The sequence below is a fragment of the Mustela lutreola genome, chromosome X (assembly GCF_030435805.1).
Source record: "Mustela lutreola isolate mMusLut2 chromosome X, mMusLut2.pri, whole genome shotgun sequence".
NCBI lineage: Eukaryota > Metazoa > Chordata > Mammalia > Carnivora > Mustelidae > Mustela > Mustela lutreola.
The window spans coordinates 57,379,795-57,451,883 of NC_081308.1; the positions used below are offsets into that span (position 1 = coordinate 57,379,795).

At 42.7% G+C, this 72,089-nt stretch overlaps 1 protein-coding gene and 1 pseudogene across 1 annotated transcript; one reads left to right on the forward strand and one right to left on the reverse strand.

Moving 5' to 3' along the window:
- Positions 1-31,289: 31,289 nt before the first annotated feature.
- LOC131820968 (protein SET-like) lies at positions 31,290-31,858 on the reverse strand (annotated as a pseudogene).
- A 3-nt stretch (positions 31,859-31,861) lies between these two features.
- On the forward strand, positions 31,862-32,912 carry LOC131820970 (protein SET-like; the record flags this gene model as incomplete). The annotated part of the gene is made up of 1 exon (XM_059156800.1): positions 31,862-32,912. A coding segment is annotated over one exon (339 nt), but the record flags the coding sequence as incomplete, so codon positions are not given.
- Positions 32,913-72,089: the final 39,177 nt, after the last annotated feature.

A 72,089-nucleotide genomic window follows, 5' to 3' on the forward strand; every position in this document is an offset into this window, starting at 1 on the left:
TATGGACCACATCTTCCTTATCCATTCATCTGTTGAAGGGCATCTTGGTTCTTTCCATAGTTTGGCGACTGTGGCCATTACTGCTATAAACATTGGGGTACAGATGGCCCTTCTTTTCACTACATCTGTATCTTTGGGGTAAATACCCAGGAGTGCAATGGCAGGGTCATAGGGAAGTTCTATTTTTAATTTCTTGAGGAATCTCCACACTGTTCTCCAAAGAGGCTGTACCAACTTGCATTCCCACCAACAGTGTAAGAGGGTTCCCCTTTCTCCACATCTTCTCCAACACATGTTGTTTTCTGTCTTGCTAATTTTGGCCATTCTAACTGGTGTAAGGTGATATCTCAATGTAGTTTTAATTTGAATCTCCCTGTTGGCTAGTGATGATGAACATTTTTTCATGTGTCTGATAGCCATTTGTATGTCTTCATTGGAGACGTGTCTGTTCATATCTTCTGCCCATTTTTTGATATGATTGTCTGTTTTGTGTGTGTTCAGTTTGAGGAGTTCTTTATAGATCCTGGGTATCAACCTTTTGTCTGTACTGTCATTTGCAACTATCTTCTCCCATTCCGTGGGTTGCCTCTTTGTTTTCTTGACTGTTTCCTTGGCTGTGCAGAAGCTTTTGATTTTGATGAAGTCCCAAAAGTTCATTTTCGCTTTTGTTTCCTTTGCCTTTGGAGACGCATCTTGAAAGAAGTTGCTGTGGCTGATATCGAAGAGATTGCATACAATCAGACACATGAAAAAATGTTCATCATAATTGGCCCTCAGGGAGATTCAAATATTAGGGGATCTTAACACACCACTCCAAGTAATAAACAGGTAATCCAAGCAGAAAATCAATAAAGAAACAAGAGCATTGAATGACACATTGGACCAGATGGACCTCATAGATATATATAGAACATTCCACCCTAAAACTACAGAATATTCATTCTTCTCGATTGCACAAGGAACATTCTCCAGACTAGACCACATACTGGGTCACAAATCAGGGCTCTACCAATACCAAAAGATTGAGATTATACCCTGCATATTCTCAGATCACAATGCTTTGAAACTGGAGCTCAACCACAAGGAAAAGTTTGGAAGGAACTCAAACATCTGGAAGCTAAAGACCACCTTGCTTAAGAATGCCTGGATTAACCAGATCAAAGAAGAACTTAAACAATTCATAGTAACCAATGAGAATGGAGACACTTTGGTCCAAAACCTATGCAAAGGCAGTCCTAAGGGGGAAATACATAGCCATCCAAGCCTCCATCAAAAAAACCTGAGAAATCCAGAATACACCAGCTGTCTCTACACTGTAAAGAACTGGAGAATCAACAACAAATCAAACCAACTCCACACTTAGGAAGGGAAATAATCAAGATTAGAGCAGATCAATGATGTAGAAACTAGAGATACAGTAGAACACATCAATGAAACTAGAAGCTGCTTGTGTGAAACAATCAATAAGATCAATAGTCCATTGGCCATACTAATGCAAAGGAAAAGAGAGAAGGCCCAAATTAATAAAATAATGAATGAAAAGGGAGAGATCACAAATAACACAAAGGAAATAGATACAATCATCACAAGTTATTATCAACAGTTATACGCCAATACGTTAAGCAACCTAGATGAAATGGATGCATGCGTGGAAAACTATGAACTTCCAAAATTGAACCAGGAAGAAATTAACAACCTGAATAGACCGATATTTAGTAATGAGATTGAAGCAGTGATCAAAAATCTCCTAAAACACAAGAGCCCAGGACCTGATGGATTCCCTGGGGAATTCTACGAAACTTTCTTTTTTTTTTTTCTTTCATAAAGGTTTTATTTTAGAATAACTCTAGATTTACAGAAGAATTGCAAATGTAGCAGAGAGAGTTCCTACCCAGGGTCATGCTGGGCCAGCACGAGCCAGACCCTGAGGATGAGTGTCTCCCTGAATTTGCATCCAGAGGCCTCTCTCACCTGCCCCAGTTCTGAGCCAATTCCATGTCCCCTCACCCAGTCTGCCCTGATCTCACCGTCCTGCATCACCGTGTGCATCTGTTAGGACCAAGAGATTCATGCAGCCGCATTACTACTGACCAGACATCAGACTTTGTTTGGGTTTCTCTAGTCTCCCCACTCATGGCCTTTCTTGGTCCAGGATCCCAACCAGGGAAGCACCTGGTATTTAGTTATCCTGTCTCCTCAGGCTCCTCTGGTCTGTGTTCGCTTCTCATTCTTTCTGTGCTGTTTTTGACAGTTTTGAGGAGTGTTGGTCTGTTTTATAGAATGCTCCTCAGTTTGGCTTCTCTCATGTTTTTCTCATGTTAACCCTGGGGCTCAGGGACCAGGAAGGTGGGACTTCTTTGGATGGCATCATATTGGGGCACATGCTATGGAAGTGACATCACGTGTGATCATCTTGATCATCTGGTTCACGTGGATTCTGCCAGGTTTCTCCAACATGAAGTTACTCTCTCCTTTCTATATTCCGTCCTTTGGAAGTTAGTCGCAAGGTCAAACCCACATCCAAGGGGAACAGAGATGGTGTTCAGCTCACCAGCTGGAGGGGGAAATATTTTTGCATATCATTTGGAATTCTTCCTAGCCAGAGCTTTTCCAACAGGTGGGTCCAACTGTTCCCTGAACTTACCCCTTTGCAAAGAACAGATGACAAAAACATCGGTGACTCATGCAACTCTCCATCAATAATGTTAATGACGATGACGGGTGTTGGTGTTGGCGCCCAGGGAGCCAGTGCTATGGAGGTGACGTATCACTCTGGTTGATATGGCTTCTCATTCAGGCTAGAGGGGACTGTGTGAGCCAAGTGGATGACCTGTTGACCTCCCCCCTTTCTGGAGAACTCCACTGACCACCATAGATAAGGTGCTCCAGCCCGGGACCTTTCACAGGGCTGGGGAATTGAGAACCTTTTCAACGATATAGAGACAGCCGTAATTAATGGAGACATCGCCAGACAGCTTCCTCCTTGAAGGTGGAACTGACAACCTTCTCTTTCAAAGCTATAATTAAAGAAGCAGCTGAGAAACATTATCTTTCCAATCCACATATTCAAACTAATCTGTCACAAACACATTGTTAAACACTTAGGTCTTGGTTGTCACTTTCAAATGCCTGCTTACACAGATCGTTTATTATGTCTTAACTCTTGAGTGCTCTTCCCAACAGAGTCTTACGTCTTTATTTTTTATTTTTATTTTTTTTAAATAATTTTTTTCATTTTTTTAATAAATATATAATGTATTATTAGCCCCAGGGGTACAGATCTGTGAATCGACAGCACTCACCATAGCACATACCCTCCCCAATGTCCATAACCCCACCACCCTCTCCCTACCCCCGTCCCCCCTCCCCCCCACGGCAACCCTAAGTTTGTTTTGTGAGATTAAGAGTCTCTTATGATTTATCTCCCTCCCGATCCATCTTGTCTACCCCCCAAACCCCCATGTTGCATCTCCATTTCATCATATCAGGGAGATCATATGATAGTTGTCTTTCTCCAATTGACTTATTTCACTAAGCATAATACCCTCTAGTTCCAAAAAAGCTGGATACAACTCTTAAGAGATACTTACTTTAAAGTATTATGAGATACTTTGTGAAGTAAGATTCATTAGGCTATTATCCTGGATCTTAATTACAAAGAATCAATCAACTAATCCTATTAATCCAATTAAAGCTAAAACTATAAATCTCTCCCTGAGTAAATTTTTTTTTTAATAAACATATATTTTTATCCCCAGGGGTACAGGTCTGTGAATCACCAGGTTTACACACTTCACAGCACTCACCAAAGCACATACCCTCCCCAATGTCCATAATCCCACCCCCTTCTCCCAAACCCCCTCCACCCAGCAACCCTCAGTTTGTTTTGTGAGATTAAGAGTCACTTATGGTTTGTCTCCCTCCCAATCCCATCTTCTTTCATTTATTCTTCTCATACCCACTTAAGCCCCCATGTTGCATCACCACTTCCTCATATCAGGGAGATCATATGATAGTTGTCTTTCTCTGCTTGACTTATTTCACTAAGCATGATACGCTCTAGTTCAATCCATGTTGTCGCAAATGGCAAGATTTCATTTCTTTTGATGGCTGCATAGTATTCCATTGTGTATATATACCACATCTTCTTGATCCATTCATCTGTTGATGGACATCTAGGTTCTTTCCATAGTTTGGCTATTGTGGACATTGCTGCTATAAACATTCGGGTGCACGTGCCCCTTTGGATCACTACATTTGTATCTTTAGGGTAAATACCCAATAGTGCAATTGCTGGGTCATAGGGCAGTTCTATTTTCAACATTTTGAGGAACCTCCATGCTGTTTTCCAGAGTGGCTGCACCAGCTTGCATTCCCACCAACAGTGGAGGAGTGTTCCCCTTTCTCCACATCCTCGCCAGCATCTGTCATTTCCTGACTTGTTGATTTTAGCCATTCTGACTGGTGTGAGGTGATATATCACTGTGGTTTTGATTTGTATTTCCCTGATGCCGAGTGATATGGAGCACTTTTTCATGTGTCTGTTGGCCATCTGGATGTCTTCTTTGCAGAAATGTCTGTTCATGTCCTCTGCCCATTTCTTGATTGGATTATTTGTTCTTTGGGTGTTGAGTTTGCTAAGTTCTTTATAGATTCTGGACACTAGTCCTTTATCTGATATGTCGTTTGCAAATATCTTCTCCCATTCTGTCAGTTGTCTTTTGATTTTGTTAACTATTTTCTTTGCTGTGCAAAAGCTTTTGATCTTGATGAAATCACAATAGTTCCTCTTTGCCCTTGCTTCCCTTGCCTTTGGCGTTGTTCCTAGGAAGATGTTGCTGCGGCTGAGGTTGAAGAGGTTGCTGCCTGTGTTCTCCTCAAGGATTTTGATGGATTCCTTTCGCACATTGAGGTCCTTCATCCATTTTGAGTCTATTGTCGTGTGTGGTGTAAGGAAATGGTCCAATTTCATTTTTCTGCATGTGGCTGTCCAATTTTCCCAGCAACATTTATTGAAGAGGCTGTCTTTTTTCCATTGGACATTCTCTCCTGCTTTGTCGAAGATTAGTTGACCATAGAGTTGAGGGTCTATTTCTGGGCTCTCTATTCTGTTCCATTGATCTATGTGTCTGTTTTTGTGCCAGTACCATGCTGTCTTGATGATGACAGCTTTGTAATAGAGCTTGAAGTCTGGAATTGTGATGCCACCAACGTTGGCTTTCTTTTTCAATATCCCTTTGGCTATTCGAGGTCTTTTCTGGTTCCATATAAATTTTAGCATTATTTGTTCCATTTCTTTGAAAAAGATGGATGGTACTTTGATAGGAATTGCATTAAATGTGTAGATTGCTTTAGGTAGCATAGACATTTTCACAATATTTATTCTTCCAATCCAGGAGCATGGAACATTTTTCCATTTCTTTGTGTCTTCCTCCATTTCTTTCATGAGTACTTTATAGTTTTCAGAGTATAGATTCTGTGTCTCTTTGGTTAGGTTTATTCCTAGGTATCTTATGGTTTTGGGTGCAATTGTAAATGGGATTGACTCCTTAATTACTCTTTCTTCTGTCTTGCTGTTGGTGTAGAGAAATGCAACTGATTTCTGTGCATTGATTTTATATCCTGACACTTTACTGAATTCCTGTATAAGTTCTAGCAGTTTTGGAGTGGAGTCTTTTGGGTTTTCCACATATAGTATCATATCATCTGCGAAGAGTGATAATTTGACTTTTTCGTTGCCGATTTGGATGCCTTTAATTTCCTTTTGTTGTCTGATTGCTGAGGCTAGGACTTCTAGTACTATGTTGAATAGCAGTGGTGATAATGGACAACCCTGCCGTGTCCCTGACCTTAGTGGAAAAGCTTTCAGTTTTTCTCCATCGAGAATGATATTTGCGGTGGGTTTTTCATAGATGGCTTTGATGATATTGAGGTATGTGCTCTCTATCCCTACACTTTGAAGAGTTTTGATCAGGAAGGGATGCTGTACTTTGTCAAATGCTTTTTCAGCATCTATTGAGAGTATCATATGGTTCTTGTTCTTTCTTTTATTGATGTGTTGTATCACATTGACTGATTTGCGGATGTTCAACCAACCTTGCAGCCCTGGAATAAATCCCACTTGGTCGTGGTGAATAATCTTTTTAATGTACTGTTGAATCCTATTGGCTAGTATTTTGTTGAGTATTTTCGCATCTGTGTTCATCAAGGATATTGGTCTATAGCTCTCTTTTTTGGTGGGATCCTTGTCTGGTTTTGGGATCAAGGTGATGCTGGCCTCGTAAAATGAGTTTGGAAGTTTTACTTCCATTTCTATTTCTTGGAACAGTTTCAGGAGAATAGGAATTAGTTCTTCTTTAAATGTTTGGTATATTCCCCCAGGAAGCCGTCTGGCCCTGGGCTTTTGTTTGTTTGGAGATTTTTAATGACTGTTTCAATCTCCTTACTGGTAAAGGATCTGTTCAGGCTTTCTATTTCTTCCTGGCTCAGTTGTGGTAGTTTATATGTTTATAGGAATGCATCCATTTCTTCCAAATTGTCAAATTTATTGCCATAGAGTTGTTCATAGTATGTTCTTATAATAGTTTGTATTTCTTTGGTGTTAGTTGTGATCTCTCCTCTTTCATTCATGATTTTATTTATTTTGGTCCTTTCTCTTTTCTTTTTGATAAGTTGGGCCAGGGGTGTATCAATTTTATTAATTCTTTCAAAGAACCAGCTCCTAGTTTCCTTGATTTGTTCTATTGTTTTTTTGGTTTCTATTTCATTGATTTCTGCTCTGATCTTTATGATTTCTCTTCTCCTGCTGGGCTTAGGTTTTCGTTCTTGTTCTTTCTCCAGCTCCTTTAGGTGTAGGGTTAGGTTGTGTACCTGAGACCTTTCTTGTTTCTTGAGAAAGGCTTGTACCGCTATATATTTTCCTCTCAGGACTGCCTTTGTTATGTCCCACATATTTTGAACCGTTGTATTTTCATTATCATTTGTTTCCATAATTTTTTTCAATTCTTCTTGAATTTCCCGGTTGACCCATTCATTCTTTAGAAGGATGCTGTTTAGTCTCCATGTATTTGGGTTCTTTTCAAACTTCCTTTTGTGGTTGAGTTCTAGCTTTAGAGCATTGTGGTCTGAAAATATGCAGGGAATGATCCCAATCTTTTGATACCGGTTGAGTCTTGATTTAGGACCGAGGATGTGATCTATTCTGGAGAATGTTCCATGTGCACTAGAGAAGAATGTGTATTCTGTTGCTTTGGGATGAAATGTTCTGAATATATCTGTGATGTCCATCTGGTCCAGTGTGTCGTTTAAGGACTTTATTTCCTTGCTGATCTTTTGCTTGGATGATCTGTCCATTTCAGTGAGGGGAGTGATAAAGTCCCCTACTATTATTGTATTATTGTTGATGTGTTTCTTTGTTTTTGTTATTAATTGGTTTATATAGTTGGCTGCTACCACGTTTGGGTCATAGATATTTAAAATTGTTAAATCTTCTTGTTGGACAGACCCTTTGAGTATGATATAGTGTCCTTCCTCATCTCTTATTATAGTCTTTGGCTTAAAATCTAATTGATCTGATATAAGGATTGCCACTCCTGCTTTCTTCTGATGTCCATTAGCATGGTAAATTCTTTTCCACCCCCTCACTTTAAATCTGGAGGTGTCTTCGGGCTTAAAATGAGTTTCTTGGAGGCAACATATAGATGGGTTTTGTTTTTTTATCCATTCTGATAGCCTGTGTCTTTTGACAGGGGCATTTAGCCCATTAACATTCAGGGTAACTATTGAGAGATATGAATTTAGTGCCATTGTATTGCCTGTAAGGTGACTGTTACTGTATATGGTCTCTGTTCCTAGCTGATCTACCACTTGTAGGCTCTCTCTTTGCTTAGAGGACCCCTTTCAATATTTCCTGTAGAGCTGGTTTGGTGTTTGCAAATTCTTTCAGTTTTTGTTTGTCCTGGAAGCTTTTAATCTCTCCTTCTATTTTCAATGATAGCCTAGCTGGATATAGTATTCTTGGCTGCATGTTTTTCTCATTTAGTGCTCTGAAAATATCATGCCAGCTCTTTCTGGCCTGCCAGGTCTCTGTGGATAAGTCATCTGCCAATCTAATATTTTTACCATTGTATGTTACAGACTTCTTTTCCCGGGCTGCGTTCAGGATTTTCTCTTTGTCACTGAGACTTGTAAATTTTACTATTAGGTGACGGGGTGTGGGCCTATACTTATTGATTATAAGGGGCGTTCTCTGAACCTCCTGAATTTTGATGCTCGTTCCCTTTGCCATATTGGGGAAATTCTCCCCAATAATTCTCTCCAGTATACCTTCTGCTCCCCTCTCTCTTTCTTCTTCTTCTGGAATCCCAATTATTCTATTGTTGTTTCGTCTTATGGTGTCACTTGTCTCTTGAATTCTCCCCTCGTGGTCCAGTAGCTGTTTGTCCCTCTTTTGCTCAGCTTCTTTATTCTCTGTCATTTGGTCTTCTATATTACTAATTCTTTCTTCTGCGTCATTTATCCTAGCAGTGAGAGCCTCCATTTTTGATTGCACCTCATTAATAGCTTTTTTGATTTCAACTTGGTTAGATTTTAGTTCTTTTATTTCTCCTGAAAGGGTTTTTATATCTCTCGAGAGGGTTTCTCTAATATCTTCCATGCCTTTTTCGAGCCCGGCTAGATCCTTGAGAATTGTCATTCTGAACTCTAGATCTGACATATTACCAATGTCTGTATTGATTAGGTCCTTAGCCTTCGGTACTGCCTCTTGTTCTTTTTTTTTGTGTGTGTTGAATTTTTCCGTCTTGTCATTTTGTCCAGCTAAGAGTATATGAAGGGGCAAGTAAAATACTAAAAGGGTGGCAACAGCCCCAGGAAAATATGCTTTAACCAAATTAGTAGAGATCCCAAATCGTGAGGGAGTAGAAAGGGGATAAAAAGAGCTTCAAAAAGGAAGAAAGAAAAAAAGAAAAAAAGAAAAAAAAAGAAAAAAAAAGAAAGGAATTAAAAAAAAAGAAAACACCTAAGAAAAATATAAAAAAGAAAATATATATATATTAGATAAACTAGTAAAAAATCGTTAAAAAAGAAAAAGGTAAGAGTTAAAAAAAAAAATTTTACCCGAAGGCGAGAAAAAAAAAATGAAAAAGTAAAAAATTAAATTAACTGCAAGAGTAAAAAAAAATCACAGGGAAAAAGCCATGAGTTCCGTGCATGGCTTTTTCCTCCTCTGGAATTCTGCTGCTCTCCTTGGTATTGAAACCGCATTCCTTGGTAGGTGAACTTGGTCTTGGCTGGATTTCTTGTTGATCTTCTGGGGGAGGGGCCTGTTGTAGTGATTCTCAAGTGTCTTTGCCCCAGGTAGAATTGCACCGCCCTTACCCGGCCCCGGGGTGAGTAATCTGCTCGGGTTTGCTTTCAGGAGCTTTTGTTCCCTGAGCGCTTTCCGTAGAGTTCCGGAGGATGGGAATACAAATGGCAGCCTCCTGGTCTCCAGCCCGGAGGAGCCGAGAGCCCAGGGCCGCACTCCTCAGTGCGCCCTCAGAGAACAGTGCCCAGTTACTCCCGTCTGCCTGACCTCTGGCCACGATCCGAGCTCACCGAGCCTGCGACCGGTTCAAGGTCACCCCGAGCTGCGAGCTTACTGTCGGCTCTGTCTCTGTAGCCGGCTTTCCCGTTCCAATACCCGCAAGCTCTGCGACACTCAGACACCCCCGATCCTTCTGTGAACCTGCGGGACCTGAGGCCACGCTGACCCCGTGTGGGCTTTGCCCCGGGTAGCCTCTGGAGCGATGTCCCTCAGCGGAACAGACTTTTAAAAGTCCTGATTTTGTGCGCGGTTGCTCCGCCGCTTGCCGGGAGCCGGCCCCTCCCCCCGGGGTCTATCTTCCCATCGCTTTGGATTCACTTCTCCGCCGGTCCTACCTTTCAGAAAGTGGTTGTTTTTCTGTTTCCAGAATTGCTGTTCTTCTTCTCTTCGATCTGCCGATGGATTTTCAGGTGTTTGCAATCTTTAGATAAGCTATCTAGCTGATCTCTGGCTAGCTGAAGTAGTCTCAGCCTGCTACTTCTCCACCATCTTGACTCCTCCCACCTCTACGAAACTTTCAAAGAAGAAATAACTCCTATTCTTCTGAAGCTGTTTCAAAATACTGAAACAGAAGGAAAACTTCCAGACTCTTTTTACAGAGCCAGCATTATCCTGATCTCCAAAGCTGGCAAAGACCCCACCAAAAAGGAAAATTTCAGATCAATATCACTGATTAATATAGATGCTAAGATTCTCAACAAGATCCTAGCAAACAGGATCCAACAGTACATTAAAAAGATTATCCACCATGACCAGGTGAGATTCATCCCTGGGTTACAAGGATGGTTCAACATTCGCAAATCAATCAGTGTGATAGCACAAATCAATAAGAATAGAGAGAAGAACCACATGGTCCTTTCAATTGATGCAGAAAAAGCATTTGACAAAATCCACCATCCGTTCCTTATTAAAACACTTCAATGTATAGGGATAGAGAGCACATTGCTGAACTTCATCAAATCTATCTATGAAAGACCCACAGCAAATATCATTCTCAATGGGGAAAAGATGACAGCCTTCCCATTGAGATCAGGAACACGACAAGGATGCCCACTCTCACCACTCTTGTTCAACATAGTATTAGAAGTCCTAGCAACAGCAATCAGACAAGAAAGAGAAATAAAACGTATCCAAATTGGCAAAGAAGAAGTCAAAATCTCTCTCTCCGCTAATGACATGATACTTTATCTGGAAAACCCAGAAGACTCCACCCCAAACTACTAGAACTCATACAGCAATTTAGTAACGTGGCAGGATACAAAGTCAATGTACAGAAATGAGTGGCTTTCTTATACACTAACATTGAAAATACAGAGAAGGAAATTAGAGAATCGATTCCATTTACTATAGCACCAAGAACCATAAGATACCTGGGAATAAACCTAACCAAAGAGGCAAAGGATCTGTACTCAAGGAACTACAGAACACCCAGGAAAGAAATTGAAGAAGACACACAAAGATGGAAGACCATTCCATGTTCTTGGAGCAGAAGAATAAATATTGTTAAAATGTCTATATGGCCTAGAGCAATCTCTACTTTTAATACCATTCTGATAAAAATTCCACCGGTCTTTTTCAAAGAGCTGGAGCAAATAATCCTAAAATTTGCATGGAATCAAGAGACCCCGAATTGTTAAGGAAATGTTCAAAAACAAAAATAAAACTGGGGGTATCATGTTACCTGATTTCAAGCTTTACTACAAAGCTGTGATTACCAAGACAGCATGGTACTGGCATAAAAACAGACACAGAGAACAGTGGAACAGAATAGAGAGACCAGATATGGATCCTCAACTCTATGGGCAAATTATCTTTGACAAAACAGGAAAAAATATACAGTGGAAAAAAGAAAGTTTCTTCAATAAATTGTCCTGGGAAAGCTGGACAGCTATATGCAGAAGAATGAAGCTCGACCATTATCTTACACCATACACAAAGATAAACTTGAAATGGATAAAAGACCTCAATTTGAGACAGGAATCCATCAGAATCCTAGAGGAGTAAATAGGCAGTAACCTCTTCGATATCAGCTACAGCAAATTCTTTCAAGATATGTCTCCAAAGGCAAAGGAAACAAAAGTGAAGATGAACTTTTGGGACTTCATCAAAATCAAAGGCTTCTGCACAGCCCAGGAAAGAGTCAAGAAAACAAAGAGGCAACCCACGGAATAGGAGAAGATATTTGCAAATGACACTACAGACAAAGTGTTGATATCCAGGATCTATAAAGAACTCCTAAAACTCAACATACAGAAAACAGACAATAATATCAAAAAATGGGCAGAAAATATGAACAGACAATTCTCCAATGAAGACATACAAATGGCTATCAGACACATGAAAAAATAGTCATCATCACTAGCCTCCAGGGAGATTCAAATTAAAACCACGTTGAGATACCAACTGAAACCAGTTAGAATGTCCAAAATTAGCAAGATGAGAAACAACATGTGTTGGAGAGGATGTGGTGAAAGGGGTACCCTCTTACACTGTGGTGGGAAAGCATGTTGGTGCAGCCACTTGGGAGAACAGTGTGGAGATTCCTTAAGAAATTAAAAATAGAGCTTCCCTATGACCCTGCAATGGCACTACTGGGTATTTGCCCCAAAGATACAGATGTAGTGAAAAGAAGGGCCACCTGTATCCCAGTGTTCATAGCTGCAATGGCCACAGTCACCAAACTGTGGAAAGAACTAAGATGCCCTTCAACGGACGAGTGGATAAGGAAGATCTGGTCCATATACACTATGGAGTATTATGCCTCCACCAGAAAGGATGAATACCCAACTTTTGTATCAACATGGAAGGGACTGGAAGAGATTATGCTGAGTGAAATATGTCAAGCAGAGAGAGTCAATTATCATATCGTTTCACTTATTTTTGGAGCATAAGGAATAATGGAGAGGTCATGGGCAGATGGGAGAGGAGAAGGGAGTTGAGGGAAATTGGAAGGGGAAGTGAACCGTGAGAGACTATGGACTCTGAAAAACAACCTGAGTGTCTTGAAGGGGAAGGGGCTGGGAAGTTGGGGGAGCCAGGTGGTCGATATTATGGAGGGCCCATATTGCATGGAGCACTGGGATTGGTGCAAAAACAATGAATTCTGTTACGCTGAAAAGAAATTTAAAAAATACAAAAAAAGGGGCGAATACCTGAATATACACTTTTCCAAAGAAGACATCCATAAAAGATGTACAGTACTTATCATCAGGGAAATACAAATCAAAACCACAGAGATACTATCTCATACCAGTCAGAATGGCTAAAATTAATAAGACAGGTAACAATAACTGTTGGTAAGGATGTGGAGAAAGGGGAACCCTTTTTCATTGTTGGTGGGAATGCAAGCTCGTACAGCCATTCCAGAAAGAATTATGGAAGTTCCTCAGAATGTTAAACATAGAGCTATTCTATGACCCAGCAATTGCATTACTAGATACTGACTCCAAAGACACATATGTATTGAAAAGAAGGAGCACATGCACCCTAATGTTCATAGCAACAGTGTCCACAATAGTTAAAATGTGGAAGGAGCCGAAATGTCCCTCAATAGATGAATGGATAAAGAAAATATGATTCGTATATACAGTGGAATATTAGCCATCAGAAAGGATGGATATCTACCATTTACATCAACATGGATGGAACTTGGAGAAGATTATGCTATGTGAAATAATTCAATCAGAGAAACACAATATCATATGCTTTTGCTCATATGTGGAAGATAAGGAACAGTGCAGAGGACAATAGGGGAGGAGGGAACTGAATGGGAAGAAATCAGAGAGGGAGACAACCGTATGAGACCCTTGGCTTTGGGAAACAAACTGAGGGTTGCATAAAGGGAGATGGGTGGGGAGATGGGGTACCTGGTGATGGGCATTGAAGAGGTCATGTGATATAATATGACCACTGGGTGATATATTCAACTAGTGGACATTATATCAAAAACTAATGATGTACTATACCTTGGCCAATGGAATTTTAAATAAATAAACAAACAAATGTGACAAATAGGGAGTTTAAAGAAATGATCATAAGGATACTCAATGGATTTGAGAAGAGTAGAAGGCATCAGTGAGACCATTAACACAGAGATAGGGAATAACAAAGGAGAGATAAAGGGCTCAACAAGCAAATCAGAAACATGTTTGATGTAATGAATAACAGACTGAAAGAAGAGAAACAAACCAATGACAGAGTAATAGAAAGTAATCAAACTGAATAGAGACAAAAAAGAATTATTTAAAACATGAATAGACTTAGAGAACTCAATGATGTCATAAAACATAATAACATTTGTATTACAGGAGTCCCAGAAAAAGAAGAGAAAGACAAGGTGACCAAAAGTTTACTTATAGAAATAATTTTCTTAAAGAAATAATAGTTTCCATGTGGGAGTTAAGGTTGCACAGTAATAGGAGGACCCTATGCTTGCTTCATCCCTCAAATATAACTGGATAAATATCAAATCCTGTGACCACTCAAGAAATTGATCTGAGGACTAAAAGAACTGCACTACCAGAGGGAGAGAAGAGGCCATATCATAGAAGGTAGGAGGTGCAGAGACATGATTTGGGGAAGAAGAAGATCATGGGCACTACAGAGGGGAGGGAGCCCTGATCATGAAGATATGGCGGTGGCAACATGCTAGGGATTACACAAGAGAAATATTTCCCCAAAGCTACTGACTAGGAAAACAAGAGGGGTTGATTACTGTACTTTTTTTTTTTTTTAGATTTTTTATTTGACAGACAGAAATCACAAGTAGGCAGAGAGAGAGGTGGAAGCAAGCTCCCCACTGAGCAGAGAGTCTGATGCAGGGCTCGATCCCAGGACCCTGGGATCGTGACCTGAGCTGAAGGCAGAGGCTTTAACCCACTGAGCCACCCAGGTGCCCCAATTACTGTACATTTTTATGTACAGTAAAGGTACATTAAAGTCTGAAGTTTTAGAGGTCAGTACCATCGCCACAGTGGAGCCTGTCAGTTTAGTGGTGCTTCTGTGGAAGATGACAAAGGTCTGGGACTGCAGACCATGGTCTGTAGATACCCTTCTTAGAGTGCTTTTGCAACAGGCAGCACTGCCTCTTAGGGCAAAAAAGAGATTGTGGGCACCATTGAGCTGCCCCATTCACATTAGCATAGGCATGGAGGAAACTGCTGAAAGCAGCAAAACCCGGACATTGGATTTTTTGCTATGCTTTGTCATAAACTCCAAGACCCTGTGTGTTCATGTGCCTGCCCTTCTTGAATAAAACAGCACCAGCCACAGTGCAGTGAGATGCTCCCCCAGAGGATCAGCACAGGTCCGTGGTATGCCAGGTCCCCAAAATTTGGAGTTTTAAAACCCAGCCAGTCCACCTGGAGTAAAACACAGGAGTACTGTGCTGCCATATGGGAAGACAATTTGGAGACAGATAAGGTGAACTTAGGGATCTGAGAATATAGAATATAGCAAGACACAAGGGGAGATTCATCACTCTTCTATGAGGGTTTCCTGAACAGCAGCATGTGCAAACTTCCCTCTCAATGGATGAAAGAAAGGAATGATGCCATTTTTATATCCCACCAATTAGCACAAAGGGACTTCAGGGAGAAGCACATCGCCCACAGTGGAGCCTTAGCCATTTACAACAAGCCCCACCACCCTGAACTCTGCAGGTGCTTTGTTATTAGGGCAAGTGTGTCTGAGATCCAGAAAAGCCGAGTTCTTTCTCCAGAAGATGAGCACAAACCCCCTGCATGCACCAAGTCCACTAACAACAGAACACTGAAAAATGTCAGCTCTAGTGAATATTAAATCTAGGCTTTAAAAAAAAAAAAACAAAGACATGAAAATACACCTAATTAAAACTCAACACATACAAGACAAGGTCCAAATACTTCCAACTGCAGGCAAGGTGAAACTCTGCAGAGGACTGACCTGATGGAAAGAGCAGTCAAAACACAACAGCAGAGTGCACACAGTCTATGCAGAAATGCTTCCTGAAGCATGAGACCCTGGTCAGTATATTACACCTTCTTAATATATCCTTTACTCTCAGAAGCATGAAACATACATAACACACTTACCTAACACAGAGAAGACAGACATAAATGAAATGCCAAGATGGAAAAATTTATCCCAAAAGAAAGAACAACAAAAGGTCATGGACAAGGATCTAATCAAAACAGATATAAGTAATATGCCTGAATCAGATTTTAAAACAATAATCATAAGGATATTAGTGCCGCTTGAGAAAAGCATAGATGATAACAGGAAGGCCCTTATCGCAGAGATAAAAGACCTAAAATCTAGCTAGGCAGCAATAAACCAAGATGAAAATCTAATTGGATGTAATGAACACAAGGAGCGAAGAAGTAGAGAGATGAATAGTGATATAGAAGATAAATTTAGGGGGAAAAATGAAACTGAAAAGAAGAAGGAAAGAAAAATATTAGATCACTAATGTGGACTCAGGGAACTCAGTGACTCCATAAAGCATAACGTTCAAATCATAGGAGTACCAGATGAAGAAGACAGGAAAAAAGAGACAGAAGGTTTATTTGAGGAAATTGAAGCTAAAAATTAGGGAGAAAAAAAATCCAAATCCAGGATGCACAGAGAACACTCATCAAAATCAACAAAAGCTGGCTTATGCCAAGACATACCATAGTTTTATTTACAAAATATAGAGATAAAGAAAAAAGTCCTAAAAGCAGAATGGGGGAAAAAAAGTAATTTACAAGGGAAGACAAATAAGATTAGCAGCAGATCTCTCCAGGCCAGAAGACAGTGGGAGCATATATTCAGTGTGCTGAATGGGAAAAATATGCATCCAAGAATACACTATCCACTGAAGTTGTCATTCAGAAAGAGAAATATAGAGTTACCCAAACAAAAACTAAAGGAATTTCTGACCACTAAACCAGCCCTGCAAGACATATTGAAGAAAACTTCTTCAGAGGGAAAGAAAGACCAAAAGTAACAAAACTAGAAGGGAACAGAGAAAGTCTCCACAATCAGCGACTTTACAGACAATACAATGGAACTAAATTAATTTCTATCAATGATTAATGTAAATGGAATAAATGCTCCAATCAAAAGACATAAAGTATCAGAATGGGTAAAGAAAATACTCATCTACATGCTGCCTACAAGAGACACGTTTTAGACCAAAAGACAGCTCCAAACTGAAAGTAAGAGTAGGGGCAGAAACAACGATCATGCTGATGGATATCAAGACAAAGCCAGAGGGGGGGGGGAACCTTAGAGAAACTAGATTTTAAAATAAAGACTGTAACAAGAGATGAAGAAGGGCACTATATCATAATAAAGGGGTCTGTGTATCCAATTGGAAAATTAAAAATTGTAAATATTTATGCTCCCAACTTGGGAGTACCCAAATACAAAAACAATTCATAACAACCTTAAAGGAACTCATTGATAATAATACAATAATAGTAGGAAAATTTAACAGCCCACTTACTGCAATGTACAGGTTATCTAAGCAAAAAATCAACAAGGAAACAGTGGCTTTGAATGAAACACTGGACCAGATGGACTTAAGAGATATATTCAGAATATTTCATCCTAAAGCAACAGAATACACATTCTTTTCAATTGCACATGGAACAGTTGCCAGAGTAGATAAAAAATAAAAAAAAAAACTGGGTCACAATCAGCCCTCAAGAAATACAAAGAGATAGAAATGATACTATGCACATTTTCGGACCACAATGCTATGAAACTTGAATTCAACCACAAGATGAAATTTAGAAAGACTACAAATACATGGAGGTTAGAGAACATCTGAATAAGAATGAATAGGTTAACCAGGAAATTGAAGAAGAAACTTAAAATGCATGGAAACAAATAAAGATATAACAGGATGTCAGAAGCATTTGGAATGCACTGATAGTGGTCATAAGAGGGAAATATAAGGCAATATAGGACCACCTCAAAAAGCAAGGGCACCTGGGTGGCTCAGTAGGTTAAGCCGCTGCCTTCGGCTCAGGTCATGATCTCCGGGTCCTGGGATCGAGTCCTGCGTAGGGCTCTCTGCTCAGTAGGGAGCCTGTTTCCTCCTCTCTCTCTCTCTGCCTGCCTGTCTGCCTACTTGTGATCTCTCTCTGTCAAATAAATAAATAAAATATTAAAAAAAATCAAGAAAAATCTCTAATATAGAACCTAACCTTATACATAAAGGTGAGAGGAAAAGAATGACAAATGAACCACAAAGCCAGAAGGAAATAATAAAGATTGGAGAAAAAAATAAATGATATAGAAACAAAAGAAAGAAAGAAAGAAAGAAAGAAAGAAAGAAAGAAAGAAAGAAAGAGAAAGAAAGAAAGAAAGAAATAGTAGAACAAATCAATGAAACTAATGTTAGGAGTTAGTTGGACCATTAAGCATTCAGAGCCAAGATGCTCTACAAGGAAACAGGGAGAAGGGAGAGATAAGCCAAAAGCCATACTAGCATCCTGTCTTACAGCTTAGACAAGACCACAATAGCACACTGTCTAGCAGCTTCTGCAGAAATGACTTTTAGAAAAGGTTCTGAGATAAAACAATTCACCATGAAACACTGTCACTATAACTAATTAAGCTATAAGTCTCCAGATGTCAACCCAAAAAGACCATCAGTGCATAAACAGTAACCTGATAGATACTATCATTCAATAAACTTTGCCTGGCTGCCCACCAATCTTCATCTGATCTACCTCTTCATTCTTTGAAGTGGAATGATCAAGAACCACAGGCACTAAGGGAATAGAAGTCCTGTAACACTAGGAGCTGATTCTTTAGAATAATTAACAAAATAAACAACCCCCTAGCCATATTTATCAAAAAGAAAAATGACCCAAAAAAGTAAATTCACAAAGGAGAGAGAAATAACAACTAACACCAAAGAAATACAAACAATACTAAGAGAATATTAAGAAACTGTATATGTCAATGAATTGGGCAATTTGGAAGAAATGGACAAATTCCTAGACACATAAAAACTACCAAAACTGAAGGAGGAAGAAATAGAAAATTTGACCAGTTCCATAACCACCTATGAAATTGAAGCAGTAATCAAAAATCTCCTAACAAACAAAAGTTCAGGACCAGATGGCATCCCAAGAGAATTCTATGAGACATTTAAAAAAGAGTTAAAGAGTAAACAAGTGTTGGAGAGGATGTGGAGAAAGGGGAAGCCTCTTACACTGTTGGTGGGAATGCAAGTTGGTGCAGCCACTTTGGAAAACAGTGTGGAGATTCCTCAAGAAATTAAAAATAGAGCTACCCTATGATCCCTATGACCCTGCAATTGCACTACTGGGTATTTTTCCCAAAGATACAGATGTAGTGAAAAGAAAGGCCATCTGTACCCCAATGTTCATAGCAGCAATGGCTATGGCCATTTGGTGCTATGGCACCAAACTATGGAAAGAGCAAAGATGCCCTTCAACAGATAAATGGTTAAAGAAGATATGGTCCATATATACAATGGAATATTTTGCCTCCATCAGAAAGGATGAATACCCAACTTTTGTATCAATAGGGACAGGACTGGAAGAGATTATTCAGAGTGAAATAAGTCAAGCAGAGAGAGTTAATTATCATATGGTTTCACTTACTTATGGAACATAAGGAATAACACAGGACATTGGGGGAAGGAGAGGAGAAGGGAGTTGGAGGAAATCGGAGGGGGAGACAAACCATGAGAGACTGTGGACTCTGAAAAACAAACTGAGAGTTTTGGAGGGGACGGGGATGGGAGGTTGGGTGAGCCTGATGATGGGCATTAAGGAGGGCACATATTGCATGGAGCACTGGGTGTGATGCATAAACAATGAATCTAGGAACACTGAGAAAATAAAACAAAGTTTAAAAAATAAGTAAAATGGAGTTAATACCTATTCTCAAATTATTCCAAATGATGGAAATGGAAGAAAGACTTTCAAACTCATTCTTCAAGGCCAGCTCTATCTTGATTCAAAAACCAAAAACCCTTCTAAAAAGGAGAAATACAGGTCAATATGCCTGAATAGCATGGGTGCAAACATTCTCAACAATATACTACCAAATCAAATTCAACAGCTTATTTAAAGAATCATTCACCGTGATAAAGTGGGATTTATGCCTGAGTTTCAAGGGTGGTTCAGTATTCAGAAATCAATCAACATGATATACCACACAAATAAAAGAAACCATAAGAACCATAAGATTCTCACCAACAGTGTAGGAGGGTTCCCCTTTTTCCACATCCTCGCCAGCATCTGTCATTTCCTGACTTGTTGATTTTAGCCATTCTGACTGGTGTGAGGTGATATCGCATTGTGGTTTTGATTTGTATTTCCCTGATGCCGAGTGATATGGAGCACTTTTTCATGTGTCTGTTGGCCATCTGGATGTCTTCTTTGCAGAAATGTCTGTTCATGTCCTCTGCCCATTTCTTGATTGGGTTATTTGTTCTTTGGGTGTTGAGTTTGCTAAGTTCTTTATAGATTCTGGACACTAGTCCTTTATCTGATATGTCGTTTGCAAATATCTTCTCCCATTCTGTCAGTTGTCTTTTGATTTTGTTAACTGTTTTCTTTGCTGTGCAAAAGCTTTTGATCTTGATGAAATCACAATAGTTCCTCTTTGCCCTTGCTTCCCTTGCCTTTGGCGTTGTTCCTAGGAAGATGTTGCTGCGGCTGAGGTCGAAGAGGTTGCTGCCGGTGTTCTCCTCAAGGATTTTGATGGATTCCTTTCGCACATTGAGGTCCTTCATCCATTTTGAGTCTATTGTCGTGTGTGGTGTAAGGAAATGGTCCAATTTTATTTTTCTGCATGTGGCTGTCCAATTTTCCCAACACCATTTATTGAAGAGGCTGTCTTTTTTCCATTGGACATTCTTTCCTGCTTTGTCGAAGATTAGTTGACCATAGAGTTGAGAGTCTATTTCTGGGCTCTCTATTCTGTTCCTTTGGTCTATGGGTCTGTTTTTGTGCCAGTACCATGCTGTCTTGATGATGACAGCTTTGTAATAGAGCTTGAAGTCCGGGATTGTGATGCCACCAACGTTGGCTTTCTTTTTCAATATCCCTTTAGCTATTCGAGGTCTTTTCAGGTTCCATATAAATTTTAGAATTATTTGTTCCATTTCTTTGAAAAAGATGGATGGTACTTTGATAGGAATTGCATTAAATGTGTAGATTGCTTTAGGTAGCATAGACATTTTCACAATATTTATTCTTCCAATCCAGGAGCATGGAACATTTTTCCATTTCTTTGTGTCTTCCTCAATTTCTTTCATGAGTACTTTATAGTTTTCTGAGTATAGATTCTGTGTCTCTTTGGTTAGGTTTATTCCTAGGTATCTTATGGTTTTGGGTGCAATTGTAAATTGGTTGGTGGGAATGCAAGCTGGTGCAACCTCTCTGGAAAACAGCATGGAGGTTCCTCAAAATGTTGAAAATAGAACTGCCCTATGACCCAGCAATTGCACTATTGGGTATTTACCCTAAAGATACAAACGTAGTGATCCAAAGGGGCACGTGTACTCGAATGTTTATAGCAGCAATGTCCACAATAGCCAAACTATGGAAAGAACCTAGATGTCCATCAACAGATGAATGGATCAAGAAGATGTGGTATATATACACAATGGAATACTATGCAGCCATCAAAAGAAATGAAATCTTGGCATTTGCGACAACGTGGATGGAACTAGAGCGTATCATGCTTAGCGAAATAAGTCAGGTGGAGAAAGACAACTATCATATGATCTCCCTGATATGAGGAAGTGGTGTTGCAACATGGGGGCTTAAATGAAAGAAGATGGGATTGGGAGGGAGACAAACCATAAGTGACTCTTAATCTCACAAAACAAACTGAGGGTTGCTGGGGGGAGGGGGTTTGGGAGAAAGGGGTGGGATTATGGACATTGGGGAGGGTATGTGCTTTGGTGAGTGCTGTGAAGTGTGTAAACCTTGTGATTCACAGACCTGTACCCCTGGGGATAAAAATATATGTTTATAAAAAATAAAAAATTATATTAAAAAAAAAAGAAGTGCACTCATCATGATAAGCACCGACTGATTAAAATAAAACCTTGAAATAAAGAAATAAATACATAAAAAAACCATAAGATTCTCAATAGAATCTTATGCTTGCAGAACAACCATTTGACAAACAACATCATCCCCATTCTTAATAGAAACCCTCAAGAAAGTGGGGATAGTGGGACCATACCTCAACATCATAAAGGCCATGCATTTAAGACCCACAGCTACTATCGACCTCAATGGGGAAAAACAGAGCTTTCCCTCCATGGTCAAGGCAAAGAGGGATGCGCACTCTCACCACTGTAATTTTACATAGACTTGGAAGTCCTAGCCTCAGCAATCAGACAACAAAAAGAAATAAAAGGCATCCAAATCAGCAAGGAAGAAATCAAACTTTAACTATTTGCAGAGGACATGACACTCTATGTAGAAAACCCAAAAGACTCCCCCCCAAAATGCTAGAACAGATACACAAATACAGTAACGTTTCAGGATACAAATTCAACATAGAGAAATCTGTTGCAGTTCTATACATCAATAACTAAGTAACAGAAAGAGGAATCAAGGAATCAATCTTATTTACAATTGCACCAAAAACTATAAGACACCTAAGAACAAACCTACCCAAAGAGGTAAAATGTCTGTACTTGGAAAACTATAGAAAACTTATGAAAAAAACCTGAAAAGGACAAAGGAATTAGAAAAAACATTCCATTCTCAAGGATTGGAAGAACAAATATTGTTAAAATGTCTATACTACCCAAAGCAATCTACACATTCAATGCAATCCCTATCAAAATAACACCAGCCTTTTTCACAGAGCTTGAAACAATTCTAAAATTTCTATCATACCACAAAAGACCCTCAATAGCCAAAGCAATCTCAAAAAGAAAACCAAAGCTGGAGGCATCACAATTCCAGGCTTTAAGCTGTATTACAATGTTATCAAGACAATATGGCAATATCACAAAAACAGACACATAGATTCACGGAACAGAATAGAAAACCCAGATATGAACCCACAACTACATGGTCAATCAATCTTCAACAATTCAGGAAAGAATATCCAATTGGAAAAAGACAACAAATGATGTCTTCAACAACATTCAACAAATGATGCTGGACAAACTAGATAGCAACATGTAAAAGAATGAAACTGGACCACTTACTCATATCAAACACAAAAATAAATTCAAAATGGATCAAAGACCTAAATGTGAGACAGGACACCATTCAAATCCTAGAGGAAAACAGGCTGTATCCTCTTTCACTTCAGCCATAACAACTCCTTACTAGATCTATCTCCTGTGGCAAGGTAAACAAAAGCAAAAATGAATTGTTGGAACTTCCTTAAGCTAAAAAGCTTGTGCATCACAAACAATCAACAAAACTAAAAGGCAACCTTCAAAATGCAAGAAGACATTGGCAAATAACATATCTGATAAAGGTTTAGTATTCACAATGTATGAAAAACTTATCAAACTTTTCACACAGAAAATGAATAATCCAGTTACAAAATGGACAAAAGACATAAATACCTTTTTTCCCATGAAAACATACAAATGGATATCAGACATATGAAAAGATGCTCGGTATCATTCATTATCAAAACTACAATGTGATATCACCTCACACGTTTAAGAATGGCTAAAAGGGAAACCCTCTTACACTCTGGTGGGAATGAAAACTGGTGCAGATGCTCTGGAGAACAGTATGGAGGTTCCTCATAAAGTGTAAAATAGAACTACAATCCATCAATTGCACTACTAGGCATTTGTCCAAAGGATACAAAAATACCAATTTGAAAGGATACATGCACCCCATGTTTATATCAGCATTAATAGCCAAATTATGAAAAGAGCCCAAATATTCATCAACTGATAAGTGGATAAAGAAGATATTGCGTGTGTGTGTGTGTGTGTGTGTGTGTGTATACACACACCATGGAATATTACTCAGCCATCAAAAATAACAAAATCTTGCCATTTGCAATGACGTGGAGAGAGCTAGAGATCATTATGCTAAGCGAAATCAGTCAGAGAAGGACAACTACCACATGATTTCACTCATATGTGGAATTAAGTAACAAAACAGATGAACATGTTGGAGTAAAAGAGAGGTAAACCAGGGAAGGTTTGTATATCTTTGTTCTCAAGTACAGAGACAAAACTGCAGGTTGCTGGAGGGAAGGTGGGTGGAGGAATAGGTTAAATATGTGATGGGTATTAATAGTGGAGCACTTGTGATGACCATTGGCTATTGTATGGAAGTGATAAATCACTAAATTCTACACATGAAATATTATACTGTATGTTAACTAACTGGGATTTAAACAAAAAGTTCAAAAAGAAAAAAAGGGTGTGGCAACAACTGGATATTCACATGCAAAAGAAGAAATTTGGGCCTTTACCTTGTATCATACACAAAAATTAACTCAAAATTGATTAAGCGTAAGAGCAAAAAGTATAAAAAATAAAATATAGGGAAGCACCTTTAGGACATTGGATTTGGCAATTATTTCTTGGATATGACACCAAAACCACAGACAGTGAAAGTAAAAATAAATAAATATGACTACATCAAACTTAAAAACTTCTGTACATCAAAAGAAACATCTCACAGGGTAAATAGAAACCTAGAGAATAGAAAATATTTGCAAATCATATATTTGAAAAAGGGCTAACATGCAGAACATATAAAGAACTCAACAACAACAACAACAACAAAAACGCTGATTTTAAAAATCACCAAAAGACTTGAATAGACAGTTTTCCAAAGAAGATATACAAAACCAATGAGGTTTTTTCCAGTATTCCAAGATTAAAAAAATAAAATAAAAATAAATGAAACAAAACAAAACAAGTATGTGAAAAGATGCTCAACATCACTAACTACAAGGGAAAATAAAATCAAAACCATGAGATAGCACCTCACACCTATTGGAATGAGTACTAAACAAGAACGGAAAATAACAAATGTTTATGAAGATACAAAGAAGTTGGAACACTTCCACAATACTGGTGGGAAAGTTAAATAGTGCAGACATTATGAAAATGCTCCAAAAATGAAAAATGTTACTATAATTTAATCCAGCAATCTCACTTATGGATTTATATCAAAATAATTCAGAGCAGGTTCTTGAAGCAATAATTACACATCCATGTTCACTGCAGCATTATTTAAAATAGCCAAAAGATTCAAGTAACTGGAATGTTCATAGATAGATGAATAAGAACCTGTGATATTTACACAAAATGAAATGTTATGCAGCCTCAATAAAAGGATATCCTATGGCACCTGGGTGGCTCAGTCAGTTAAGCATCTGATTCTTGATTTTAGCTCATGTTATGAACTCAGGGTCATGGGATAGAGACCTGCATCGGGCTCCACACTGGACACAAAACCCTCTTGGGATTGTCTCTCTCTCTCTCCCTTTCCCCTCTCCTCATACCCTATCTCTCTCTCGAAAAAAGGACACCACACCACAACATGGATGACATTACACTAAATGAAATAACTCAGTCATAAAAGGACAAATACTACATCATTCCACTTACATGAAAGACCTATGGTAATCAAATTATAGAAACAGAAAGTAAAAAGGTGAATGACATGTGTTGGGAGGAGGTGGAGCAGGAATTACTGTTTAGTAAACATACAGTTTTTAGTATTGCAAGATGAAAAAGTTCTACAGAAATGTTGCAAAATAATGTGAATATAGTTAGCAATACCAAACTGTGTGCTTCAAAATTGTTAAAATGGTAATTACAAGTTATTTTTAACACACACACACATGCACACACACACATACACACACACAGAGCTTTTTTCCATCCTCAAAAAAACTAATCTTATTTTCTTATATAGGATAGGAAGGCATTTATCTCCAGCAGTTATCCTTGCTAGAGATAAAGATATAGAATATGGCTAAGGGGTGGCTGGAGAAAAAGGAGGAAGGGGAAGACAGCAAGAAGTGTCTAATTATATAGGTGCCTGGGTTGAGTGTCTAACCCTTGCTTTCAGTTCAGGTAATGATCTCATGGGTTTTGGGATCAAACCCCATGTCAGGATCCATGCTCAGTGGGGAGTCTTCTTGAAAAATTATCTCCCTCTGCCCCTCCCCCTTCTTTCTCTCTCTCAAAATAAATTAATAAATAATTCTCATAAAAAAGAAGTGTCCAATTAAAATAGGGAGGGAGACTACAAAAAGGAGGGAGGTGGGACAAGACTAGAGAAGGAATAAATAGTTAAGTGAAAAGCCAGATTCTGAAGGTCCAGTGTAAGACAAATGAAAAAGATTTGTTAAAACCCAGGAGAAATTTTAAGGCCAAAAACCCAAGTGGAGATGCTACACTCGGAATGTTTGTGTTCTCCCCAAATTTCATATGTTGAAAACCTAATGCCTAATGTGATGGTATTTCTGGTGGGAATTTTGGGGGATGATTTAGGTCTTAAGGTCATGGTCTTCATAAATAGAATTAGTGTCCTTATGAAAGAGGCTCAAGAGATATTCCTTGCCCCCATCACCTTGTGAAGGCACAGTGTGAAGTTGGCAGTCTGCACCCCAGAAGAGGGACTATATCAGAACCCAACTGTAATAGCCACCTAATCTTAGTCTATCAGCCTCTAGCACTGTGACAAATAAATTTCTCTTGTTTATAATCCACCCAGTCTCCAGTATTTTATTATAGCAGCTCAAATAGACTAAAAAGAGGGGGGGTGGAGAATCCATAGTAATCTTCAGGCATAGAACAAGAGGGGTAGGAATAAAGGAGTAGAAAATGTTTATGGGGAAGACAGCAAAGGAATGCTGTAAGAGACAAGTACATACCATTTCCTTTAATCTGTACACAAGAGGGTATGTAACTTGGTGAGAACAGTTTGGTAAAAGCATGTGATAGCTTCAGCCAACTGAAAGTTAAAAAGAAAGTAGGCTTGTTGTCTCCAGAAGGACATATTGTGATTAGGTTAATAGAAGAAATCAGTGCCAATTGTAATAAGGGCTCATTTTCTCACACTGAGGAAAAGAAGTCACACTTCAGGAAAAGAATGGACAAGAAGTGAGGAGTAGAAATTGAAACTATAAAGCATATTTGGCTTGTACAGTAGGAGATTTTCAATAAGAGAAAAAATTAGCCACTCGAGAAGTTCCTGCTAAGTCACAAGTTACTGCCTAACAAAAGGCTACAATGTCCATGAATGAAGAGTGCTATATGCTTCTTGGTGGGTGTCCCCTAAGGAAGCATTGGAAGAAATGGAAACTGTTGATATTGATTTCCTATAGGTCTCCACATTGCATGGAACCTGTATCTATAGAACCTTCTAGAAGATCTGCAATTATCCAGATCCTCCCCCTTCTCTACTCATGGGCACCAGAGTCCTCTCGGTTCTGAGACAGCATGGTAAGAAGGTTCCTCTGCTTAGCATGCTTTTATTCCACAGAAACCTGGGTCCCATACTATGTGTGTGTGTGAGGGGGAAAGAAAAAGAGATAGGGAGAGAGAAAGCAAATGTGGAAAAGGGAGAGAGAAGAAGAAAAAGGGAGAAAAAAGGAGGAGAAAGGGGGGAAAAGGAAAAAGAGGGAGGGAGAGGAAAGAGGAGAGAGATGAGGAGGAGATAGAGAGAAAGGGGGAGAAAAGACACTAACCACCACTAAGTACTATACAGACTCTATTTTCCAGACAGACCACCCAAATGTTTTGTTAGTTTTGCACTCTTGGGCTATAGACAGAGCACTCTGACATTTATAAGATCTTTGCTCTTGGAGAAGCTGTGGATCATAAACCATGTTGTTTTTTTACACTTCCCTCCTAGGAAGGGAAGAAATCAGTTGCACTTTAGAGACCTCTGAATTTATTTACTCTCCTGGTTTGCCACAACTATTCGTAATGACTTGGATACACTGCAAAAAATAAATAAAAGATGAGACATCTGGTTTCAGGAGGACCAACAATGTGCTATCTATCAATTGTACGTGTTTCACATAAGCCCTGCCCCATGTGGCATCACCTCTGACAGCAGACAGCATTTGTCATGAAAACAACTGCTGTGCTTTGCATGTATTAAAAAGGCTTTCTCCTACTTTCATAACAAGCATCTCTGATTTAGGTCTCTTCTTTAAAGTAATAAGTGAAAATATGTAACACAGCAGGAGAGAGGAAAGGAAAAGGTGAAGGGCAAATGAAGTCTTTTTTGTCAACATGTACAAAGTTATTTGAAGCAAGCATTTAAAAAGCAACCCAGAATAGTCTTGAATTATGTCCTATTTTTTACACCCCATTTTTCATCACCCCTCCAATTAAAGCAAATTCAAGACTCAGAAAGGAATGTTGCATTTCACAGTCCACACATCTATCTTTATTAAGTGTTGGAAACACTTCAGAGTTAGAATTAACTTTCCCAATTGACATCAGCATTTCTCAAATTATGTTCTATGAACCCTAGTCCACCAGACATTAATAGGTATCCATACATACGTGGTCAGGTTAGGGAAACATTGGGTTAAACAAATATAAGCAAGTCTCTTTGTTGCAGGGTTTCTCAGAGACTTAAATAGATGAAAATTCACTATGAATCTCCACAATGTTCGTAGTATCAACATATACTACCTTAGAACCATTTTTTGTTGTTTTAAACAACTTATATATTTTATTCTTAAGTGGAAGATTTTTTTTCTTTTTTATAAAACAACTTATCTTATGGACAGGTTAGCAGGAACAAGGTGTAGAAAATGCTGGTATAATCTGATCTTCTCATTCTATTAAAGCAGTAGAGTTCAGGGGTTAAGAGCACATGCTTTTAAGACACAGTCCATCTGTTTCATTTTATGGCTCTGAGAAAGTTACTTAAGCTTCCTGGGTCTTCATTTCTTTATCTTTAAAATAAGGACAGTAGTACTGTTGTGTGTTAAATAATCATACACATATGTAATATTTCAGTAAAACAATGAGAATAGGGTCTGACACATAGTAATAGTTCAATAAATGTTAGATATTGTTATTTTACCCACTAGGAAAATGAAGCCTAAGTTCATACAGCCTGTCAGTATCAGAGCTGGGACCAGAATCCAGGTCTCTTGATTCCCTGTCCATCATGGGTTTCTCAAATAATAAAAATTTCATGGAGCTTATCAAAAACTCTTTCTATAACATATAAGAATTACACCACAAAACCACAAAATGACATCTTAAAAAGATACAACCCTCCAACAAAATCACAGTGGGTTTCTAGAAGTAACAGCTTAGTTGAGGTTTTCCAAGTATAAAGTGAGGTAAAAGAAGGTTTTGTGGTAAGGAAAATGATTCCAATGCCTACAAAACAGTAGCCAAAATCCTAGACCACTGCCATTCCTCAGTAGCCTCTCTTGTTTCACTCTAGTAACAGGAACCTATATGGATGCTCAAGAGCATATACCTCTTTGATACAGGCTGATTTTTTTTTAAATTATTTTTTATTTTTTATAAACATATATTTTTATCCCCAGGGGTACAGGTCTGTGAATCACCAGGTTTACACACTTGATTTTTGAGACCTCCCAGGACTAATATATACTAAAGTCTCCACCACTCTTTGGCTCTGATGGAAAGAGAAGGGGATACACAGTTATGAAGTACTTAATATGTACCAGGTCCTTATATTTTGTCTTAATATTTATCATAGTCCCAAGAAGTAACTATTTCCCCATTTTGCAAATGAGGAAACTGAGACTCAGAACTTTTGAGTAGTCTTCCCAAGAACACAGAGCTAAGAAATAATACTTCTAGAATTCAAACCCACCTCTGTGTGTTCACATCAAAGTAAAGGCAACTAGATTTGGACTTTTGATAAATGGAAGTGGAGCACAATCCTCACCTTTAGAAATTGCATTTGTTGGGAGGAATTAAGATGGCAGTGGAGTAGGGGGACCCTAACCTCACTTTATCCCTCAAACACAGCTGAATAATTATCAAATCATTCTGAACACCCAGAAAAACAATCCAGCTTCTTAGAGAACAAAGCTAAAAGTCTATAAGTAGAAAAACAACCACCTTCTGGAAGGTAGGAGGTGTGGAAAGTTGATCTGAGGGAGATATAGCTGTGGGTACTGTGGAGAGGAGGGAGTCCTGCTTTTGGACACTACCACAAAGTATTATAAGAATCAGTGCTCAAAATCTGAAATTTTAGAAGTCCACCATCACGAGAGTCATGCCTGACTTAAAGAAGCACAGGTGGGGAAGCAGAGCACAGACCTAGGAGTGGACCTGATCCTCTTAGGATCCCTTGCTTTACTAGAAGAACAGGTGACACCAATGTCCTCAGGCATAGGAGCAGGTTTCCAGCAGAGGACAGGAAGCCTGGGGTCCAGCTCTATACTCCACTTTGACATAAACTCCAAACCACTGAATGGTTGTGTGACCAATATCCTGGCAGAAGATGGCAAACAGAAAAAGTATGCTGAGACTCTCCCCCAGTAGATCAGTGCAGGTCCTCCCACTGTGGGAGTGCCTAAAATTTGGAGTTTTGAAACCAGTCACACACCTGAAACAGAACAGCTTGGACACAGGCAGGTAAAGGCAGGGATCTGGTGGAAGGTGGAGACACATGTGGAGTGGTTGATTACTCTTCTGTGAGGGTTTCCTTAAGAATGGGGGGGTGGGGACTTTCAGCCCCAGGACTGGAGAGGTGGGTATTGCCATTTTTATCTCACCCATCAACCCTAAAAGACATCAGGGAGCAAAATAGCATCACCCAGTGGAGGCAGATATGCTTGGAATAAGTCCTGCCCCCTGTGCCCTGCAGGTGCATCTCCAGTAGGGCAAATTCCCTTGATAATCGGTGCGACGAGCCCCACCCCCAGAAGACCAGCACAAAAACTCATACAAACCAACTAGATCTAGCTTCCTTTTTACTTTTATTTTTATTTTATGGTTAATACTTTATTTAAAAGTATTTTTAATTCTTTTTCTTTTTTAATGTTATTTTTAATTTTTATTTTTACATATCTTTTTATTTTTTATTTTATTTTATTTTTTTTTTACGGTAAGAGTATGTTTAATTCTGTAAGAAACTGCCAAACTGTCTTCCAAAGTGGCTGTGACATTTTGCATTCCTACCAGCAATAAATGAGAGTTCCTGTTGCTACACATCCTTGCCAGCATTTGGTGGTGTCAGTGTTTTGGATGTTAGCCATTCTAATACGTGTGTATTGATATCTCACTGCTGTTTTAATTTGCAGTTCTCCAGTGACATACAATGTTGCACATCTTTTTCATGTTTACTTGCCATCTGCATATCTTCTTTGCTAAGGCGTCTGTCAGTCTTTTGCTCCAATTTTCAGCTCTTCATTTTCTTACTATTGAGTTAAAAAAAATTTTTTTTTAAATTTATTTGACAGAGATCACAAGTAGGCAGAGAGAGAGGGAGAAGCAGGCTCGCTAATGAGCAGAGAGCCCAATATGGGGTTATGTACATATCTTTTTATATATTTTTTCATTTCATTTTGTTTCATTTTTGGATCTATCTTCTTTTAATAAGCAAACCGAAACACACACAGGATCTAGTTTTTCTTTTTTCTTTTTGTTTGTTTGTTTTTCTTTTTCTTTTCTGGACAAAATGACAAGACAAAGAAATTCACCCTAAAATGAAGAACAGGAAATAGAACTCATGGCCAAGGATTTAATCAATACAGATGAGAGATGTTTGAACTAAAATTTAAAAAAATTATAAGGACTTGAACGTTTCGTCAAATCCTTTCCAGATTTCCATTTGATTTCAGTGGACTTTGAAGATGGATCACCACTCTCATTCAGATGAAATTCTTTGGAGAGAACTTTATTTTTGAAGTAAGGGTTTTCATCAAAATAAAAATCTATTCTGTAACCTGATTTAATATCTTCAAATTCTTTCACTTCAACTCTTGTCAAATAATGCAGCGCCTCTTCATCCTCCTCCCCAAGCAGTGCAGACACTTGTGGATGGTTGACAAATGTTGTTACCCCAAAATTGGGGATTTTGGCGATCAATTCCGACCTCTTCTGAAAAAATGGTTGGCGGAGTTTGTTATATTTCTGTTCTACTTTCAAAATCTCCTCACTGGCTTGTTCATTAAGTCTATTTCATTTTGTACTTCATCAATATGTTCAATTGCTTCTTGCTGTTCTTTTTCTCCTCTATGCAAGTGCTGGGATGTTGACGTCTGCCCTGGCTTGGGGGCAGGGGTCTGTCTCGGTTTGTTCATTTGAGGCGGGAGCGAAGACTGGCATTTGGGGGCCATGCTGTGAAACGTTCAAGTCAAACACAGAATAAAACCAGCAGGAAGAGACAGCATGAGGAACCAGAGAGCTTCTTCACCTGGTTTACTGACCATTCCTATGCAGGTGCAGATGAGTTAGGAGAAGTCATCAAAGATGATATTTGGCCAAATCCATTACAGTACTACTTGGTTCCCGATATGGATGACGAAGAAGGGGAAGGAGAAGAGGATGATGATGATGATGATGAAGAAGAAGAAGGATTGGAAGATATTGATGAAGAAGGAGATGAGGATGAAGGTGAAGAAGATGAAGATGATGATGAGGGGGAGGAAGGAGAGGAGGATGAAGGGGAAGATGACTAATGGAACACTGATGGATTCCAACCTTCCTTTTTTGATTTTCTTCAGTCCCTGGGAGCAAGTTGCCGTCTTTCTTTTTTTTTTTTTTTTTCTTTTTCTTTTTCTTTTCTCCTCTTGTGCTCATTCGCCCTGTTTTTTGAAGTCTCCTTTTTCTCTCCCTTTATACCATGGTTCTCAACTTATTTTGGGGGGAAATACCTTGAGCAGAATACAGTGGGAAAAGAATCTCTACCCCTTTTTGTTCCAAATTCATTTTTGTCACAACAAAAACAAAAACTTTATGGAATCAACACCACCGCACTCTGTGGGAAAAAAGAAAAACCTTCTGCTCCCTTAGCTCTGCTGGAAGCTGGAGGGTGCTAGGCCCCTGTGTAGTAGTGCATAGAATTCTAGCTTTTTTCCTCCTTTCTCTGTATATTGGGATCAGAGATTACACTGTGTCTCTATGTGAATATGGACAGTTAGCATTTACCAACATGTACCTGTCTACTTTCTCTTGTTTAAAAAAAAGAAAAAAAAAACTTTAAAAAATGGGGTTATATAAGGTCAGCAAAGGGTGGGTTTGAGATGTTTGGGTGAGTTAAGTGGGCATTTTGACAACATGGCTTCTCCTTTGGCATGTTTAATTGTGATGTTTAACGGACATCCTTGCAGTTTAAGATGACACTTTTAAAATAAAACTCTCTCCTAATGATGAAAAAAAATTATAAGGAAACTAGCTGGGCTTGAAAAAAAAGCAAGACACTAAAGAACTAAAATCTAGTCAGGCTGAAATTAAAAATACTATAACTGAGATGCAAAAACAAGTGAAGGCCATAAAAATGAGGATGAATGAAACAGAGGATGAAATCAGTGATATAGAAGATAAAATTATGGAAAAGAATGAAGTTGAAAAAAAGAGGAAAAGAAAGGTAATGGATCATTAAGATAGACTTAGGGAAATCAGTGACTTATAAAAACAATAAAATTTGTATCACAGTAGTACAGATGATGCAGAGAGAGCAAAAATGGAAGAAGATATATTTGAGCAAACTATAGCTGAAAACGTCCCTAATCTGGGGAAGGATACAGATATCGAAATCCAAGAAGCACAGACAACTCCCTTAAATTTAAAAAAAAAGTTGACCATTGCCAAGGTATATCATAGTCAAATTCACAAAATAAACAAGGAAAGAATCTTGAAAGGAGCAAGGGAAAAAGTGCTTAAACTACTAGGGAAGATAGATCAGATTTGTGGCAGAACAACATGCTCTAGAGGGGGGCAAGATGGTGGAGAAGTAGGAGATGCTGTTTCAATCAGTCCTCTAAAGTGAGCTGATTATCTACCAAAACACTCTGAACACCCATGAAATCAGCCTACGATGTAGGATTATACACTTCCTGATCTCTACTGGGATAGCAGACATCAGTGGATAGGTAAAGGGGAGTGGGAATGCTCGGACTGATATCAGAGGATAAACAGAAGGGGGAGGGAGGCACCAGAAGCAACCCATTGGAAAGTAATACCCCAATACAAGAGTTCCCTGTGACTGGGGACTAGCATTAACTTGGAGTCTGGTTCAAAGAACTCTAAAACAGCAAAAGATCTTAAGGGGAAATTGGTGGAATAGGGCAGTTATTGGCACGGGCTTAAGCCCATAGACCCAGGACAGCCACTGCCAGCACTGTGCCAGAGAGAGTGCAGCAAAGCATCCAGGCCTTGGTACCTGAGGTTCAGGTGCACATGAGAGTGTCTGGGTGGCGCTCTCTAAAACCACTGTCTTTTGCACTCTGAATGCACGATGCACAACTGGGGTCTGAGTTGCGCTCCACACCCTCCCCTGAGAGAGGTCCGTCTGGGCGTTAGCCAGTGCTCTCTAGGACCAGCAAGAGTCTGAACACTCCCAGCCCAGAAAACGTGAAAATCTCAGTGTGCTATCTCTGGTTGAGTTCTTTCCAGTAGTCTGGACCTGCCCAGACTGCTGTGGCAAAGGCAAGCACTGGAGAGTGGGCTTTCTGGATTAAGATTCTCTGAGGTTTTAGTAGCACCAGTAGAGATAAGCAATAGCTCCTGTGACCCCTAAGACTGTGGCTGGGGACATGCTTTGCCAGTGGGAGGTGCCAGAGGGGGAGTCTGTGTGCTCTGGACCACCCAGACGGGAACAGACTGAGGCTTACCTCTGAGACAGAGGTCTGGGGGCAGTTTGCTTTCCTCTAAACCTCCGAAGAACCACCAAAAGCTACCAATGGTGGGGGGGGGGGGGGGCTCCGGAGAACAAAAGCCTGAAAAACCAGTTTCCTCAGAGCCCAGCCCTTTGATAGGGGGCAGGAGGACTCAAACTAGCAGCAGGCCCCTCTCCCAGAAAGCCATCCAACAACAACAACAACAACAACAAAACAAAAAACAAAAAAAAACAAACCAAGAGGATAACCACCATAGGGTCCCCATAAAACTGTAAAACCCTAATATCAGGGAAAAAGAAAATATTAAGTTCCTGGTATTGGACTAAAACCTGCATATGTCATAGATACAATTTTCATTTTTTTTAAATTTTTTATTTTTTATAAACATATATTTTTATCCCCAGGGGTACAGGTCTGTAAATCACCAGGTTTACACACTTCACAGCACTCACCAAAGCACATACCCTCCCCAATGTCCATAATCCCACCCCCTTCTCCCAAACCCCCTCCCCCCAGCAACCCTCAGTTTGTTTTGTGAGATTAAGAGTCACTTATGGTTTGTCTCCCTCCCAATCCCATCTTCTTTCATTTATTCTTCTCCTACCCACTTAAGCTCCCATGTTGCATCACGACTTCCTCATATCAGGGAGATCATATGATAGTTGTCTTTTTCTGCTTGACTTATTTCGCTAAGCATGATACGCTCTAGTTCCATCCATGTTGTCGCAAATGGCAAGATTTCATTTCTTTTGATGGCTGCATAGTATTCCATTGTGTATATATACCACATCTTCTTGATCCATTCATCTGTTGATGGACATCTAGGTTCTTTCCATAGTTTGGCTATTGTGGACATTGCTGCTATAAACAGCATGGAGGTTCCTCAAAATGTTGAAAATAGAACTGCCCTATGACCCAGCAATTGCACTATTGGGTATTTACCCTAAAGATACAAACGTAGTGATACAATTTTCATTTTTAATTTATTCCCACTATTCTCATTCTTTTTAATTTTTTGAAATTTTTATAACCTACTTACATCACAATGAAAGGTTCAATACAAAAAATTCTGTATTAACCTTATAACTTGAACTTTTTTATACATATATCTGTTTTTCTTATGATTTTCTATTTTTTTAATATTCATATTGAGATAAAATTGAAGGTAATCCTCTTTCCCCATTCAATACTACCCCTATGTATACACCAGTTTTAAGCCCCCTTTTATCTTGGGAAAGTTGAGTCCTTTAACAAAGATATCAAGATACACCCAGGAAGAATCAAAATAACCTTCCTCACAAACACTGAGGATTTATAATCACCCTCCAATCTTTCTTCTCTCAGTGTTTCTGTGTATTTGTTTTTCTTCTGATAGTATAAAAATCTTATACTTGGGGTTCATTATGGCTATGTTCTTCTTTTTCTTGTCATTTCTTTTTGTCAGTCTTTTTGTTTGTCCATTTTTTTATATATTCTATAAATTTTACCTTTGGGGCACATTCTGGCTAGGTATTCTCTTTTTTTTTTTCTTTTTTTTTTCCCTGTATCTCTCTTTTTCTTTTTTTTCTTTTTTCCTTCTTTTCGGTGGGGACTCCTGATTGCTCAGAAGCATTCCAGGGTGCACCTTGCCTGGATCACGGTTAATAAATTCAGCTACACATACCCTCAGCCATCTCTCACCAAAATGACTAGGAGGAGGGAGGCCCAACAGTGCAAAAATTCAGAGACTATCCCCTCTCCATTAGAGCTATTGGATATGGACATAAACATTATATTGGAAAGGGAATTCATGCTAACAATTACCCAGGCAAAGGCTAGATTGGAGAAAACCATTAATGACACCATGGAATAGATTAGGGAAGAAGTGAAAGCCAACATGGAAGAAGCTAAAATGCTATCAGTGAGATCCAATCTAATCTAAATTTTCTTACAGATAGGGTAACTGAGACAGAAGATAGAATTAGTAATCTAGAGGACAAACTGATAGAGAAAAAAGATCAGGAGGAGGCCTGGAACAAACAGCTTAAAAGCCATGAAAACAGAATTAGGGAAATAAATAATGCCATGGAAAGTTCCAATATCAGAATGACTGGAAACCCTGAGAGGGAGGAGAAATAAAGAAGACTAAAAGATATAGTTGAATAAATTCTCCATGAAAAATTCCCAATGTGGGATATTGAACCAGTGTTTGTATCCTAGAGGCAGAAAGGTTTGCCCCCAAGATCACACAATCTAGAAAGACCACATGACACCTGATTGTGAAACTGATGAATCATAATTGTGGACAGGAGCTCTTGAAAGCTGCTAAGGGAAAGAGATTCCTTACATACAGAGGAAGGCCCATCAGAATAATGTCAGGCCTGTGTACAGAAACCTGGCAAGCCAGAAAGAGCTGTCAATATGTATTCATGGCACTGAAAGAAAAGAATGTGCATCCAAGAAAAGTTTATCCAGCAAGGCTGACATTCAGAATGAAGAGAAAGATAAAGAGCTTCCAAGACAGCAAGGTTTAAAAGAGTATGTACCACAAAGCCAGCACCACAAGAAATATTAATGGGGGTTAATAAAAGAAGAACCCAAGAGTGTCATAGAACAGGAATTTACAGAGACAGTCTATAGAAACAAGGACTTCACAGGCAACACGATATCAATAAAAATGGTATCTCTCAAGAATCACTCTCCTTCAGGGATTCCAATAATTCTGATGTTGGAACTTTTCATGGCATCATTTATTTCCCTGATTCTGTTTTCGTGGTTTATAAGCTGTTTGTTCCAGGCTTCCTCCTAATCCTTTCTCTCTGTTTGTCCTCCAGATCACTAATTCTATCTTCTCTCTCAGTTACCCTAGCTTTGAGAGAATTTAGATTGGATTGGAACTCATTGAGAGCATTGTGAACATCAGCCCTGGTAGCTTTTAGCTCTGCCCTAACATTGTGGACATCATCTCTGGTGGCTTTCAGCTCGGCCCTAATCAATTCCATTTGGTCATCCATGGCTTTTTCCAACCTAGCTATTGCTTGGATAATTGTTGGCCTGAATTCTCTTTCTGACATATTGTCTATGCTGATAACCATTAGCTTTGTTGCAGAAGGTCCATCCTCTGTATTTTTCTTCTGTTGGGCATTCCTTCTCCTAGTCATTTTGGTGAGAGATGACTGAACAGATGTAGCTGGATGTATTGACCGTGGTGCAGTCAAGGCGCACCCTGGAACACTTCTGAGCAATCAGGATTCCCCACCCAAATGAGAGACAAAAGAAAAGAAAAAGAAAAAAAAGAGAGAGAGAGAGAGAGGAAATAAAGGGAAGATGAAAGAGAAGGTTCAGCCCAGATGGGACCCAAGGTAAGATTTATGAAGTAGACAAACAGAAACAGACAAATAAAAAGACTGATAAAAGTATATGACAAGAGAAAAAAATATATATGCAAATAAAGGAAGAACCTCGTCAAAAAGAACCCCAAGTGTAAGATTTATATACTATCGAGACAAACACAAAAACACAGAAACAGTGGTGGAAGAAAAAGATGGGAGAGTGGTTATAAGTTCTCAATGTGGGCAAGGAACGTTGTTTTGATTCTTCCTGGATGTATCTTGATATCTTTTTTAAAGGACTCAACTTTCCTAAGATAAAGGGGGATTAAAAATTGGTTTACCTATAGGGGTAGTATTGATTGGGGAAAGGGGATTACCTTGAAGTTTAACTCTATATGAATATTAGAAAATAAAAATAAAAAGGAATAAACTAGACTAAACTAAACTAAAATTTAAAAAAATGAAATTAAAAAAATAGAAATGCAAAAGAAAAACATAGGTGTATTATCAAAAAGTTCAGGTTAGAAGATTATTATGGAATTTGATGTACTATACAGCTCATTGTGATGGTAAATAGGTTAAAAAATTATCTATATATTAAAAAAAAGAACCAGAACAGTGGGAACGAGTAAAAAATAAGTTTTCCTATGAAGTAGTGGTGGTTGTTCTCTTGTCATCCTTTTTTTTTTTCCTTTCTTGGTTTGTTTTCTGGGGGAGGGGCCTGCCACGTGGGTTTTCAGTTAATGATGTTCCCTGAGTTAAGTCCTACCGCCCCCCTCAAGGGGGTGGGTTCTGGGGGAACTGGTTTTTTTCAGGCTTTTGTTCTCTGGCGGTTTTTATGTTTGTTCACTTTTTTTTTTTTCTCTCACCTTGACCGCTTTTGATGGTTTTTGTAGTTTTAGAGGAAAACAAACTGCACCCTGACCTCCCTCTCAGAGAGAAGCCTCAGTCTGGCTGCAGGGCCCAAATAAATTCCCCCTTGGCCGCTGGCAGAGCAGGTTCTGAGTCGCAGTCCCTGGGGACACAGGATCTTTTGCTTGTACCCAAAGTCATGGCAGCGGTGGCTGTCTGGGCAGCTCCAGACCACCAGAGAGGTTCCAAGCAGTGATCGCACACTGAGATTTTGCCGCTGGCCCGGGCTGGGAGTGCCTGGTCTTTCTGGGTCTAAGAGCGCCCAGCTTGCATGCACCTCTTTCAGGGGAGGCTGTGGGTCGCGCACGCATTTCAGGCTCTGAGAACGGGGCACAGGTCCAAAAGCATCAGGCTGGGCCTTCACGCTCCTCTCTGGGAGGAGAGTTTGGTGCACGTGCCTTAGGCTCTGAAACAATGGCGCGTATCAAATGACACAAGCTAAGCCTTTGTACCTCTCTCAGGGGAGAATGAGGGGCATGCACATCTCAGGCTCTATAGCAGGGCTTGCGTATTCTGCCATCTGGCATGGCTCCCAGCCCCTCACAGGAACCAGACCCCACGCGTTCTCGGGTGTGCTGGTGGCTTAGGAACCAAGACCTGGTTTCTCCACCACACTTTCTGGCTCAGCACAAGAGGAGGCGGTCCTGGGACCAGGGACTTAAGCCCCTGTCCCTAACCGCCCCGATTCCCACAATATCCCCCCCACCACGATACTTTGCTCTTTTGGAGTGCTTTCAACCAGTCTCCAAGTTAATGCTGGTCCCCAGATGCAGGGCACTCTCGCTTGTATTGGGGGTATTACTTTCCAACTGGTCGCCTCTGGTGGCTCCCTCCCCCTTTTGTTTATCTTCCGATATCAGTCTGCTGTTCCCACTCCACTTTACCTGCCCACTGGTGTCTTCTGCCCCTGTAGAGATCCAGATGTGTATAATTCTGATCTCAGGCTGATTTAATGGGTGATCAGAGTTCTTTGGTAGGTAATCAGGTCACTTTAGGGTATAGGTTAAAAAGGCGCCTCCTCCTACTTCCCCGCCTTTTGTACCCACTGCCCATCATTGAGATATCACCTTACACCAGTTAGAATGGCCAAAATTAGCAAGACAGGAAACAACATGTGTTGGAGGGGATGTGGAGAAAGGGGAACCCTCTTACACTGTTGGTGGGAATGCAAGTTGGTGCAGCCTCTTTGGAGAACAGTGTGGAGATTCCTCAAGAAATTAAAAATAGAACTTCCCTATGACCCTGCAATTGCACTCCTGGGTATTTACCCCAATGATACAGATGTCGTGAAAAGAAGGGCCATCTGTACCCCAATGTTTATAGCAGCAATGGCCATGGTCGCCAAACTGTGGAAAGAACCAAGATGCCCTTCAACGGACGAGTAGATAAGAAAAACGTGGTCCATATACACTATGGAGTATTATGCCTCCATCAGAAAGGATGAATACCCAACTTTTATAGCAACATGGACGGGACTGGAAGAGATTTTGCTGAGTGAAATAAGTCAAGCAGAGAGAGTCAATTATCATATGGTTTCACTTATTTGTGGAGCATAACAAATATCATGGAGGACAAGGGGAGTTAGGAGAAGGGAGTTGGGGAAAATTGGAAGGGGAGGTGAACCATGAGAGACTATGGACTCTATAAAACAATCTGAGGGTTTTGAAGTGGCGGGGGTGGGTGGGAGGTTGGAGTACCAGGTGGTGGGTATTATAGAGGGCATGGATTGCATGGAGCACTGGGTGTGGTGAAAAAAATAATGAATACTGTTACGCTGAAAATAAATTAAAAAAAAAAAAAGAATCACTCTCAATGTGACTGCCTAAATGCTCCCATCAAATGGCACAGGGCTGCAGACTGGATAAAATGACAGGACCCATCTATATGCTGTCTACAAGAGACCCATTTTGAACCTAAGGATACATCCAGACTGAAAGTGAAGGGATGGAGAAGACTCTTTCCTGCAATAGGCCTCAAAAGAAGGCTGGGGTAGTGATTCTCATAACATATAAGTTAGATTTTAAACTAGAGACTTGTCGTCAGAGATAAAGAAGGCCACTACATCATTATAAAAGGGTCTATCCACCAAGAAGATATAACATTTGTAAATATTTATGCCATCAATACCAATATTTATGCTACCAATATGCCACCTGAACCCAACTACATAAGACAACTGTTAATCAAGATAAAGAGTCATATTGATATGAATACATTAATAGTAGGGGACCTTAACACACCTCTCTTGGTAATAGATCATCCAAGCAGAAAATCAATAAAGAAACAAGAGCATTGAATGACACATCAGACCAGATTGACATCGTAGATATATACAGAATATTCCACCCTAAACCAATAGAATACTCATTCTTCTTGAGCACACAAGGAACTGTCACCAGAATAGGCCACATATGGGTCGCAGATCAGGACTTGCCCAATACCAAAATATTGAGATTATTCCCTGCATATTCTCAGACCACAATGCTTTGAAACTGGAACTCAATAACAAGAAAAAGTTTGGAAGGAATTCAAACACCTGGAAGCTAAGGACAACCTTGCTTAAGAACGTTTGGATCAACCAGGAAGGACATCAAAGAAGAACTTACAATTCATGAAAACAATGACAATGAGGACACTTCAGTCCAAAACCTATGGGCTACAGCAAAGGTGGTCTTAAAGAGGGAAACACATAGCCATCGAACTTTTTTTTTTTTTTTGCAAAAACAATGAATACTGTTACCCTGAAAAGAAATTTTTAAAAAATAGTGGACAATTGAAAAAAAAAGGAAAAATCCACACTACACCAGCTATCTTTACACCTTAAAGAATGGGAGGATCAACAACAAATTAAGCCAACCCCACAGACAAGAAGGGAAATAATCATGGTTAGAGCAGAGATCCATGAGATAGAAACTAAAGATGCAGTAGAAGACATCAACAAAACCAGAAGCTGGTTTTTTTGAAAGAATCAATAAGATCAATAAACCATTGGCCAAACTAATCCAAAAGAAAAAAGAGAGAAAACTCAAATTTATAAAGTTATGAATGAAGAGGGAAATATCATGTATAACACCAAGGAAATAGAAACAAGCATCAGAAATTATTATAAACAGTTATATGCCAATTAGTTAAGCAACCTAGATGAAATGAATGCATTCGTGGAAACCTATAAACTTCCAAAACTGAATCACGAAGAAACTGACAACCTGAATAGACTGATATCTAGTAACTAGATTGAAGCAGTGGTCAAAAACCTCCCAAAAACAAGAGCCCAGGACCTCACGGATTCCCTGGGGAATTCTATCAAACATTCAAAGAAGAAATAATACCTATTCTCCTCAAGCTATTTCAAAAAATTGAAGGAGAAGGAAAACTTCTAGACTTTTTTTTAATAAAGCCAGGTTTACCCTGATCCCAAAACCAGGCAAAGCCCCCATCCAAAAGGAGAATATCAGACCAATATCCCTGATGAATATGACTGCTAAGATTCTCAACAAGATCCGACCTAATAGGATTCAACACTATGTTTAAAAGATTATCCATCATCACCGGATGGGATTTATCCATGGGATGCAAGGGTGGTTCAACATTCGCAAATCAGTCAAGGTGATAGAACAAATCAATAAGAGAAGAGAGAAGAACCACATGGTCCTCTCAATGGATGCAGAAAAAGCATTTGACAAGATACAGCATCTGTTCCTGATTAAAATGCTTCAAAGTATAGGATGGAGGAAACATTCCTAAACTTCATAAAATAGATCTATGAAAATCCCACAGCAAATAGCATTCTCAATGGAGAAATGCTAACAACTTCCCCTTTGAGATCAGGAACACGACAAGGATGCCCACTCTCACCACTCTTGTTCAACATAGTATTAGAAGTCCTAGCAACAGCAATCAGACAACAAAGAGAAATAAAAAGCATTCAAACTGACAATGAATAAGTCAAACTATCTGTCTTTGCAGATGATATGATACTTTATATGGAAAACCCAAAAGACTCTACCCCAAACTACTAGAACTCATACAGCAATTCAGTAACATGGAAGGATACAAAATCGATGTACAGAAATCAGTTGATTTCTTATATTCTAACAATGAAAATACAGAAAGTGAAATTAGAGAATCGATTCCATTTACTATAGCACCAAGAACCATAAGACACCTGGGAATAAACCTAACCAAAGAGGTAAAGGATATGTACTTAAGGAACTACAGAACACTCAAGAAAGAAATTGAAGAAGATACAGAAAGATGGAAAAGCATTCCATGCTCATGGATCAGAAGAATAAACTTTGTTAAAATGTCTATACTGGGAGGTGCCTGGGTGGTTCAATGTGTTAAGCCTCTGTTTTCAGCTCAGGTCATGATCTCAGGGTCCTGGCATCAAGCACCATGTCCGGCTCTCTGCTCAGTGGAGAACCTGCTTCCCGCTCTCTCTCTGCCTACTTGTGATCTCACTCTCTCAAATAAATAAATAAATAATCTTTAAAAAAAATGTCTATACTGCCTAGAGCAATCTATACTTTCAATGCCATTCCGATCAAAATCCAACTGGCATTTTTCAAAGAGCTGGAACAAACAATTCTAAAATTTGTATGGAACCAAAAGAGATGCCAAACTCCTAAGGAAATATTAAAAAAGAAAAACAAAACTGGGGGCATGATGTGGCCTGATTCCAAGCTTTATTACAAAGCTATGATCACTACAACAGCATGGTACTGGCACCAAAACAGGCATAGAGACCAGTGGAACAGAGTAGAGAGCCCAGATATGGACCCTTAATTTTGTAGTGAAATAATCTTCAAAAAATTCCACCAGGATTGTTCACAGAGTTAGAAAAAACAATTCTAAAATTTGTATGTTACCACCAAAGACCCCGAATAGCCAAAGCAAATCTTAAGAAGAAAAACAAAATGGGAGGCATCTACAATTGTGGATTTTTTAGTTACATTACCAAGCTGTAGTCATCAAGTTAGTATAGTACTAGAACAAAAATAGAGATATAGATCAATGGAACAGAATAGAAAACAGAGAAATGAACCCACAACTATACAGTTGATTAAACTTGGCAAAGCAGGAAAGAATGTCCCATGGAAAAAAGACAGTCTCAGGGTGCCTGGGTGTCTCAGGTCATGGTCCCAAGGTCCTGGGATCAAGCTCTGCATCAGGCTCTCTGCCCAGCAGAAAGCCTGCTTCTCCCTCTCCCTCTGCCTGCCACTCCATTTGCCTATGATCCTTCTCTCTCTCTCTCTCTCTCTCCAATAAATAATTTTTTAAAAAATAAGATCTTTTAAATTCCTTTTATTTTTTTAAAATTTCTTTTCAGGGGACGCCTGGGTGGCTCTGTTGGTTAAGCGGCTGCCTTCAGCTCAGGTCATGATCCCAGCGTCCTGGGATCGAGTCCCACATCGGGCTCCTTGCTTGGCGGGGAGCCTGCTTCTCCCTCTGCCTCTGCCTGCCACTCTGTCTGCCTGTGCTTGCTCTCGCTTCTCTCTCTATGACAAATAAATAAATAAAATCTTTAAAAAAAATTTATTTTCAGTGTTCCAGAATTCATTGTTTATGCACCACACCCAGTGCTCCATGCAATATGTGCCCTCCATAATACCCACCACCAGGCTCACTCAATCTCCCACCCCCTCCCCTCCAAAACCTTCAGTTTGTTTCTCAGCATCTACAGTCTCTCATGCTTCTTCTCACCCTCCAATTTCCCCCAACTCCCTTCTCCTCTCCATCTCCCCATGTCCTCTGTGCTATTCCTTATGTTCCACAAAGAAGCAAAACCATATAACTGACTCTCTCTGCTTGACTTATTCCACAAATATTTTTTTAAAAAGGTAAAAAGTCTCCTCAACAAATGGTGTGGGGAAAACTGGATAGCAACAGGCAGAAGAATGAAACTGGACCACCTACTTATACCATACACAAAAACAAATTCAAAATGGATTAAATACCTAAATATAATACAGGAAACTATCTCCTAGAGGAGAACACAGGCAGCAACCTCTTTGACCTTAGCCCCAGCAACTTCTTGCTAGATATGATTCCAAAGGCTCAAGAAACAAAAGCAAAAGTGAACCACTGGGAGTTCATAAGATAAAAAGTATTTAGGGGGACCTGTGTGATTAGTCATTAAGTGTCTGCCCTCAGCTCAGGTCATGATCCCAGGGTCCTGGGATCGAGCCCCATGTCAGGCTCCATGCTCTGCAAGAAGCTGCTTCTCCCTCTCACACCTCCCCTGTGTGTGTTCCCTCTCTTGGTTTCTCTCTGTGTGTCAATAAATAAAATCTTTTTTAAAAAGATAAAAAGCTTTTTTACAGCAAAGGAAAAAAAATCAACAAAACTAAAAGGCAGCCTATAAAATGAGAGAGGATTTTTGCAAACTGATAAAAGGTTAGGATCCAAAATCTATAAAGAGTTTATCAAATTCAACAGCCCCCCCCAAAAAACAAATAATCCAGTTAAGAAATGGGCAGAAGACATTAATATACACTTTTCCAAAGAAGACATCCAGGGGTTTCTCTCTCCATTTATGTTAAACGGCTAACAGACATATGAAAAGATGCTCACATCACTCATCATCAGGGAAATACAAATCAAAACCCAATAATACACCACCTCACACCTGTCAGAATGACTAAACTTAACAACACAAGAAACAAGAGGGTTGGCCAGGATGTGGAGGAAGGGGAGCCCTCTTGCACTGTTGGTGGGGATGCACCACCACCGGTGGTGCACTGGTACAACAACTCTGCAGAACAGTATAGCAGTTCCTCAGAAAGCTAAGAATAGAACTACCCTATGATCCAGTAATTTCCCTAGTAGTTATTTATTTACCAAAGGATACAGAAATACACACTTGAAGGGGTACATGCACTCCAGTGTTTAGAGCAGTATTAGTAACAATAGCAAAACTATGGAGAGAGCCCAAATGTCCATCAACTGACAAATGGATAAGGAAGATGTGCTATAGATAGATGATAGATAGGTAGATTGATAGATAATATCTAGATATAGACATAGATATATAGATGGATAATTTTTATGTAATTTTTCAGCCATCAAAAAGAATGAATTTTGCCATTTGTAACAATGTGGATAGAGGTAGATTGTATTATGCTAAGCAAAATAAGTCAGAGAAATATAAGTACCATATGATTTCACCCATATACAGAATTTTAGAAAGAAAACAAATGAAAATATATGAAGGTGGGAAAAAAGGAGAGAATGAATCAAACCATAAGATACCTTTAATGGTAGAGAACAAACTGAGATCTGATGGAGAAACATGGGTGGAGAATGAGCTAAATGGGTGATGGGTATTAAAGAGAGCACTTGTGATGAGCACTGCTGTTGTATATAAGTGATGAATCAGTGAATACTCTCCTGATATTGTACTGTATAGTAACTAAAATTTAAATAAAGATTTAAAATATACATATATATGTATAAATAAAATCACATTTACTTGATAAGGAAAAAACACTTTACCCAGTTTTATCTTGATTCAGTTTGACCCTGCTTATATCCTAAATGAATTTGAAGTGGTTTACAGTAAAATCAAAACAAAACAAAACAAAATTTTTTTAATGCCACCCAGATCTATAATTAGGTTGTTAGAACAGAAAATCAAAGTCATGAAGTGGAGTAGGAAGTTATTATACTAACTACAAGGGCAAATATAGTTAATATAATTGAATATTAAATTTGGTTATTAGTTTCCTGGCACTCAAGCCAAAAATTATCTGGTTTTAGGAAAGTTTCATGTGAATCATAATCGTGAGAGCAGGTATGGTGGCTTGAAAAGCACTTTGTAAACAGTAGAGTACTATAAAGCGTTATTATTATTATTATTATTATTATTGCTATTATTATTATTATCCAAAATGGCATTCTATACCCAGCCGGTACTCCAATTATTTTTGCTGTTGTTCCGATGGCAATTTCACACAATTTATCATAGTCTGAACCTGCTACATATACTAAACAACAAAAAGACAATGCTACTTTGCCACTAGCTATATGGTTGATCTTGAACAAGAAAATTCAGCTATCTGAGCCTCAGCTTCCATATTTGTGACATGAGAGGTTTGGATTATCACTAGACCATCTTATTTTTTACCGCTTTCTGTATTTATTTGTTAGCAGCTTTATTGAACTTAATATAAAAATCATTTGTGTAAAATTCTCTGATTTTTAGTAAATTTACAGAGTTTGTATAACCATCACCACAATATATAATTTTAGAACACTGACATCATGCTGGAAAAAAAAGTGCATTCCCATTCCTTATTAAGAATATTTAAAATTTTCTTTCTAACTTTTATATTCAAGTTTCTAGACTTACCAAGCTTTAGCAACTCTTTGCTACTTATACTGTTGACCCTTGAACAACACTGGGGATTAGGGGCACCAAAACTCTTTGCTACTTATACTGTTGACCCTTGAACAACACTGGGGATTAGGGGCACCAAAACCTACACAGTTGAAAATCCATATAAAACTTTTGACTCCCCCACAACTTAACTACTATTGGAAGCCTTACCAATAATATAAACAGTTGATCAACACATATTTTTATGCTATGTGTATTATATACTCCATTGTTACAATGAATTAATAAAATATTATTTAAAATAATATTTTATTACCTAAACTATTTAAAAAATAATTAAATTAATAAAATATTATTTAAAATATCAGAGGGAAGATAAGATACTTTTATAGTACTGTACATTTAGGAGAAAAAAATGCATGTAAGTTGATCCATGTAGTTCAAACCCATGTTGTTCAAGGGTTAACTTAGAACTAAGTTCAAATTCTCTGTGTAACATTCAAGCCTCTACAATCTACAATACCTCTCTGTTCCTCTCACTCCCTTGCCCTAATGAGTTACCACATTGAGTTTATGGTCTTACAGTTCCCTTGGTCCCTCTCACCTCCCCAATCTCTGAGGAGTAAAATCCTATTATTTGGATTCAGTCTAAATGCCACTCTTCCATAAAACTTTCTTCATTTCATACCCCTCACACTCATCTGAAACAACACCTTATTTTCCTCTAATCTCTGATAGTATTTCATTTGACCCACTCATGAAAGTTCTTACTTTCATTTGTGGATATTATGCTTAATATCTCAACTACTCATTTGATTATCTTAGAAGGCAGTCAGTTGCTGTAACTAAGAGAGCTATGTATGTATGCTTAACAACTCCCAATGTTGCACTTTGTAAATAACAATTAATGATGGTGATGATAGTAATTGGTAGCTAAATTAAGCACCAATAATGTGCCATGCACTGTTCTAAGCACTTCTATAAATATTAACTCATTTCATCCCTGTAACTACCCAGTGAGATAGGTACTATTATTATTACCATCATTTTACAGAAAAGAAACTGAGGCACAGAGAAGGTATACATATGCCAAGATAAAAAGGTTAAGTAGAGTTGAGATTTGCATTCAGTCTGGCTCTAACATACACTCTTAACCACTACAGTACATCTCTAAGCCAAATGAAACAGTAAATGTTAACTGAAAAAATTCTAATCAATAAGGCTCCATTCTGGGAAGGAAAGGTAATTAAGAATTCTAGGTGCTGAGGCGCCTGGGTGGCTCAGTGGGTTAAGCCGCTGCCTTCGGCTCAGGTCAAAATCTCGGGGTCCTGGGATCAAGTCCCACATCAGGTTCTCTGCTCAGCCGGGAGCCTGCTTCCCTCTCTCTCTCTGCCTGCCTCTCTGCCTGCTTGTGGTATCTGCCTGTCAAATAAATAAATAAATAAATAAATAAATAGAATTCTAGGTGCTGACACAGAAGTAAAAAGGACAAATCCTGATTTGGACAGGAGAGTCGCTAAACTTGTGGCTTGGCCCTGAGGTACTTTGTTAAACCCTAAGGTTATAACTTACAAAGATAATTCCTCTCTCATACATAAGTGGTGATAGTGCAAAATTGGTAGTTTCTACTCTAGGTAAATATATGCATAACCTATGATCCAGAAATTCCATTCCTGTATATATGCCAACAAAATTGTTTATGCATATCCACCAAAAATAAGTTCTAGTTGTAATAGCCAGAACTAGAAATTCCCATCAACAAAAGAATGGATGAAATCACACGTGGCATGTTAACAAAACAAAATACAGCAATGGGAATGATCAGTAAATACAAGGAATAATACGGATGAATCTTTCACACATAATGTTGAGCAAAAGAAGCCAGACACAAGGGTATATACTATATGAATTCACATATATTCAGTACCCAAAAAAGGGCAAAACTATTCTATTAGAAGTCAAGATAATGGTTACCCTTGGGAGGGGTACTGAGTAGAAGAGTAATCTGTTTCTTGATCTGGGTGAGGGTGACACGAGTGCATGCAATTTGCGAACATTCATGGAGTATGCATTTATATTAATAATTTATAACAGATTACATTATGTAGACATAAACTTTTCTCTATGTATGTTGTACCTCAATTGTTGTTTAAAAAGTCTTTCCAAGAGAAGAAAAAGACAAATGAAAACCCAAAATAAAAGTTACTTCTACACTTGACATACAGAACTAATGACTGACAAGCTCATGGTTATCTCTTTGTCCTGAGATGGACAAGACAATCGTTTCCTTTTGTGGATACAAAGAGTTACCGAGAGAGGCCACCTTAATCCCTAGCCATCAGTGAAACCCTAATCCTTCCCAGAAACTCATAATAGGAGAAAAAACAGACTTGTGGCAGCATACAACTTGTAGGCACTCAGCTCTGCCAGACACAAAATGAAATGCCAATTTTATTAGAGGAACTAAGTCTTCATTTGGAGTTTTTATTTATATTCCAAGAGTAACCATGCCATCATCCATGCAATACAAATGGAGTCTGGGCATGATGCCAATTAAAGTTTTCTTGAGCATTAACCACATCTCTATAACAGTCTGAAACTGAGCACTCCTATCTCTATTACACAACACACTTCACCTCTATACATCTATTTCCTCATCTGTAACATGGGAATAATAATAGTACCTCCCATATAGGTTGATGTAAGGACTGAAGACCAGTTTCATGTAAAGCACTTAGCACAGTGTCTGCCACATAGTTAAATATTCAATGTATTAGCTGCTATTATTATCTAGATATAAGTAGGATAATGGCATTTTCTACTTTACCATATAGCTAGCCCAGTTTATAGCTTTAATCTCCCAACATGAAGATTTTAATATTTTAATACTCAAGCAAAAGGTCAGTTCTGCCTCCCTGCTCTCTCTGATAAATAATAAAAAGGGAGTAATTCTTTTTAAAATTTATTTATTCATTTTGGAGAGAGAGAAAGAGCCCATAGGCACAAGGGGGAGGACCAAAGGGAGAGGGAGCAAGGGAATCTCAAACAGACTGCCTGCTGAGCATGGAGCCTGAGGCAGGTCTTGTCCCCAGGACCCTGAGATCACAACAGGAGCCAGAGCTGAAATCAAGAGTCCCATGCTTAACCGACTGAACCACCCAGGTACAAAAAGTAGTAATCTGGGGCTAGGAAAGTAGGGTGGCCCAGGGTCAAGTGGGTTGGGAGAATAGGGAGTCTGGGTAGCAGATGATTTGCTCTGATGATGCCACCTTTCTATATCATGACAGAAAACCTGGGGCAGATGACATGACCTGCAGAAGAAATGACCCAATATAAGGTAAGGCTGTATACTACAAAGGATGTTACGATCTTCAACAGAGAAAGAACCCAAAGAAGGAGTCAATAAAGGAGAGGTTTGAAGATTATATTTCCTGATTTGCCCAACAGGTAGCATCATAATCTTAAGTTAACACATAGGTAGAACATTTTTCTAGTTACAAAAAGTTTTCACACATGGTTTTTTATTTAGTCCTCATAACCATCCTGTGGAGTGAACAGAGAAAATTTAATTATCCCCATTTAATACAGGAAGAAAGAAATACTTAGAGAAGTAAAATAATTTGTCCGAAGCCATCAGCTGGTAGCTGGGGGGCACCAGCATTCTAATTCAAGTGTTCTGGGTTCAACCCCCCCCCTTTTTTTTTTTCAATTAAAACATACTGGAATTCTATGTGGACTGCAATTAGCCTGGGTCCGTTCATTATGATTGAAAGAAAAAAAAATCAGCAGAGACTAGTTGTGTGAACTCTTCTTGATCCTCAGTCTCAGATGGCAGAAAGAAAGCGGACAGGAAGTAGATGGATTTGGAATAAAAAGAGCCTAGCAATGTGGAGGGAAGAAGTAGGATCTAAAAAAAAAAAAAAAAAAAAAAAAAGTAGAAGCGGCTCTAACTGGGAAATGCTGTAAGCAGGCGCCAACTGATCTGGTGGTGCCACCTTTTGGATTTTTCCTCCTGGCTGAGCAGGGCCAGGTCTACTGTGCTACACCTCCTTCTTTTGCACATAGCCCAGCTTGGGCTGGAGAGATGCAGTAGCCCCCATACCTAAAACCGCACTGAATCAGGGGCAGTGGTGCTGGTCTGGGCAGCCATCATGGCAGGTTAAGGGCAGAGGGAGTCAAGAGGAGGGTAGGAAAATGCAGGATATAGGAAGTAACTCTAGGATGCGATAGCTTGTGGGATATTTGAGAAAAGGGTTACAAGAGTGGCCAGTGTGTATTAAGAGGCTGGAGTGTGAGGTGACTGCTGGGGTGCCAGAAGGAACTGGAGTCTGAGGGACAGGGAAGGGAGGGACCTGGCAGGCACACACCCTGCATTGTGTGAGGGTACAGTTGGCGCAGACCACCTCTCCAACGCATGGCAGCCAGAAGGCGGCCCTGAGAAAAGTACAATTTGGTTGAAAGGGGGTGTGACTCACGGAGAACGATGCGGATCCCAGCGCGGGAAGACGGCATCAAAGAGCTCCCAGAAAAGGTCTGAAAGGGTGTGCCTGGGCTCTCTGTTGGACACCTGAAGAGAGCTTGAGGCTCCCAGCCTCTCCTAGCTCTCCTCCTTACCTTGGGCACCGTGACATGGTCCATGTTCCCACCACCTGAAGTCCTCAGTACCACTTGGGCTGTCACCGCAGCCACTACTCCCACTGCCTCCAGACTCCAGCTTCTCCTTTCTCAACTCTGCCACCCCCACTACCCTCTCTGCCCCAGCACAAACTCTCGTCATGTGACCCTCCAGGCGGTTTCTATTGTGATACTTTGACTGTGGCCTCTCACCATCTTGCTTGTTGGCAAATGCCCTTTGTGATGGAAAGCTGATGGTTTTCTGGTTTGGGCTACAGGTTTGGCCTGGGAGATAAGTCCCATACTCCAGTACTGTCTCTATTCTCACAAACTTTAATGCTGTAAGTGTTCTGGGCACCTATATAATTCCACTAAAGTCTAATGTTAACAGTGATGACACCCTACCGAGATAGGACGAACAATCCCATTCCGGCAAGGGGCTTCTGAAAAGCTTCCTAGCTGTGAGAACTTGGACAAGTCACAGTAGAATACTTTCTGAAAAGCATATTCTCTTCTTATTCCCCTCTTCTACTAGTCTATTATCATTAGCCTAGTTAAGTCCTGGATGATTGCAGTAACCTCATAATTTTTGTCATCACAGATGAAGGGCCGACCAGACCATCTCTCAAATGAGGTGTGGACAGATTCAGCCATTCAGTGGTATTCTCTGAATCAGACTTGTGATGGAAAAAATAATGTCTGGGTGTTGGAAAGCCTGATATATTATAAATGTCACTTATTTTTTGACAAATTGTGAGGCAGGAACTTTTGTTCACTGCTAGATCTCCAAAGTCTAGAAAAGACTTGGCATACAGTAGATACTTAATAAATACTTGTTGCATAAATAAATTTTCAAAGCTACCCAAGATTTTATCTACCATTAAATTTATCCATTTCCCCTAACACTTCCTTCTTAAAGCAAGTTGATGTCATTTCAGAGGAAATTAAGGGACAGGCAGTAGCTTGCCAAAGGTTTCAGAAGAATCAGAAGTCAAATAGGACCCCCACTAGAGTAAAGAAAGCCTGGGGTTAAAAAGGGGAAATATGGGGGGAAAGTATGGGCCTCAAATTTTTCGTTTTTCTCCCCCATTCTGATATCACTTCCATGAGGTTTTTCTGTTTGCTGCTGTGTCCCAGTGCTTAGAAGAGTACTTGGTATAAGGGCCTGGTTAGCCAGAGGGAGTAATTTTGTGTTTATGCAGTGAACTTAGATTGACTCCGTCCCTCCCAAAGAACTTACTTGCAAAGCCTAGATACAAGGGCGGGTCAGGCCAGGTGAAGACATCCAATCAGTGGGGCATGCATATATCTACTAGAGTAAATTGAAATTCAATTGGCCACCTGAGTGTTACCTAGCAGTTTTTTCTCTGTGTGGCAGACCTCTGTATGACTGTGCAGTTTTCTCTTTGTATTGCAATCTCATTGGCCACCTGTGTATAGCCCGGCTAAACTACCTCTATAAAAGTTAGTCTGTGAGGCTGGGAGGGGTTGCATCTTTGCAAGAGACGGCCCTGACCGGTCAGTTTGATTCTTGATGAAAGCTTTGCTTGACCTTCGCTTTGTATCAGTCTCACTCCTTTGATTATGGACCCTAACACTTGGCACATAATGAATGCTTGATAAATACTTGCTGAATGGCTAGATAAGAATGAATAACTCTAGACTCACAACTGGTGTGGGCCAGAAGATAAACTAGAGGGAAGGAATCTGGAGGCAGGGAAACCATGAAGAAGCTATTGTGGTTTTCCCAAAAAGATCTGTGTCTGTGGGGTTTTTGACTTTGTACCTAGAGCTCAGGCCTCAGCAAGATTAGCCAACATCTGAAATGCTCGTTACTGCAGCAAATATGTCCTGTTTTATAAACAAACTTCCAACTATATTGCCCACTTATATATTGCCCTATATTGCCCACCTATATTCTACTTTGAGAGCTTTTCCACTGTTGGGGGTTGGTGTTCTTCCTATAGTATCCTATGGAAGTAGGTATACTTTGCTCCACTGTCTATCTCAATAGCTAGAGGTACAGCCTCAGAAAGCTGCTACCAAAAGTCACCCATGATGTGGTGGATGATGACTAAAAAGTCACAGAGCCTTTGTGACCTCACTCATGCTCAAGAGGTAGCTTGATAAATCACAGCAGAGGACAGCTGGGCCATACAAGCCACCAAGACCTCCTCCACTTTGCTTCTGGGGAGTGGCCATCAGAAACAGACTATTTTTAGGCTATTTCAGTCTCAGCTTATCAGTCATCTTAAGCCAACTGCTAAAAAACTTCTTTTCAGACCAAATTACTAGAAAGCACATTATTCATCATTTAGAGACAGCTTACTTGAATCATGCAGTGCATAGGGGATATCAGTGAAGAGGTCTGGCAAGACTGCATTACCCTCTTCCTACAAACTGGGATGTGCTGTGATGCAGCAATTATCACCAATTCTCCACCCTGGTTGTTAGCTTCTTACCCCGAAGGCAACTTGTTTCAACTAACCCAGGAAGAAATTCAGATCTTGCTGGCGAGAGAGGGGAGAGAGAAGTTGTTTCTTCAGGGAATCACCCTTGCAGGGACCAAATGCTTGTTGATTCGGGACAACCTTTACACTGAGGGCAACAACACCATGGACCTCCGCACCAAAGGCCAGAGTCGGGGCAGCCAGGCAGTGACTGTAGTTCAGATTGAGTCTGTATACCTTGTGGTGATGGGACAAAAAGGAACAGAAGGAGGGCCTCTCAACCTTAAAGCTTTTGAAATGGCAGGTTACATCAGAGAGGCCATTCATCAACACATGGCCCATTTCTAATTAAATAAAAAGGAATTGGTGTTTGACCTGGAATTTGAATTCAGTGTTATCTGTATCACCTGCTAAGTTAAACTGGTCTTGGAAAAAAAAAAAAAAACCAGGAAGAGATCCCATATAAGGTTTGAGGATGTGTGTATGTATATGTGATGGTGTGTGTGTGTGGGGGGTGTATGTGTTTTGTGTGTGTGTGTGTGTGTGTGTGTTGGGAGGGGGGCATATTGAGAAGTAAGTGTTAAGGCTTCTGGGCCTTTTTTGGACCTAGAACACCATTCTTCCTTAGCACCTGAAGGAGAGGGTAGTAGATTGGGAACTAAGAAATCTTGGTTTTAATCCCAACTTTTTCCTTACTCATTATGAGACTTTTCTCTCTGGGTCTCAATTTCCTTATCTACATAATGGGGAGTACACTATGTCTCTAAGGGCCATTTAACCTCTGGAAATCTAGGATTTTGTAACAGCACACAGATCATCCTAAGTACCTTAAGTACCTAAGTACCTTAAGTACCTTAGGTACTTAGGTAGTACCTAAGCCCCAGCTTAGGTACTACCTCCGTGAGGAAGTTTTCTCTACTTTTCTTGACCCTTGGGGTTGACACTGATTTGAATTCCTAAAGCATTAACTCCCTGGGTCATTTATTTGGCCCTTAATCACACTCTGCCCAGCATTTCTTGGATGAATATTTTGTGTTCTTATTTAACTTTCCACACACATAAATTTTGTTTCCCAACTTCATTATAATCACCTTAAAGGGCAGATGATGTGTCTTCTACTTTCCTATATTTGGATAACTCAGCACAGAGCTCTGACAGGGGAATTGGCTGCATCACTAAAATTACAGGAAGAAAGAGACTCTCCAAAGTCGAGAGTCTAATGGATATAGATGATGCAAGGTGACTATATTTTCCTTTTTGAATTTGTAGCTCACCTTTGGATCATTTAAACTGTTTATTGTTCTCACTGCCAGGATGAGCATGAAACTAAGAAAGGAGGTGAAAAATTCTAACCATTCAGTCTGGCTTTTTGATAGCAGCTCTGAGGACTATGGGGCGAGAGAAGGCAGAATGAGAAAGATGAGGTCAAGTAATAAATCATAGTGCTTACTTGTCCTGGTACTTATTTGGCCCTACTGTCACCAATCCCTCAGGAGCAGTGATTAGAGAGAATCAATCATCTTCTGTGTTAATTACATGGACCCACCTACACAGCACCCTCAACACCTAACCTCACAAGCTTGTAAATATCAAAGTTTAAACATGGAGGTTGTCAAAATATCTAGGGCAGTTCTACTCAATGCAAATATAATTCTAGTCACATATGTAATTTAAGATTTTCTTTTTTATAATTTTTATTTATTTTTTTCAATTTCTTGACAGTGTTCCAGAATTCATTGTTTATGCACCACACCCAGTGCTCCATGCATTACGTGCCCTCCATAATACCCACCACCAAGTTCAACCAACCTCCCACCCCCTCCCCTCCAAAACCCTTAGTTTCTCTGAGTCCACAGTCTCACATGCTTCATCTCCCCCTCCAATTTCTTCCAACTGTCCTCTCCTTTCCATCTCCCCATGTCCTCCATGTTATTCCTTATACTCCACAAATAAGTGAAACCATATGAAAATTGACTCTCTCTGCTTGACTTATTTTACTCAGCATAATCTCTTCCAGTCCTATCCATGTTGCTACAAAAGTTGCATATTGATCTTTTCCAATGGAGACATAATAGTCCATAGTATATATGGACCATATCTTCTTTATCTATTCATCCGTTGGAGGTCAACTTGGTTCTTTCCACAGTTTGGTGACTGTGGCCATCACTGCTATGAACATTGGGGTACAGATGGCCCTTCTTTTCAATACATCTGTATCTTTGGGGTAAATACCCGGTACTGCAATTGCAGGATCATATGGAAGCTCTATTTTTACATTCTTAAGGCATTTCCACACTGTTCTCCAAAGTGGCTGCACCGACTTGCATTCCCTCCAATAGTGTAAGAGGGCTCCCTTTTCTCCATGTTCTCTCCAGCAGAAGTTGTTTACTGTCTTGTTAATTTTGGCCATTCTAACTGGTGTCAGGTGGTATCTCAATGTGGTTTTGATTTGAATCTCCCTGATGGCTAGTGATGATGAACATTTTTTTGTGTGTGTCTGTTAGCCATTTGTATGTCTTCTTTGGAGAAGTGTCCATGTCTTCTGCCCCTTTTTTGACATGATTATCTGTTTTGTGTGTGTTGAGTTTGCAGAGTTCTTTATAGATCTTGGATATCAGCCCTTTGTCTGTAGTGTCCTTTGCGAATGTCTTCTCCCATTCCATGGGTTGCCTCTTTGTTTTGTTGACTGTTTCCTCTGCTGTGCAGAAGCTTTTGCTCTTGGTGATTAAAGAAGTAAGACAGGTGAACTTAATTTTAAGAATATAATTTATTAAACCCAGTACATCAAAATATTGCTATTTAAACATATACTCAATGAAAATATTGCTGATGAGATATTTTACATGTTTCTATGTCAAGGTTTCAAAATCTTTTGAAAATTTTGCATTTGCTATTGTAAATGTATCTCAATTCAGAAAAGCTTCAAATGTTCCATTGCCATGTGTATCTAATATCTGGGTAGCATGGGTTTAGGCCAACCACATATAATGTTTGAAACCCCTCTACAACATCTCTGGCAGGTCACCCAACCATTCATCCCAATACATTCCATGCTAGGCATTAGCTAGGTAATTAAATATCAAAAAAGAGAGGAAAAAGATTTCTTAGATAAGATTTTAGTGGGGACAAGGTAAGTGAAAAGATAAATTATAGTACCATGAAGTAAATGTTATGAAGTACTTTGCTTATTCAAACATGTATTGGGCTCCCACTATGTGTCAGGCACAGTTTTAGATATATTGATAGACAAAATACACAAAACTTTATGTTCATGGAGCTTATATTCTAATGGGAGAAACATAATGTGTATCAGGAGATGATTAATGTTACAGAGACAAACAAGACAGTATTAAGGGATATAAAGAATGATGAGAGAAACTATTGAACAATGAGGTCAGAGGCAGTCTCTCTGAAAAGAAGATATCCATGCAGAGGTCTAATGAAGTAAAGGAGTGAGCTATGTCAGAAACTGAGGGATGCATTTCAGGCAAAGAGCCCTTTAATAGCCCTGGTCTGTTGAGGAACTATCAGGAGGCCAATGCAATTGAAGCCTCTCAGGACAATGGCCCTTTCCTTCTCCATCTGCAGCATTCTTAAGCAGGATGCTGAGGCAACAGAAGCTGACTCCCAGGGTGGAAGAGTAAAGCAGAGCAAGAGCCTTCATCATTCTCCTTATGGGCCCTCTATTTCTAATGAAATTGCTTTAACTTTTTTGACAGCCACATCATACTGCTGACTCACATTGAGTGTGTAGTTAACAATCTCCTAATGCTTTTTCATACTGCCTGCTGTTTAAAAAAAAAAAGCTTCAAATAATGGCAAGGCAATAAACCAAGGAAAAATTAAATATGGGTTACAGAACCTCAATGTGACAGGATTTGTATCTCAGAGGGGAAAAAAGGGAAGTGAGACGAAGGGTGAAGAAGGTGAATTCTGGAGATAGTTGAGCTTCCTACCTCATTCTTTGCAGTCTGTATTTCTCAACCGAAGAGGTGTGTTCAGGAAATTGAGCCACTGAGGAAAAATGACCTTGCCATGTAGAGGGGCCCAGACAAATCCTTCATTGGAGGAGAAGCTAAAGTACCCATGTGCACCACTGAAAACGAAGTTTAATTAAGTCTATAGCTAACTGAGGCTCAGTGTGTTAAACTGGGAAGGGGAAAAGAGTCCAGGTAGGTAGCCACCCAGCAACCATTCTGACTTTTTCAGCCAGAGAAAAACCCTTCACTATTAGATAAAACCATAGCCTTAGCCTTTTGTTATGGTAAAGTCTTTCCTTGGAGACTGAATGTGCCTTGCATAAATAAGTTTGAACTGAATGTGAGAGAAACTCATTCTAGCTGTTCTATTTTCAGAAGACATTAAGGGAGGCCATTATGGGAGGGCTCAAGATTAAAACAGGGAAACTTAAGGCTTGTGGGGAGGACCCATCTCATTTTTCCATCCAAACTGTGTGCTCCTCCCTTGTGTTTTGGGTGCTCACAGTGGAAATCAGGAGCTAGCCTTAACATATATTCTGCTGCATTGGTGCCCACTTTTCCTCTTTTGCACCCCACAGTCCAACCAAACTAAACAACTCAAAATTTTCAGGACATTCTTCACAATTTCCCCCATACTGTTTTCAGAAATTACCACCACTTGCCCTCCCCCTCTCATTCCTTAACAACCTCAAGCTCATGTCGTACTCATTTTTCTAGGCCCAGGCAAAGGCCCTTTCCTATAAGGATATTGCTTATCCATGAAATTTGGAGATATTTCCTCATGCCTTGGAATCCTCCACCTTGTTCTTTGTATCTCTCATGACACTTAATCCTTTTTTTTTTATTTCATTTTATTTTTTCAGTGTTCCAAGATTCATTGTTGATGCACCACACCCACTGCTCCATGCAATACGTGCCCTCACTAATACCCACCAACAAACTCACCCATCCTCCGTCCCTCTCCCTTCCAAAACACTGTTTGTTTCTGAGTCCATTGACTCTCATGCTTCATCTCCTCCTCTGATTTCTCCCAATTCACTTTTCCTTTCCTTCTCCTAATGTCCTCCTTGTTATTCCTTATGCTCCACAAGTAAGTGAAACCATATTATACTTGACTTTCTCTCCTGGACTTATTTCACTCAGCATAATCTCCTCCATTCCCATCCATGTTGTTACAAAAGTTGGGTATTCATCCTTTCTGATGGAGGCATAATATATGGACCATATCTTATTTGCCATTCGTCTGCTGAAAGGCATCTTGACCCTTGCCACAGTTTGGCGATTGTGGCCTTTGCTGCTGTTGGGGTACAGATGGCCCTTTTTTCACTACATCTGTATCTTTGGGGTAAATACCCAGTAGTTCAATTGCAGGGTCATAGGGTAGCTCTATTTTTAATTTCTTAAGGAATATCCACACTGTTTTCCAAAGTGGCTGCACCAACTTGCATTCCCACCAACAGTGTAAGAGGGTTGCCCTTCTCCACATCCTCTCCAACATATGTTGTTTCATGTCTAGTTAATTTTGTCCATTTTGTCTGGTGTAAGCCTGCATAGGAAAGACAGATCAGGTTCAGACTTGTTTCTTGGAGGTAAGACTGTGGTGCTCACTTGAGTTTCCAGGCTTAGCTTTGGAAAGGCATCCTTCTCCGTGGAGCGACGTGTGCGGGGAAGGTGTTGGCATTCCACCCTGACTTGTTTCTCACAGGGTGGTTGAGGGGCTTAACCTCAGACGTTCCCACACCCTCCAAGTTGGCACACCACATCCCTGTGGACGACACAAGGCACTGCCCTGTGAGAGGACTCCCTCCAGCCCAGGTGTTCTCAACTCAGGAAGCGGGCCAGTTCCTCTCTCATCCAGGCTTTGCTATACCCGCACATCTTTCGCGGGAGGATGTTTTTCCCGGAACATGGTGTTGCTTTATATCAGGGCCATGCTGTCTCCTTCTGCTTCCAGGCCCCTGCGTGAAACAACCATGTCTCCTTAAAGCCTGCTGTCACACCAGAGGCACTAGCGGCACCCACAAGTCCCAGGGGTGGAGGCCCAAGCCATCAGTTTGTGTGCACTTTCCTCCACCTCTGAGAGAAGGCTTTGGGCTTTAGGGGAATGCGGAGCTGACAGGGCCCCCTGTGTGAAGCTCCTTCAAGGAGCTGAGGGGCTAGTGCCTTGCTCTGTGCTTCTCGGTGTCAGGACTGCTTCTCTCTCCATGGGATGGAGTAGGGCTTGCTGGGAAAATGTGTCATCCTGCAGCAAAGCCATGAAAGTGGCTCTGCGCTTCCACCACCCATTTCAAGCAAGCATCCCAGCTGAGGACGCCCTCAGACTTCTTGGCCTAAAGGCGGGCAACATTGTCCTATCCTCCTCTCCCCGAATTGGATGTGTAGCACGGTGCTTTCCTAATGCTTGATCCTGTGGGGCCGTCCGCTGAGGGCGTTAGGCTGAGGGAAGCGAGGCTGCTGTCAGAAGTCCTACAGCTCCCTCAGATCTAGTGTGTTGGTTCTTCTGTGGGTCCTGCGTTAGGGGCACAGCAAGAGGCACTTTCGACACCCATGTGCGGGGCTTCCGTGAGGCTGAGGGAAGGGGCCGCCCTCTCCGATGGCCCTCGACCTGAGGCCCAGCAGGCAGCCTTCCTTAGGCTTCCACCCCAACCCGCCAGGCTCCCTCTTCCTCTCTTCACGAAAGAGGCCTGCAGGGGAAAGGCAGCTCAGCTTCAGGCTTGTTTCTTGGAGGTAAGGCTGTGGTGCTCACTTGAGGTTTCCTGGCTAAGCTTTGGAAAGGCATCCTTCTCGGTGGAGCGATGAGTGCGGGGATAGTGCTGGCATTGCACCCTGACTTATTTCTCACAGGGAGGTAGAGGGGCTTCACCTCGGGCATTCCCACACCATTCGAGTCGGCACGTTACTTCCCCGTGGACAACGTGAGGTTCTGTCCCGTGTGAGGCAGGCCCCACGTCCGGGTGGTCTCGACTGAGGAAGCAAGCCAGTTCCTCTCTCATCCACGTTTCTCTCTTGGTGCACGCCGTTCTGGAGTGGACGTTTTTGCCGGAGCATGGTGTTGTTTTCAGTCTGGACCGCTCTGTCTGGTTCAGCTTCTGGGCCCTTGAGTGAAATGACCGTGTCTCCTGAAGCTCACTGTCGCACCAGAGGTGCTGGCAGCACCCACAGGTCCCTGGGGTGGAGGTCCAAGCCCTCAGTTTGTGTGCACTTTCCTCTGTGTCTGAGAGAAGGCTTTGGGCTTTCGGGGAATGGGGAGCTGACAGGACGCCCTCCATGAAGCTCATTCAAGGGGCTGAGGGGCTGGCGCCTTGCTCTGTGCTTCTTGGTGTCGTGACCGCTTCTCTCTTCATGGGACGGAGTGGGACTTGCTGGGCAAATTCATTGTCCTAGAGCAAAGCCGTGGAAATGGCTCCTCGCTTCCAGCGTCCATTTGGGGCAGGCCTCTTAGCTCGGGGCGCCCCCAGAGAGGTTGGCCTTGAAGGCCAGCGTCGCTGTCCTGTCCTCTCCGCGAGCTAGGTGTACAGCATGGTGCTTTCCTAATGCTTGCTCCCGTGGGGATGACCGCCGGTGTGTTACAGGCTGAATGAAGCGGGGCGACTGTCAGAAGTCCTACTGCTCCCTCAGATCTAGTGTTTTGTTTTGGCTTTGGGTACCGCATTATGGGCGCACCAAGAGGCACTTTCGAAGCCCTTGTGTGGGGCTTCTGTGAGGCCCAGGGAAGGAGCTGCCTTCTCGAATGTCCCACGACCCAAGGCTGGGCACGTAGTCTTCCTTAGGCTTCAGCCCCAACCTGCTGGGCCCACTTTTTCTCTCTTCATGAAAGAGGCCTGCACGGGAAAGGCAGCTCGGCTTCAGGCTTGTTTCTTGGATGTAAGGCTTTGGTACTCACTTGAGGTTTCCTGGCTAAGCTTTGGAAAGTCATCCTTCTCCGTGGATCGTGTGCGGGGGCGGTGCTGGCATTGCACCCTGACTTGTTTCTCACAGGGAGGTCGAGGGGCTTCACCTCGGGCTTTCCCACACCCTCCGAGGTGGCACGTCGTTTCCCCTTGGACAACGCGAGGCACTGCTCCACGTGAGGCAGGCCCCTTAACCCGGGTGGTCTTGACTGAGGAAGGAGGCCAGTTCCTCTCTCATCCATGCTTCACTCTTGGCGCAGGTCATTCCGGAGTGGACGTTTTGGCCAGAGCACGGTGTTGCTTTGAATCAGGACTGCTCTGTCTCGTTCAACTTCCCAGCCCTGGAGTGAAATGACCATGTCTCCTGAAGCCCACTGTCACACCAGAGGCACTGGCGGCACCCACAGGTCCCTGTGGTGGAAGCCCAAGCCCTCAGTTTGTGTGCACTTTCCTCCACGTCTGAGAGAAGGCTTTGGGCTTTATGGGAATGCGGAGCTGACAGAATCTTCTCTGTAAAGCTCGTACAAGGAGCTGAGGGGATGGCGCCTTGCTCTGTGCTTCTTGGTGTCACAACTGCTTCTCTCTTCATGGGACGGAGTGGAGCTTGACGGCCAAATTGTTGTCCTATTGCAAAGCCGTGGAACTGGCTCTGCACTTCCAGTGCCCGATTCAGGCAGGCTTCCCGGCTCAGGGTGCCCACAGAGAGGTTGGCCTAAAGACCTGCATCACCCTCACGTCCTTGCCGCGAGCTGGGTGTGCAGCACAGTGCTTTCCTAACGCTCGCTTCCATGGGGCCAACCGCCAGCCTGCTTGCAGGCTGAGGGAAGCTGGGATGCTCTCAGAACTCTTACCGCTCCTTCAGATCCAGTGTGTTGGTTCTGCTGTGGGTCCCGTATTATGGGCGCAGCAAGAGGCGCTTTCGAAGCCCTTGTACGGGGCTTCCGTGAGGCCCAGGGAAGGGGCCGACTTCTCGGATTGCCCCCGACCTGAGGACCGGCACGCAGCTTTCTAAGGATTCCGCCCCAACCCGCCGGGCCCACTCTTTCTCTCTTCATGAAAGAGGCCTGCATGGGAAAGGCAGCTCGGCTTTAGGCTTGTTTCTTGGAAGTAAGGCTGTGGTGCTCACTTGAGGTTTCCTGGCTAAGCTTTGGAAAGGTATCCTTCTCCGTGGAGCGACTTGTGCGGGGACAGTCCTGGCATTGCACCCTGACTTCTTTCTCACAGGGAGGTCGAGAGGCTTCACCTTGGGCGTTCCCACACCCTCCGAGTCGGCACATTGCTTCCCCATGGACAATACGAGGTGCTGCCCCGTGTGAGGCAGGCCCCATATCTAGGTGGTCTCGACTGAGGATGCAGGCCAGTTCCTCTCTCTTCCACGCTTCACTCTTGGTGCACGCCATTCTGGAGTGGACGTTTTGCCGGAGCATGGTGTTGCTTTGAATCAGGACCACTCTGTCTCGTTCTGCTTCTGAGCCCTTGAGTGAAACAACCGTGTCTCCTGAATCTCACTGTAGCACCAGAGGCGCTGGCGACACCCACAGGTCCCTGGGGTGGAGGCCCAAGCCGTCAGGTTGTGTGAACTTTCCTCCGCATCTGAGAGAAGGCTTTGGACTTTAGGGGAATTGGGAGCTGACAGGACACCCTCGGTGAAGCTCGTTCAAGGAGTTGAGAGGCTGTCACCTTCCTCTGTGCTTCTCAGTGTCACGACCACTTCTCTCTTTACGGACAGAGTGGGGCTTGCTGGGCAAATGTGTTGTCCTAGAGCAAAGCCGTGGAAATGGCTCCTTGCTTCCAGTGCCCATTTGGGGCAAGCCTCCAGGCTCAGGGTGCCCCCAGAAAAGTTGGCCTTGAAGGCCGGCATTGCCGTCCTGTCCTCTCCATGAACTATGTGTACAGCACGGTGCTTTCCTAATGCTCACTCCCGTGGGGGCGACCGCCAGCGTGCTTCAGGCTGAAGGAAGCGGGGCGGCTGTCAGAAGTCCTACCATTCCCTCAGATCTAGTGTTTTGCTTCGGCTTTGGGTACCGTGTTACGGGCGCACCAAGAGGCGCTTTTGAAGCCCTTGTGTGGGCCTTCCGTGAGGCCCAGCGAAGGGGCCGACTTCTTGGATGGCTCCCGAACCAAGGGCCGGCACACAGCCTTCCTTAGGCTTCCACCCCAACCTGACGGTCCCACTCTTTCTCTCTTCGCAAAAGAGGCCTGCACGCAAAAGTAGGCCGGCTTCAGGCTGTTTCTTGGAGGTAAGGCTGTGGTGCTCACTTGAGGTTTCCTGGCTAAGCTTTGGAAAGGCATCCTTCTCCATGGGCAACGTGTGCGTGGACGATGCTGGTATTGCACCCTGACTTATTTGTCACAGGGAGGTCCAGAGACTTCACCTCGGGAGTTCCCACACCCTCCGAGGCGGTACAATGCTTCCCTGTGAACAACGCGAGGCGCTGCCCCATGAGAGGTCGGTCCATTAGCCCTGGTGGTCTTGACTGAGGCAGCAGGTCACTTTCTCTCCAATCCAGGCTTCCCTCTGCACACAACGTTCAGGGGAGGACTTTTTTCTGCCGAGCACGGTATTGCTTTGAATCAGGGCTGTGCTTTCTCATTTGGGTTCCAGGTCCCTGCGTGAAACGCAGATGTCTCACTGAAGCGTGATGTCCCACCAGGCACACAACACTGAACTCGCAGAAACAGCTCCCTGGAGGAATGGGCAGTCAGCTCCCGTTTTCCTCTAGGATGTGGTAGCGTTTGCAGAGGCAGGTGTGTCCAGGGCGCCATCCCAGGGCGCGGGTGGTGTGCAGTGGTCCTGTGGCCTTTCCTCTCATCTGGGGAATGCACAGGCCTGTTCCCGAGACCGCCTGAACGTGAGAGGAAAAGGCCATGCCCTTGCTAACTCAGGACATGGCAGTCTGCGCAGAGTGCCACCCTGGACGACGCACGCTGCTGTAGGGTCGAGGCTGTGTCTCCTGACATGGGCGAGGCAGTGTGAACCCAGGGCGTGAACGTGGTGCCCGTGAGAGCAAGGCCCAAGGGGCACCAACTCTCAGGCAAGTTCTCTTCCCTTAAGCGAGAAAGTGAATGCCCAAAGCCTTCTTGAGGAATCAGCAGCAAAGTGCGGTTTGAGCCACGCCGAAAAACTCTGCGAAAGCTCAGCATTCGCTGAGAAATCAGACTCAGTTCTGTGGGCTGCTGCTGCTTGCCTGAGCCTAGTGCTCCACAGCGCGGTGGGAGAAACCAGCCTAGAGCGAAACCTTCTTTGCCTGAGAGAGAAGCGTGGTCGCGCCTGTGGTAGCTGCCTTAAGGAAAGGGACACGCCTGTCATCGTGCTCCCCAGGAGCACATCTGGGGAGAGCGCATCATGCCACCCCAGGAGAAGAGAGGAGCCGTTGGCATTGCTGTTGGGAAACTGACGTGAAGCAGGATAGCCTGCCCCCTGAGGCACAGCGGGCCTGTGGCAAGACAAGTGTCACCCACTCCCTGTGCGGAGAGACAGGAGACTGGCTGCTAAGGAGACACGAGGGGACGACTAGGGCAGGGGTGACTGCTCTACTCTGAGAAAGGAGTCTAGGCAGAAGGCAGGCCTGTCTTCTGACTCTAGGCCCAAGATGACAGCAGCTCCTTGTCCACCTGTCCCTTGGGCAGACTTTGGGTTGCTTCAAGGCGCCTGACCCGGAACTCACAGAAAGAGCACCCTGGAGGAACGAGCAGTCAGCTTCCGTCTTCCTCCAGGATGTGCCAGCATTGGTGGAGACAGGGGTTGTTCGGGGAAGGAGAGGGGACAGTCCACCACAGGCTCCCCATCCCAGGTCATGGGCGGTGTACAGTGCTCCTGTCGCATCTCCTCTCATCTGTGAAAGGCACAGGTTTGTTCCCAGTTCCGCCTAAATGCAAGAGGAAAAGGACAAGCCCTGGTTAGCCCGGGAGATGACAGTCTGCACAAAGCGCCACCCTGGTGACACACGCTGCTGCAGTGTCGAGGCTGTGTCTCCTGACATCAGCGAGACAGTGGGAGCCCAGGGCGCGAACTTGGTGCCCGGGAAAGCAAAGCCCAAAGAGGCATCAACTCTCCTGCAACTAACTCTTCTTCCCTTTCGCGAGAGACCAAACACCCAAAGCCTTGTTGAAGAAGCAGGATCGAAGCGGTTCGCGCCACGATGAGAACCTCTGTGAAAGCTCAGCATTCACTGGGAAACCAGAGTCAGGTCTCTGGGCTGCTGCTGCTGCTTGCATTGCCAAGTGCTCCGCAGCGTGGTCAGAGAAACCAGCCTAGAGCGAAACCCTCTTAGCCCGGACATCCCCTCTACCTGAGAGAGAAGTGTGGTCGCGCCTGTGGTAACTGCCTTAAGGAAAGGGACACACCTGTCACCAAGCTCCCCAGGAGCACGTCTGGGGAGAGCGCAGCAGGCCGCCCCGGCAGAAGAGAGGAGCCCTTGGCATTGCTGTCGGGAAACTGAGGCAAAGCAGGAGAGCCTGCCCTCTGAGGCACAGCGGGACGGTGGCAAGACAAGTGTCACTCACCCACTCCCTGTGCAGAGAGACAGAAGCCTGGCTGCTAAGGAGACACGAGGGGACGACTAGGGCAGGGGCTCATGCTCCACTCTGAGAAAGTACTCTGGGCAGAAGGCAGGCCTGTCCTGTGCCTCTGGGCCCACGGGGACAGCAGTTCCTATGCCACCTGTCCCTAGGGCAGACTTTGGGTTGCCACCAGGAATCTGAGCCTGAACTCGCAGAAACAACTGCTGGGAGGAACGGGCAGTCAACTACAGGATGTGGCAGCATTGGCGGTGGCAGGGGTGTCAAGGGAAGTAGCGGGGACAGTCCACCATAGGCTCACGATCTCAGGGCACGAGAGGTGTACAGTGCTCCTGTCGCCTCTCTGGGGAAGGCACAGGCCTGTTCTCTAGTATGCGTGAACGTGAGAGGAAAAGGCCAGGCCCTGGTTAACCCCGGGAGATGGCAGTCTGTGCAGAGTGCCACCCTGGCGACACACGCTGCTGCAGGGTCGAGGCTGTGTCTCCTGCCTTTGGCGAGTCAGTGTGAGCTCAGGGCCTGAACCTGGTGATCAGGAAAGCAAGGCCCAAGAGGCACCAAATCTCCCTCTAGTATTCTTCCCTTATGAGAGAGAGCGAACGCCCAAAGCCTTGTTGAGGAAGCAGAAGCGAAGTGCAGTTCACGCCAAGCCGAAAACCTCTGCGAAAGCTCAGGATTCACTGGGAAATCAGAGTCAGCTCTGTGGGCTGATGTTTCTTGCCTGAACCTAGTGTTCCGCAGCGTGGTGGGAGAAACCATCCCAAAGCGAAACCCTCCCCTCTGCCTGAGAAACATCCCCTCTGCCTGAGAGAGAAGCCTGGTCGCGCCTGTGGTAACACCCTTAAGGAAAGGGACACGCCTGTAACCCCTCTCCTCAGAAGCATGTCTGGGGAGAGCACAGCACGCCACCCTGGGAAAACAGAGGAGTCGTTGGCATTGCTGTAGTGAAAGTCACGTGAAGCAGGAGAGCCTGCCCACTGAGGAACAGCAGGCTGTTGGCCAGACAAGTGTCACCCACTCCCTGTGTGGAGAGACAGAGCCTGGCCGCTAAGGAGACATGAGGGGACAACTAGGGCAGGGGCACGTGATCGACTCTGAGAAAGGAGTCTGGGCAGAAGGCAGGCCTGTCCTGTGCCTCTGGCCCAATGTCACAGCAGATCCTTGGACTCCTGTCCCTAGGGCAGACATTGGGTTGACACCAGGCACCCGACCCTGAACTCTCAGAAACAGCTCCCTGGAGGAACGGGCAGTCAGCCACCGTCTTCCTCCAGGATGTGGCAGCGTTTGCAGAGGCACGGGTGTCCGGGGAAGGAAAGGGGACAGTCTGCCACAGGCTCCCCACACCAGGGTACTGGTGGTGTGCACTGCTCCTGTTGCCTTTCCTCTCGTCAGTGGAAGGCACAGGTCAGTTCATGAGTCCACCTGAACGCGAGAGGAAAAGGCCAGGCCCTGGCTAACCCAGGAGATGGCCGTCTGTGCAGAGTGCCACCGTGGGCGCCACACGCTGGTGCAGGTCGAGGCTGTGTCTCCTGACGTCAGCGAGGCAGTGTGAACTCAGGGCGCAAACCTGGTGCCTGGGAAACAATGCCCAAGAGGCACAAACTCTCCCGCAACTCTTCTTCCCTTTGTGAGAAAGCAAACGCCCAAAGCCTTGTTGAGGAAGCAGCAGCGAAGTGCGGTTCACGCCGCACTGAAAACCTCTGTGAAAGCTCAGCATTCGCTGAGAAATCAGAGTCGGTTCTGTGTGCTGCTGCTGCTTGCCTTAGCCTGGGCTCCACAGCCCGGTGGGAGAAACCCGCATAGAGCGAGACCCACTTTACCCAGAAATCCTCTCTGCCTGAGAGAGAAGCAAGGTTGCGCCTGTGGTAACAGCCTTAAGAAAAGGGATATACCTGTCACCGCAATCCCCAGGAGCATGTCTGGGGAGAGCGCAGCACGCAGCCCCGGGAGAAGAAAAGCTGTTGGCATTGCTGCTGGGAAACTGATGCTAAGCAGGAGAGCCTGCCCTCTCAGGAACAGCGGGCCGGTAGCTAGGCAAGTGTCACCCACTCTCTGAGCTGAGAGACAGAAGCCTGGCTGCTAACAAGACACAAGGAGATGATTAGGGCAGGGACGTTTGCTCCACTCTGAGAAAGGAGTCTGGGCAGAAGGCAGGCCTGTCCTGTGCCTCTGGGCCCAAGGTGACAGCAGCTCCTTGGCCACCTGTCCCTCAGGAAAACTTCGGGTTGCCACCAGGCGCCCGACACGAACTCTCAGAAAGAGCTCCCTGGAGGAACGGCCAGTCAGCTACTGTCTTCCTCCAGGTGTAGCAACATTTGTGGAAGTAGGGGTGTCCGGGGACGGAGTGGGCCAGTACCCCACAGGCTCCCCAACCCAGGGTGCGGGCACTGTGCAGTGCTCCTATTGCATCTCCTCTAGTCTGCGGAAGGCACAGGCCTGTTCCTGAGACTGCCTGAACACGAGAGGAAAAGGCCAGGCCCTAGCTAACCCGGGAGATGGTAGTCAGCGCAGAGTGCCATCCTAGGCGACGCATGCTGCTGCAGGGTCGAGTGTGTCTGCTGATGTTGGCGAGGCAGTGTGAATCCAAGGCATGAACCTGGTGCCAGGGAAAGCAAGATCCAAGAGGCACCAACTCTCCCGCAACTCTTCTTCCCTGACGTGAGAGAGTGAACGCCCAAAGCCTTGTTGAGGAATCAGCAGCAAAGTGTGGTTCACGCTGCACTGAAAACATTTATGAAAGCTCAACATTCGCTGGAAAATCAGAGTCGGCTCTGTGTGCTGCTGCTGCTGCTTGCCGTAGCCTAGTCTGGGCAGCACGGTGGGAGAAACCCGCATAGAGCAAAACCCACTTTACCTGGACATGCCCTCTGCTCGAGAGAGAAGCGTGGTCGCGCCTGTGGTAACAGCCTTAAGGAAAGGGACAGGCATGTCACTGCTCTCCCCAGGAGCACGTGTGGGGAGAGTGAAGCACGCCGCCCCTGGAGGAGACTAGCCATTGGCATTGCTGTCGGGAAACTGACGTGAAGCAGGAGAGCCTGCCCTCTCAGGAACAACAGGCCGGTGGCTAGGTAAGTGTCACCCACTCCCTGTGTGGACAGACAGAAGCCTGGCTGCTTTGGAGATACAAGGGGGCGACTAGGGCAGCGGCGCATGCTCCATTCTGAGAAAGAAGTCTGGGCAGAAGGCAGGCCTGTCCTGTGCCTCTAGGCTCAAAGTGACAGCAGCTCCTTAGGCACCTGTCCTTAGGGCAGACTCCGATTTGCCACCAGGCTCCCGAACCTGAATTCGCAGAAACAGCTCCATGGAGGAACGGGCAGTCAGCTACCGAATCCCTCCAGGGTGTGACATTGTTTGCAGAGGCAGGAGTGTCCGGGGAAGGAGCGCAGACTCCCTCACAGGCGGCTTCCCATCCAGGGCGCGGGCGGTGTGTAGTGCTGCTGTCGTCTCTCCTCTCATCTGGGTAAGGTACAGGCCTTTTCCGAGTTCGCCTGCACCCCAGAGGAAAAGGCCAGGCCCTGGCTAAGCCGGGATATGGCAGTCTGCACAGAGTGCCACCCTGGGCGACCCATGCTTCTGCAGGGTCGAGACTGTGTCTGCTGATGTTGGCGAGGCAGTGTGAACCCAGGGCGAGATCCTTGTGCCCGGGAAAGCAACGCCCAAGAGGCACCAACTCTCTCACAATTCTTCCCTGACGCGATAAAGTGAATGTTGAGGAAGCAGCAGCGAAGTCCGGTTCGCGCCGCACTGAAATCCTCTGCGAAAGCTCAGCATTCGCTGTGAAATCAGTCAGTTTTGTGTGCTGCTGCTGCTTGCCTGAGCCTAGTGTGGGCAGCGCAGAGAGAGAAACCCGCATAGAGGGAAAAACTCTTTGCGAAGACATCCCCTCTGTCCGAGAGAGAGAACCGTGGTCGCGCCTGTAGGAAGAGCCTTAAAGAAAGGGACACGCCAGTCACCACGCTCCCTAAGAGCATATCTGGGGAAGGCGCAGCACGCCAATCAGGGAGAAGAGAAAAGCCGTTGGCATTGCTGTTGGGAAATGGACGCAAAGCAGGAGAGCCTCCCCTCTGAGAACAGCGGGCTGGTGGTAAAACAAGGGTCACCCACTCCCTATGTGGAGAGGCAGAGGCCTGCCTGCTAAGGAGAGACAAGGGGATGACTAGGGCAGGAGCGGGTGCTCCACTCTGGAAAAGGAGTCTGGGCAGAAGGCAGATATGTCCTCTGCCTTGGGCCCAAGGGGTGAGCAGCTTTTGGCCGCCTGTCCCTAGGGCTGACTTCAGGTTGCCCCGAGACTCCCAACCCTGAACTCGCAGAAACAGCTCCCTGGAGGAACGGGCAGTCAGCTACCGTCTTCCTCCAGGATGTGGTAGTGTATGTGCAAGCATGAGTTTCCGGGCAAGAAGAGGGGACATTCTACCACAGGCAGCTTCCCAAACAAAGGTGCGTGTGCTGTACAGTGCTGCTGTCACCTCTCCTCTCGTCTGGGGAAGGCACAGGCCTTTTCCAAGTTCGACTGAATGTCAGAGGAAAAGGCCAGACCCTCGCTAAGCTGGGATATGGCAGTCTGCTCAGAGTGCCAACCTGGGCGATGCACACTTCTGCAGGGTCGAGGCTGTGTCTTCTGAAGTCGCCAAGGCAGTGTGAACCCAAGGCGTGAACCTGGTGCCCGGGAAATCAAGGCCCAAGAGGCACCAACTCTCCCACAACTCTTCTTCCCTGACACGAGAGAGCGAACGCCCAAACCCATATTGAGGAAGCGGCAGCCAAGTATGGTTTGCGCTGCACTCAAAACCTCTCTGAAAGCTCGGCATTCTCTGGGATATCAGAGTCAGTTCTGTGTGCTGCTGCTGCTTGCCTGAGCCTAGTCTGGGCAGCGCGGTGGGAAAAACCTGCATAGAGAGAAACACTCTTTGCGAAGACATCCCCTCTGCCTGAGAGAGAAGCCTAGTCACGCCTGAGGGAAGAGCTTTAAGGAATGGGACATGCCAGTCACCACGCTCCTTAGGAGCATGTCTGGGGAAGGCACAGCATGCCGTCCGGGGTAAAGAGAAAAGCTGTTGGCATTGCTGTCGGGAAACTGACGTGAAGTTGGAGAGCCTCGCCTCTGAGAACAGCGTGCTGGTGGCAAACAAGTGTCACCCGTTGCCTATGGAGAGAGACAGAAGTCTGGCGGCTAAGGATAGACAAGGGGATGACTAGGGCAGGGGCGCGTGCTCCACTCTGAGAAAGGAGTCTGAGCAGAAGGCAGACCTGTCCTGTGCCTTGGGCCCAAGGGGAGAGCAACATTTGGCCGCTGTCCCTAGGGCTGATTTTGAATTGCCACCAGACTCTGGAACCTGAACTCGCAGAAAGAGCTCCATGGAGGAACGGGCAGTCAGCTACCGTCTTCCTCCAGGATATGGTAATGGCGGTGCAGGAGTGTCCGGGCAAGAAGAGGGGTCATTCCCCCACAGGCAGCTTCCCATCCCAGAGCGCGGGTGCTGTGCACTGCTGCTGTTGCCTCTCCTCTCATCTGGGGAAGGCACAGGCCTTTTCCGAGTTCAACTGAATGCCAGAGGAAAAGGCCAGGCCCTGGCTAAGCCAGGAGATGGCAGTCTGTGCAGATTGCCACCCTGGGCGACAAACGCAGCCGCAGGGTCGAGGCTGTGGCTGCTAACGTCGGCGAGGCCATGTGAACCCAGGGCACAAACCTGGTGCCTGGGAAAGCAATGCCCATGAG